Here is a 50,666-nt window from a genome sequence, read left to right on the forward strand (position 1 = left end):
AATTGTGTCATTATTATAATATTTAAATATAATATATATTTATTACGTCATTCGGTTCGACCCCGGTTCAACCCCGGTCGAACCATCAAACCTCTAACCCCTCCTTCTTCCGGTTCATTGACCGGTCCGGTTTTAAAAGCCTTGCCATCAACGATGTTGTTGACTCAAAGTATTGATGTGGTTTGTAAGATCTAAATTTTCTTAGTATGAGTCCAAGTGGGGCATTTTAAATCTTGTTGACAACTACACTTCTATGATCTCTATGGAGAACACATTAGTTAGTCTTGGTTCACCCCTCCTCACTCAGTTGAGTGGGGGAGTGGATTATTCATCACTACTGTGGTAGTGGATCTCATATATAATGGGTGTCAAAGTTACTGCCCTAGTGCTAAATCACCTTCTTTATATCATCAAGTTAGAGGATCATTTTAACATTTTTTTCTCATTGGGCTTCGCTTTAATATTTCTTGGATCATTCTTCTGAGTTTTTCCTACAACTCCATAGTTCTCAATGTTCTTTGATATTTTGTGATGTGGTTACCTTAATTCTGATAGTGTTCGATTTTTTATTACTATCATCAACTTATGCCCATCACATCTTAAAAAATATTTGATCTAAATTTATTCCTGATGCTGCACTAATATATATATATATATATATATCTTTCTTTTTTTTTTTTTATAAAAAAAATTCCTGTTGCTACATTAATATCAATCGCAGCTGACTTTAAATTACTGCTCTAAAAAAGTGAAGTTATTTTGATTCCAAATTAAATTTCTGATACATTTACCTAGAATAAATGAAGAATGGAAGATTTCTACGGTCAGGTTTCCCTTAGTTATATATATATATATATATATCTTTCTTTCTTTTTTTTTTTATAAAAAAAATTCCTGTTGCTACATTAATATCAATCGCAGCTGACTTTAAATTACTGCTCTAAAAAAGTGAAGTTATTTTGATTCCAAATTAAATTTCTGATACATTTACCTAGAATAAATGAAGAATGGAAGATTTCTACGGTCAGGTTTCCCTTAGTTACATGTCGAGGGATTACTGCTTCGGCGACTTTCCTTGAGTTCATAGCTTGGGAAGTTGCCTCGATTTCACTTGAAGTCGCTGAACAGATTTGTTTGGATCTAACGACAACGAGCGAACATGTCCGGCCTGAATTCGCTGTTCAATCGAGCTACTTTTGGAACGAGATGGTTCGTTTCTTAATATCTTTGATTAGGGTTTAGTTTTTTTCTCTGTACTTTTTTCTCACTAGCAATCCTTTATCTACAATAAGACGATTTTGATGAGGTAATTCTACCAGGAACACCAGTATTACGTCAGGAATTGTTCTTTTTTTCTGTGATTTCTTTGATATTAAGAATAACAAGGAGGGTATTTATGATCAGGAGAAGAACATTAAGCTTTCATTTTGTGCTCTGACTGTCGATATACTATGAGGAACAATTTTGATAATTTGTACTGTCTTGGCATTTGTTCAACTTGAAAGAATTGTAATTTATTAAAAATATCAATATGACTGTAAGATATGAAATTTTGATAATTACAACAACATGACCTCTTTTAATTGTAGCTATACAAATCGTAGGGTTTGATTCGTTAAATCACTTCGTGAAAGTCTTGTACTTGACTGAGAAAACCAAAAATATTTATTCTCAATACTAATTGTTAATAACCTTGATTAACCAAAGCATGCCAGCTAGATGACTATACAGCTTCTAACTCAGTAGGTTTCCTCCTGCAAGTGCCTGAGAACTGCCTGAACTAGCAGAATAAATTGGAGCTCTCCTAGTTTAATTTGGGCCACTAAATGACAAAGCCTGGCTAACCACCTCCATGTTAAGTTAAAATTGAAGAGCTAATCTTTGACTGATGTTGCGCTGAGAACAATCTAAGCATTTATTTCCTTCAGATTGATGGCTGGATGTTTGTGGCAGTATAATTTTATAGTATCATTATCAACCACCTAGAAAAATCCTTTTTTTATCTTTGCTGTAATCATAACCTGAGGGGTGGTGGGAGTTCACTAATTCTTTGCCACCGATTTAATTCCACACTATGATGACTAAGGAAAGTAGATGGATATAACATTTAAACAAATCTAAATATGCGAAGCTAAATTATATAACAAGCAAACCAAACCTAACCACCACACAAGGTTTACTTTAGGTGTATGATAAAAATCTTAACTGACGAAAGTTATTTGGCTATGAAGCATAATGTAAATATTTAACTAATTGCGTAGACAAATAATACTGCACCAAAGTTATAGAATCACTGTACTTAACACAAGAACAGTTTTAGCATTCACCAAAAAGATATTGCAACGAAGCAACTTAAATATATAAATAAGAAGGGAAGTGCAAGGTATATAAATTATAGAGCTCTAGGGTGCAAAAGATATTTATATTGTTTGGCCCTCACTAGGTTGACATTCATGCCTTGAACTCACCAGTTTAGGATTCCCGCTACAATGGATTGCAACTACAATTCAAACCTCCTTTGGCTGAGAAGCCCTACATCCTAACACTATCTTCATGGGCTAGTGCAACCCAAACTTCATTAAGCATCTCCAAAGAATCAATAAACTCTCCATTATAAGAGAAATTATATAAGCCAAAGTTCCTTGAATTTGAAGTTGAACAGAAATTTTCACTTTGTAGCTTATAAGAGGAATCTACTAGTTCAATGGATTGTAAAATATGCAAGAAAAGCTCGAACAATCTAATAAACATCATTGGAAATAGGGGGAAAGATATTACCAAAACTTGTAGTCTCAAAAACCTTCGAAAGGTTGAACACTTCAATCTTTGTTAGAGTTTTCTCCAAAATGTGTCATTATGATCCATTAAAATGATTTTTTCATTAGCTTTCGAACTTATAGAACTTTGATCAACCCTTAAATTACTCACGAAAAAAAATTTGCTTTGCAAAGTATAGAGAGAAATTGAGGTTTTAATTTTTAAATTTTTTTTTTCATAATTATGACTAAAGATGGATGAGATTTTATTGACTAAATTAGTTCTATTTTTAGTACTAAAAACGATTAGAAATTTCTGCCAAAACTTAGGATTGTTATGTAAGAAAAAATATCAAACATTTAGCATATATCTCTTAGTGGATTTCCCATGGTCGACATTGTTCTATCGTGCAATGGATGGAATGAAGCGAATTACAAAAATGTCATTCATGTGGAACTTTAAAGTGTTGTGTCTTGGTAGGAAAAGGCTAGTGATGGAATGGTAAAATTATTTATGTTAGAAACTTTAGATTGATGTTGTAACCATGGTTGTGAAAATTAGATCGAACAGGATGATTGAACTAGTCATACCAGAAACCAATCCTCAAATCGGTTCAATCCGGTAAAAAATAGATTTTTAGAAAAAAAAACATGATCAACATTTAAAATTTGGTGTCAAACAACTTAATATTTAAATTGTGAGCAATTGAACTAATTTGAGCATAAATTATAATGAATAGATAATGTTGGAATGTAATATGTTTTGGACTTATTTCATATAAATGTTTTACATTATGATAATATATACGTGCTTGCACACACACACACATATACACACACACACACACACACATATATATATATATATATATATATATATATATATATATATATTTTATTTTTAAATATTATTAAATATTTTTATGGAAGCCATACTATGGGAGCGAGTTATGGAGCATAGGTTGCGGCTTGATAATAATGTTTCTCAAAATCAATTTGGATTCATGCCGGGTAGGTCGACTATGGAAGCCATACATTTATTCAGAGGTTTGATGGAAAAATATAGAGGAAATAAGGAGGATCTACATATGATATTTATTGATTTAGAAAAAGCATATGATAAAGTTCCAAGAGAAGTGCTATGGAGAGTTCTTGATAAGAAAGGAGTCAATAATGCTTATATTCAAATCATTAAAGATATGTATGCATGAGCTATTACTTTTGTTCAAACACAAAGTGGTTTGACCAAGTATTTCCCTATTTTGGTTGGGTTACATCAAGGATCAGCCTTAAGCCCATATCCTTTTGCTTTAGTCATGGATGTTCTCACTAGACATTTGCAAGAGGATGTACCTTGGTGTATGCTTTTTGCTGATGATATTCTTCTTGTTGATAATACTAGAGAGGGAGTTGAAAGTAAACTTGAATTATGGAGGTCAACATTAGAGACTAAAGGTTTTCGCTTGAGTAGATCTAAAACTGAATATATGGAGTGTAATTTTAGTAGTAATAGGCCTAGTGAGGGGATTGTGACTTTGGGCGATCAAGTCATTAATAAGAGTACACGTTTTAGATATCTTGGATCTATTGTTCAGAGTGATGGTGAAATTGATGGAGATATTATCAGCAGAATTCAAGTTGGATGATTGAAGTGGAGGAATGCATCAGGCTTGTTGTGTGATAGAAAAGTACCCATCAAACTTAAGGGAAAATTCTATAAAATGGTAGTGAGGCCTGCAATGCTTTATGGTGCTGAATGTTGGCCATTAAAAGAGAAGCATAATACTAAGTTAAGTGTGGAAGAGATGAGGATGCTCAGGTGGATGAGTGGCTTTTCCCTTAGAGATAGGATACGAAATGAGCATATACGTGAAAAGGTTGGAGTAGCTCCAGTAGAAAATAAGATTAGAGAGAGTCGCCTTAGATGGTTTGGTCGCATAAAACGATGACCTTCTAATGACCCGATTAGGAGAGTAGAGGTATTAGATTTGACTTATGTTAAGAAAGGTAGAGGCAGACCTAAAAAGACTTGGTTAGAAAATATTAAGAGTGACCTTTCTTTATTAGATTTAAACGAGAATTTGACCTTTAATAGGACACAATGGAGAAAAAAGATTCATGTTGCCGACCCCACATAGTGGAATAAAGGCTTGATGTTGTTGTATTATATAATATATTTATATCTTTCTAAATTAATTCCATATTAAAAATAAAAAAAAGAATTAAATTTATAATTTAAAATTAAGAAATCGAGCTTAACAATCGAGTCAAGCTCGAGCTTTCCAAACGAGCTCGAAAAATCAAGCCGAGCTTGAGCCTCTAGATTTTTTAATGAGTCGAGCTCGAGCTGAGTAAAACTAAATGAGCCTAGCTCGATTAGTTAGATGCTTGACTCGACTCGTTTACACCTCTAAGTAATTTAATACATAAATATATTAGTAAAATTTATAAAGATTGAATAATGTATTCAAGTTCAAATATTATAATTTTCTATTTTATATCAATTCACGTATACAGGACAAGGAAAATTTAATGGAATTGAAATTAATGCTTAATTTTTCCAATATGAAATAACTGTACGTTTAATTATATTTGTTTATGGGGTTGCCTGCATAACAATTTATTACCACATCTCCGTGAAATTTCAACTTTTAATATAAATAATATAAGGCAAATACTTTGTTCATTTTCTTTGCTAGCATTCAATGTCTCTATCTTGCTTTGGATTATAATAAATGAAAGCAGCCATATTTGTATGCATATGGATATTATTGATAATTTACAAAGTATGGTTGATCTTTGGAATGCTGAGAAAGACTATTAAAACATAAAAGTCCTCCAATAACTCGATTTTCCTATTAGTGTACTTTTGATGTAGACAAAGGGGGTCAAATCAAACAAAAAAAAAAGTTTTGACTTCCCTTGAGATTGCTAGCTCAATATTTTTTTAGCTAAGATTTAGCTCATTATGAGCTGGTTTTTAGTTCATTTATTGAACTAAGAGTTAGCTCATTATGAGCTATGTTTTTAGTTCACTTATTAATTTATTAGTAGCTCATTAATTTTGTCTCTTCTCCTTCTCCTTGTCTATTCATTTTCCGTGGATGGCTCTTGGATTCTCGTGTCTTGCCTCCTTGGTTCCCACGGATGCCTCCTTGGTTCCCACTGCTGCCTCCTTGGTTCTTGCGGTTGCCTCTTCGGGTTCCGACTGGGCTGCTTTCCCGTGACTTTTGGGGGGCTTTTCCGTGGCTATGGTGCTTTGTTTTCTGGAGTTGATTGTTGGCTTTTCATTTCCCTTATTTAATTAAGAATATGAAGGGTTTTTGGGGTTATTTGTATTCCCCTCTCTTGTCTATAGATATAAGATGTTTTGTGGCTGTTTGAAACATGTTATGTGAATGATTTTTGGAAATGTAAACCTGCGGGTTTTGTTGGAAAAGCTTGCGAGCTTGTTCCATCTCTTCTACTCCTCTTCTAGGAAAGCTTGTGAGCTTCTCCTCTTTCGTCTCGGCTTCTAACCTCTTCTTCTATCCGCAAGTTTACACCCCACCTGTATCTTTCTTCTCAAGGAAAGCAACTTTAGGAGTTTGTCTTTAATTTGTGTTTGTGTCGTTTGTAAGAGTCAATGGTTTTAAGTCTTTTATTTTATATAAGTAAAGTTTGTTTAATTTGTATTTTTTATGCTTTTTATATTATCTAGAAAGGTTTAATTTTTCTAGGAAAAATTTGGTTTAGGCACCCAAATTTTTGCTTACATCATTTTGGTATCAGAGCAAGTTAGGAAGTCTTAGGTTTATGAGTTGTGTGTGTCTTGATGTCATGTTAGTTATCATGTAAGTTTTATTTTGAGTCATGTTGTCATTTGAGTCTTGGTGTCAAGTGAGCAATCTCAAGCCTTGGTGTCTCTTGATGCAACGCCTTCAGAACAAAGCTAACTCATCGGGAGATGAGTCCTCAAGTAGGGGAGTCTAATGTGGATAAGGGGGGGGGGGTCAAATCAATCCAAAAAAAAATTTGGTTTTGATTTCCCTTGAGCTTTCTAGCTCATTAATTTTTGAGCTAAGATTTAGCTCATTATGAGCTTGTTTTTAGTTCATTTATTTAACTAAGAGTTTGCTCATTATGAACTATGTTTTTAGCTCACTTATTAATTTATTAGTAGCTCATTAATTTTGTCTCTTCTCCTTCCCCTTGTCTATTCGTTTCCTGTGGATGGCTCTTGGGTTCCCGTGCCTTAGCTCCTTGGTTCCCACGGCTGCCTTCTTGGTTCTTGCGGTTGCCTCTTCGGGTTCCGCCTGGGCTACTTTCCCGTGACTTTTGGGGGGCTTTTCTATGGCTTTGGTGCTTTGTTTCCTGTAGTTGACTATTGGCTTTTCATTTCCCTTATTTAATTAAAAATATGAAGGGTTTTTGGGGCTGTTTGTATTCCCCTCTCTTGTCTATAAGTATAAGATGTTTTGTGGCTGTTTGAAGCATGTTATGTGAATGATTTTTGGAAATGTAAACCTGCGGGTTTTGTTGGAAAAGCTTGCGAGCTTGTTCCATCTCTTCTACTCCTCTTCTAGGACAGCTTGCAAGCTTCTCCTCTTTCATCTCGGCTTCTAACCTCTGCTTCTATCTGCAAGTTTACACCCCACCTGTATCTTTCTTCTCAAGGAAAGCAACTTTAGGAGTTTATGTCTTTAATTTGTGTTTGTGTCGTTTGTAAGAGTCAATGGTTGTAAGTCTTTTATTTTATATAAGTAAAGTTTGTTTAATTTGTCTTTTTTATGCTTTTTATATTATCTAGAAAGGTTTAATTTTTCTAGCAAAAATTTGGGTCACATCAACTTTGGGTGCATTAAATTTAATTTTTTGTTAGTGGACTTGAAAAAATCATAGACTTCATTTAATCATCACTTTGAATGTTGAATTCTTAACATCAACCACATATGTTACTTATAAGGAACTCACGATTAAAATTTAGCTAGTCGGACAACTATTATTTTTATTTTTTTTAAAGTTGAGTGCAGAAGCATGAATCTATGAAATCACATACAAGGATGTCAATTCTTGAACTCAAGACCTCTTGAACGGAGCATAAGCTCTTAACCAACTAGGCTACAGATGGAAGTGATCAACTAGTATTTAGAACCCATACATAAATATTCAGTGAAACATGCTATAGATTTTCTGCTTTTGATTTTCTTTTAAATGAGGATTTGAATTGCAGACCACCCCTTTGGAGGCAAGGAGAAATTAAAATTCCATGGGGCTACATGCACACTTGTAACCAAACCACAGCTGTTATGTATTTTCTTTTCGATGCGCTTCTATTGTGTATTCTTAGTAACAAGGATGATCCCTTTTTTTTTCCGTCTTGAGCTACTACTTCATTGTTAGGCAGGGATTCTAGCTTTCCTCTTGTATGCAGAATGAGATTTTCTAACAGTAGTTTGTAAAAGAAAAAGCATTCGGCCTGAAGCGAGAAATTATACTCATGAAGTTTCTTTCTTTCTTGTGTGTTTTCTCAGCAAGACATGCTTGAATTTGGCCATCTCACGAATCAAGCTACTTCACAATAGGAGAGAGCTTCAACTGAAAAATATGCGTAAAGAGATTTCCCAGTATCTTCAGACCGGCCAAGAAGCCATTGCTCGGATCAAGGTATGTGCTAATCTTTTTCAATCATGAAAATAATTGTTCTCTTCAATCAAATTTTGTTTTGTTAAATTAATTATTTATGCAATGTTAGGTGGAGCATGTCATTCGTGAGCAGAACATATCATCTGCTTATGAGATTCTAGAGCTGTTCTGTGAATTTCTAATTGCACGAATCCCTATTCTTGAAGTCCAAAGGTGAAGATATGTGTTTCTAACAATGCAACAATGCACTCTTATACAATCTTGTGCCTTGTGAATTCAGGCTGTCTTAAGTCCTCAAAAGTGAGTTCTGCTTTAATTTGTGCTCAGAATTAAGTAGGTCTAACTTTCCCCAGTCACAACTCGGAAAAGCATAAGCTTCTTCTATCTGTTATGTGGATGCTGGGTAAGTGAATAACATTGTGTGAAAAGTTCAAATTTGAGCTTGATTAAAAATTATGATCCCTTTTTATGTTCTTATCCTTCCATCATATAAAGAAGAAATTGAAAAAATCTTATATCAAACTTTTCTTTGCTCTACATCATAGTTAATCTTATCCTAACTATTTTAAGTTGGCTTTATAGATCTTACTCCATTAAATGAGTTTTGCATGAAGTTTTAAAATTTCAGCGCAAAAGTTTTTCTTGCACTTCCACTCATGTTAAATTTTCTCTACCCATTTTCCTTACAAATATTTTTTCATTAAATTTATCTACCTTATTATGGTATTTTTAACTCTTTTTTGTACATTTTAAAAGACTTCTATCTATTTTTTACTATTTTATCTTCAATGGTTTATTCCCCTAATATCCTTCTAGTATGTGATGAGCACTCAATGAGAACTCCATGGGCTATAAGACTTACATTGCTTGAACACGAGAAACTATCTTTTCAAAATTATGAGTACTTTTTCAAAAGAAAAGTGAAAAATCAATAACCATGTAGATATCCTATGGAGCCGAAGGCCTAAAGTTTGTGCTTTATGATGAAGTTGATTTTACAATCCTGACATGATTGTGCAATACCATGAAGCTTGCTATTAGTAAGACATATATTGTCTTCTCTACCACAAAAGAAGTTTGGGATATCGTCAAATAAACATACTCAAAAGTGACGAATATTTCTCTCATCTGTGAGGTCAAAATTGAGATTTAAACAGTTAAAAAGATAACATTCTTGTTATGTAGTACTTTATTCTAATGAAAGTTTATTTGTTTGAACTAGATTGTTACCAAGATTTTAAGATGACATGTTGCAATGATATGGTAATTCTCAAACAATTTATAGAAAGAGAAGTGGTGTTAATTTCTTATAGGACTAAATAATGATTTCTATCAAGTTTGTGTCTAAATCCTAATCCAAGAATCTATCATCACTAAATGATATTTTTTTCTCTCATATGAGTTGGAGAAGGAATATGTCACGACCCGGCCCGGATGCTCGATCTAACGAGGCGGGTATGGAAAGTCCGACAGTAATATCATTAAACATTTCATTTACTTCTTCATTTATTCCGAATAGCCACTAAAAAAAACAAAAATGTATATTTATCTGTTTTCATTTGCACGTCGTCTTCTATTAACATGTTCTTTTCTTTAAGCCATCTCTTTACCTTTAGGAATTTACCTGAAACATTTAGATTCGTGGTTTGAGTTTACTAAATAAACTCAGTTGGTAATTCTCATCCTCACTTAATATGCATAAAATTCACTAAGATACAATAAATTTAACCTTTACATTAGTGTACTTTTGCTTTACTTTATTCATTTCCTTTCATGAATTTCATTTAAACATTTCTCAATCATATATCTCATCATATAACATCATATTCATTCATAAAATTTCCATTAATCTATATTCCTTTTCCTTTTTTTTTGAATTCGTACAGGAGCACCGTCTAAATGTACCCAAAGGTACAACCATTTCCATTTCCTTTATATATTTCCGTTTCCTTTTTCCTTTTTACGTGCACAGGTACATTGCTTCCCCAGCTAGTACTATACATGGGCGAACTCCTGTATACTTTGCATGCATAATCTTTTCATTTTGTTTCATTTGATACTATATCATTTTCCCTTAATGTTTATGTATCTGTGTTCTTAGATGTATAGATATGCATTTCAGCTATTTTCCATTTTCTTTGCATATATTTTCTTTCACATATATTGATAAACTTTCACATGCTTATAGTATTTCATTCATTTCATTTATACAACTTCGATATCAATGCATGTATTATAATTCACATTGTTTCTCATCTATAGTTATCTTCAAATGAAATAGCATGTATAAAATACAACCAATTGTATGTACTATAATTTGAATTTTGAAATGAAAATAACTAGTAAAAATTTTCACAAGCATAATTACCCACTTTATTCCTCCCAAAACTTTGTTTTTTGGAGCAACCTCAACTTCGAGTTCCTACAACTTTCCCAAAATGTAACTTCTATAAAAACGTGCTTTTATAATAAAATTGAAATAAACTTGTATAATAGGAGAGTCACTTGCAAAGGAAAAATGGAGATTTCTCAAAATCCCTAAACTCTTCTCTCCCAAAATTCATTTCCCTTGCCTTCAATTCCTTCTTCTATATCTAAATTAATGTTTCTAAGGGTTAGAGAAATAATTAGGAAACAATTTATACAAAAAAATTTGCATATCAAACCTTTTCCCTCTTTCCTCGTCGTTCCTCTCGCTCGTTTCAATTTCTCCCAAATTAGTACTCCTTTAACTGTGGGAAAGAAAAGGAATGATTGATTCTTATCATTGAAGGAGATCATTCACTAAAATTGAAAAAAAATGAAACCTACCTTGTTCTCGCCTGAAGCCCCGACCGTCCGCCCTTCTCTGTTCGTGAACTGCTTCTATTTCGCGAACAGTTCCGTCCGCTGCTTATAATAGGTTTGGCCGGTTCAATTGAACCGGCCGGACCGAACCAGTTATTACAATCTCCCTTATAAAAATTTTGTCCTCGAAATTAATCAAGTATAAAGAAACATACCTTAGTTAAAAAGATGAGGTTATTGACTTCTTATTTTAGCTTCCTTCTCCCAGGTGGCATCTTTTTCTGTTCCATGCTTCCACAAAATCTTCACAAAAGGAATTATTCTATTCCTCAGCTGTTTTATTTCATAATCCAGTATTCTTTCAGGTTCCTCAACATATAAAAAAAATAAAAAAATAAAAAAAAGGTTCCTCAACATATTTCAAATAAGGTTGCAATTCAATTGATTTGGACTGGATTCTCTTTGAATCATCTGAGACATACTTTCGAAGCACTAATATGTGAAACACATTATGAATTTCTTGCATATGCACTGGCAGATCCAATCTGTAAGCCATATTTCTAATCCTTTCTATAATTTCAAAAGGTCCTATAAATCTTGGACTCAGTTCCCCTGTCTTTCCAAATATTTGAATACCTTTCCAAATCTTTGAATACCTTTCATTGGGCTGACTTTTAAGAAAACAAATTCTTCTACTTCAAATTCCACGGGTCGGTGGTTTGCATTATAATACTTCTGTTGCCTATCTTGAACTGCCTTTAGTCTGTCTCTAATCAATCTGATTTTTCTAGTAGCCTCATCTACCAGTTCAGTTCCAATTACCTTTCTTTCATCAGTTTCTACCCAACACAAGGGTGTTATGCACTTTCTTCCATAAACAGCCTCATATGTTGCCATTCCAATACTAGCTTGAAAACTGTTGTTGTAAGCAAATTCAATCAATGGTATATGAGTCTCCCAATTTCCTCCAAAATCTAAAACATATAATCGCATTAAATCCTCCTAAGTATGAATTGTTCTTTCTAATTGCCCATCTGTTTGTGGATGAAATACGGTACTGAAAGTCAATCGTGTGCCCAAAGCCTCCTGATTTTCTTCCACAATTTAGAAGTGAAACGGGCATCTCTGTCTGAAACTATAGATTTTGGAACTCCATGCAATCTTAGAATTTCATCAATATATAATTTTGCCAACGTTTCCACTGAATCTGTCTGTCTGATTGGTAAGAAATGAGCTGGCTTGGTTAATCTGTCAATAATAACTCATATTGCATCTCTACTCTTCCTTGACCTAGGTAATCCAATCACAAAATCCATCGCAATGTCCTCCCATTTCCCCTCAGGTATAGGTAAGGGTTGCAGTTGACCACTTGGATTTTTGATGTTCTGCTTTAATCATTTGACAGGGAATACATTTTGCTATAAATTATGCAACACTCCTCTTTAATCCTGGCCACCAAAACAATCCTCTAAGTTCCTGATACATTTTTGTACTACCTGGGTGAATTTCATATGTTGAGAGGCGAGCTTCCTACAATATCTCTTCTCTTAAGCTTCCAACATTTGGAATACAGATCCTACCTTTATATTTTAATAATTCTTCTCCATCCATAAAAAAGTTCTCTAATTGTCCTGCTTGCACCTTCTTTATGATGGCCTGAAATTTTTCATCATAAGATAATGCATTGAGCACTCTATCTTTCAACGTAGATTGGATCATCAGCTGATTCAACATCATATCTTTTGTCTCTTTCAGATTAACCACTGAAATTTCTAACTTTTTCATATCTCTGATTATCTGCTCCTATTGGGTGATTAGCCAATTTGCATTTCCAAGTGCTTTTCTGCTAAGTGCATCTGCAACTACATTTGTTTTTCCAGGATGATACTGTATGTCCAAGTCATAATCTTTAATGAGCTCTAACCACCTTCGCTGTCTCAAATTAAGCTCTTTTTTATTGAAAATATACTTGAGACTCTTATGATCTGTAAACACTTCGCATTTGACCCCGTATAGGTAATGTCTCCATATTTGAGTGCAAAAACTACAGCTGCCAATTCTAAATCATGAGTGGGGTGGTTCCTTTCTTGAATTTTCAGTTGCCTTGAAGCATAGGCCGTCACTCTACCATGCTGCATCAATACACATCCAAGTCCTCTCAAGGAAGCATCACAGAAAATTTGGAACCCTTCTGAACCTGATGGAATTGTCAAAATCGGGACAGTCATTAAACAATTCTTTAATTTCTGAAAAGCTATTTCATACTGATTACTCCATTCAAATTTTACTGCTTTCTGTGTTAATCTTGATAATGGCATTGCAATATGAGAGAACCCCTCTACAAACCTCTTATAGTAGCCTGCCAATTCCAAAAGTGATAGACTTCACTATGGAATTGATACCTGGTTCAGAACCAGTGGCAAAAGCACCTTACAGGATGATAGTCAAAGAGTTACAGGAGCTGAAAAGTTAGTTACAGGAATTGCTAGATAAGGGATTTATCAGGCCAAGTTCCTCACCATGGGGAGCTTCAATACTATTTGTAAAGAAGAAAGATGGGAGCTTCAGAATATGCATAGATTACTGAGAACTGAATAAGCTGATTGTTAAGAATAAATATCCATTGCCCATAATTGATGATCTCTTTGATCAACTGGAAGGAGCTACAGTTTTCTCTAAGATAGATTTGAGATCTGGATACCATCAGCTACGGATTAAGGAGGAAGATATAGCAAAGACAGCTTTCTGAACCAGATATGGCCATTATGAATTTGTAGTAATGCCATTTGGGGTGACAAATGCACAAGCTATATTTATGAATTTGATGAACATAATTTTTAAGCCATTTCTGAACATATTTGTAATGGTGTTTATTGATGACATTTTGATTTATTCAAGAGATGAAGAAAGTCATTCTAGTCATCTGCAGGTAGTGTTGCAAATATTAAAGGAGAATAAGTTATATGCCAAATTTTCAAAGTGTGAATTTTGGCTGAACAGTGTAAATTTTTTGGGACATGTGATTAGTGGTGAAGGAATTTCTGTGAATAAGAATAAAATTCAAGCTATATCAGATTGACCAAGGCTAATGACAGTTTCAGAGGTGAGGAGTTTTCTAGGACTTGCTGGTTACTACAGGAGGATTTCTACAGCCTTTACCTATACCTAAGTAAAATCATTTCACTTAATTTGCATACCAGGGATTCCTTTAAATTTGTCTTAATATAGTCCTTTCCACCACCTTTCAGCTTCTCCTTCTATTGCAAAAGTTGCTAAGGAAACTTTCCTCTCTTCTGAACAGTACATTCCTTCTAATATCTTTTTAATCATCAGCAACCAGTTTTCAGCCTCTATTGATCCCTCTACTCCCTTAAATAATGGTGGTCTCATATCCTTTAATAATTTCAGATACTTATCCATAACCATTCCACCACCACTACTACTCCCCGATGATTAATTTCTTGAATCTTGAATCAGCTGAGTCATAGTTGTCATCATTTGTGCTAGCGTATTAGGATTAACATTAACATTTGGAACTGATCTTTCCACTTCCTCTACCTCTTCCTCTTCTTCAGGATTAATTTGGTTCTTGTTATCAATAAAATAATCCATTCTACATTAAACCTTCTATCATTAATATTCATCCTAATAGCTCTTTCAACATGATTCAGATCTTAATTGGACTCTAATACCACTTTTGTCACGACTCGGCCCGGATGCTCGATCTAACGAGGCGGGTACGGAAAGTCGATCATTAAACATTTCACTTATTTCTTCATTTATACCGAATAGCCACTAAAAAAAACAAAAATGTATATTTACCTGTTTTCATTTGCATGTCGTCTTCTATAAACATGTTCTTCTCTTTCAGCCATCTCTTTACCTTTAGGAACTTATCTGAAATATTTAGATTCGTGGTTTTAGTTTACTAAGTAAACTCAGTGGGTAATTCTCATCCTCACTTAATATGCATAAAATTCACAACAACAACAACAACATCAAGCCTTTATCCCACTACGTGGGGTCGGCTACGTGAATTCTTTTTCTCCATTGTGTCCTATTAAAAGCCAAATTATCGTTTAAATCTAATAAAGAAAGGTCATTCCTAATATTTTCTAACCAAGTCTTTTTAGGTCTACCCCTACCTTTCTTAACAAAAGTCAAATCTAATACCTCTACTCTCCTAACCGGGTCATCACAAGGCTGCCGTTTTATGTGACCAAACCATCTAAGGCGACTTTCTCTAATCTTATCTTCTACTGGAGCTACTCCAACCTTTTCACGTATATGCTCATTTCGTATCCTATCTCTAAGGGTAAAGCCACTCATCCACCTGAGCATCCTCATCTCTGCCACACTTAACTTAGTATTATGCTTCTCTTTTAAAGGCCAACATTCGGCACCATAAAGCATTGCAGGCCTCACTACCATCTTATAGAATTTTCCCTTAAGTTTGAGGGGTACATTTCTGTCACGTAACAAGCCCGATGCATTCCTCCACTTCAACCATCCAACTTGAATTCTGCTGATAATATCCCCATCTATTTCACTATCACTCTGAACAATAGATCCAAGATATCTAAAACGTGTACTCTTATTAATGACTTGATCGCCCAAAGTCACAATCCCCTCACTAGGTCTATTACTACTAAAATTACACTCTATATATTCCGTTTTAGATCTACTCAACCGAAAACCTTTAGACTCTAAGCTAAAAATAGTATGATTTATAATTCTTGTCTTTCCGGTGCCTTAAATAATACTCCTCACAATTGGATGTTAGATTTAGGAGCTATTGATCACATGACCAACCTTGTCAACCTTTCTTAAACCTTGCTCCAGCAATAGAAAAAGGAAGTGGCTGATGGTTTTTTTTAATAATTATTATTTATCAATAAAACATTTTAATTTTCTTAACATTAATCCTCAATGAACTATATGTTCCTTATATTGCCATAAATCTTCTATCATTTAATGATAATCATTAAATTCATAAGTGCAATATTTTTTTTTTTTTTTTTGAAAACCTCTCTACAAAGAATATAATTGGGCAAGATAGAGAAAATTATGAGATTTGTTAAATTGCCAAACATCATCATGTTGTTTTTACTTAAAGTTATTTTAGATCTTCTAGTCTTTTTCTAATTGATCACTTTGATATTTAAAAATCTTTCAAAATCCCAAACATTTATGAAGCTATAGGATTTGTCACATTCATTCATAATTGCACATGGATGATATGAGTACATTTTATTAAATTAAAAAAAATTGATGAAAGCATTATTCTCCTCATTTTTATTTCCATGATAAAAAAATAATTTTATACTAAGATTAAGGAAGTTTCAAACTAATAATACTTAATTATTTTAATCATATATTATTATCTTTTTTTCGATCAGAAAGAATGTATTATCCACCAATCCTCCTATCCTGGTACTCCATAACAAAATTGACTTCTGGAAAGAAAAAAATCACAATCTTTTGGAAGTCATCAGGACTCTTCTCTTTCATAATCAAACATCAAAAATATACTAGAGATAAGTTGTCCTAATTATCACATTTCTAATACAATACCCTCAAGAATGAATGACTTTAGAAGTCCTATAAATTATTTGGCTGAATTTTTCTCCACAAATAACTTTTGTTCAAAAATTCATGTAAACATCTTCGAGTGTATTGCCTATGTCCACCTTCACATGTAACATAAGGGTAAACTTTATCTTATACCTCTCAAATATGAATTTATCAGGTATTCCTCCACTCAATGGTAAAGTGTTATTATACTATCACAAAAAAATTCCTTCAAAAGATGTTATCTTTGATGAGAAGTAAATTTTTTTCAATGAAACTCATCTTCAAGGGGAGAAGGGGAGAACTCTCGACTAAAAGATAAATTTGATGAAACATTTATCTTTCATTTTAAAATTACTTTAACATAAAGTCGTAAAATCTAAAAAATTCAAACATTATATGCCTATAAGTCCATACAAGAAAAAATAAGCTAGCCAAAATCTCCAATAGGCTCAAGACTGAGAACTTTTATTAGGTAACAATGATCAAACTATCACTACATATTCTTCTTTGTATCTCATCTTCTTATACACATCTTTTCAAAATTTTTCTTTTGACCATAAAGTCTTCATTACAAATATCATCTCTAATTCTATTACAATACCATAAATTTTGTTTGAGGCATTTGAAAATAAGATTTTAAAGGATCCCATGAGATAAGAGTTGAATGCTTTGAAAAAAAATTATTCTTGGGAGATTGCTAAACTATATAAACAAAAGAAAATGATAGGATGCAGATGAAGTTTTTTTTTTTTTTTTTAAATATAAAACATATGGAAGCCTAGAATAATATAAAGAGAGATTGATTGCCAAATGATCCATTCAATCATATGGAATTCTACACAACTCTCTTTGGCCTATTGGTTGAGAGCTTAGGCTTCCAACTAAGAGGTCCAGGGTTCGAGTCTATGTGTATGCGTTGTGTGTGTGAGTTTGCCTTAAATGGCCTAAATGTCCCCCAAAAAAAAAGTTTAAAAAAAAATATGGAAATGACGATCAAGAATTTTTTACTCATTGTGAAATACCTCTCAAATTAATTTTTCTTGCAGCCAAAGATGGATAGTCTTTGCAGTAGTATGATGTAAAGAAGGCATACCTACATGAGGATGTTGAAAAAGAAGACTAAATGAATATTCCACTTAGATTTGATAGTTATTTCACAAAGAACAATTTTTGCAATTTAAAAAAAGCTCTATATAGCCTTAAAGAATCCTAGAGACCAAGGTTTGGTATATTTCCAAAAACCATGAATAAAGCTAGATACAAACAAAGTCCAAAATATCATGCCATCTTCTTAAACATTCCATTGATAGTAAAAATTTCAATTCTCATCATATATGTTGACGATATACTTGTCATAGGTGATGATAATAGAGAAATGAGGTCTCTCACGTGAAATTAATGGATAATTAGAATGAATAATATTAGGAAAAAAATGAATGCTCGAGAGAATTGATGAGCACGAGAATGGAATTAATAATTTCCCAGGAAAAGCACTAGCAAATAAAATGTTATGTGGTTAGGTAAGATTCACAAACGTATATGACAAGCAGAGAAATGAATATTCTAGTAGTTTATAGATAAATTTCATGATATAAACATTTGCACATGCTAAATGTTTTAGTCTTATTTTGTGTTAGTAGCTCTTTCTATCTGGCTATATTCCATTAATCCCTCTCATTTTTTTCCTAACATCTATTGATAAAAAGCTTCCAATAAGATAGAACCATAAATATAACAATAAGAATAAGATTACGAATAATGATATATATATATACAAGGATTTATTGGTTTCTTCTTCATTCTTTCATCCCTTCTCAGCATAGAGCTTTTTCCTCAACTACTTTATCAACACAAGTTGCCAACCATAACTATAATCTCTTTCCTTGTTTAACCATTACCCCAACTCTATGCCTTTGATTGCCACCTCTCTGGTTATTCCACCAGTCTCCACCAGATCATCACCAAATACCATGAAAACCACTGACCATCGAAGGGGTCGGGAACAGAGATCTCTCCATCCATTGGAAGATTCCTTTCAATTGTTGATTTTATATCCATATATTGACTTGTGTAGGAATTAGGTTAGGTGTGAACCTTATGTTTATACAACAAATTTTGACTCCAAATTTGAACATTATCTTTGCCAAAATCCTTTCTATTTCATAACAAAGATTTTGGTGATTTTATTTTGACTTTGAGATTAAGGTTTTTATTAGGATTAAATCTCCACAATTCTACCATCCCCTACTTAGATGTTAATTTGTGATGCGTTGTACGGAAAGAGATCATCTTTGTGTGATACTCCCTTTAATAAACCATTTGGGCTTTGTAGTGCCTTAGTTCCTTAGTAGTGCTAATAAATCCGTTTACCTTAAACTTTACTTTATTTTTGTTTTCCTTTATATCTTGAAATATCATTAGTTTTGAATGCTCTCCGGTTCTTTGCAAGCTCCCACATGATGAATGCATTAGCCCACTTTACTCCTTCATAGTAACTATGCAATTGATTTTGTAGTTTCCCCCATCGTTCTATCACCATAGCACCCTTGATCACCATCCAAATGTCAAGACAAATGGTTAAGACATAACCTCCTTCACTTTGTTGCCCAATCGATATCAAGTTTTTGTACAAGCTTGAAAGGTGTCTCACATTTTAGAGCTTACACATTGTCTCATTATTAGTATTGATTTATACATCACTAGCCCCCCGCCCCCATAATTTTCAAAGTTTCATAATCGAGAAGTTGAATCTTTATGCAATCTTCTATAGAATAGTTTATCATAAACTTTTTATATGGAGTGGAAAGAAAAGAAGTGCTTGAGTCTAGGATTAATAATTCTATAGGACTATCTTCATTAAAAACCAATACATTATATATATCTTCTCTTGCAACATTCACAAAGTTTTTAATTTGATTTGAACTCTGCCCACTACTCTGTAGCCAGTCTTGCTTTTCACCTGGCCAGTCTTGCTTTTCACCAGTAATTACCACTATAAACTTTGGATTGGCTGATCTATTGAGATTCATACCTACTCCTAGCATCCTCTTTCTCTACAATTCTTCCTCTACATTCAAGATTCAAAGCAAAAAAAGAACCATTTCTTGATTTCCATGGCTTGATGTCTGCACTCAAACTCAAGATCAGGTCATGGATATTATTGAGTTTTAGCTTTATAGACTTGTATGAAGTGATAATTGCCATCTTAATTTCAATCCAACTTTTTGAAAGTGATGATAACAAGCTCAAAGATGGTTTAAATTGATATCTATTGAGCTTAACTAACTTATGTTTTGATTGAACGCATTGGTATACAATGTGAATCTGTAATCACACTTGAAGCAGAACCCTTTTGCCTGTCTATCTTGCACCTCCCCTTCTATAAGGCGCTTGAAATTTCCTCCAGGAAAAACTCCAATGCTCTTCTCCTTAGGCGCTTCCCTCAACGACAACGTTCGATTCCTCGGTACTTGGGTCATGGGGGTGTTTCTGTAAGCAACTCCCATGGTTTTGGTTTTGCTGGCCTTCTCCCTTTGATGTTTCTCTTCCACTTTCTGTGCTAGCTCCATCGTCTCCCTCAGCCACCTAGGTCTCAACACCATGAGCTCTACTTGTGTGTCTTCCTTAAGTCCCTACATGAAATTCTCTTCCAATTCTTCCTCAACAATTCCCCTCAGCCTACCCGACAGCAGCTCAAATTTCTCCCGATATTCCATGACTGTCTCCTCCTGTGTTAAGGCATAGAACTGCTTGTGGAGGTCTCCTTCCCGAATGTCTCAGAAATGTTCCAACAAGCAATTCTTAAATTCTCCCCATGAATAGATCGGATACCTAGCTTCCCTCCACTCAAACCAAGCTAAGGCTTTTGCCCTCTAAACATGTTCCCGCCACCATGAGCTTTTCTCTTTCAGTCAGCACATTGATTGCGAAGTAACGCTTCACCCGATACACTCAACCTTGGGCATCTTCTTCTTCTTTGAAAACCAGTATTTTTAACTTGCTTGATCTCACATCCATACCCCAATGGTTTCTCTCTCGGTTGGTTCCTCCTATATAGTGATGGTGTGATTTCCTCCCTTCTTACTTTAGCAGATTGGGACCACAAGGCTCAGCCCAACCATAGCCTCCTCCGGCCCACCTCCCCCCATGCCTGAGTGGCCTCCCAACTGGGATCCCCTGGGGTGGTCCTTGAGGGTAAACACTCTCTACTTCATCATTGTCCTTATGAATTTCCTTTCCCTTGGATTCAGCCCTAGGAATCGCACTTGAAACTTTCGACTGCATCTCGATCATCTTCATCATCATATCTTCCAAGTTCTCGAAGCACTTCTCTGTGGATGAGAGCCTTTCTTCCATAGTCTTGAAGCGGTTCTTCTCCATCATATCTTCCATAGTTAATTAATTTTCCTCTCCTAATTGAATTTCAAATTCTAATTCTTTTCTTCCCTGATTCTCTCCTTATTCCTCCTCTCATAATGAATCTTAATGTTGTTGGGCCCCACAAGGGAGGCCGAATATCCCACCCCTGCACCGCACCGCCCCGCCCCGACCGGTCCTGGCTTTGGTTTGGCTCCTGGTGCACCATCTGGCCCCACCTGTTGAATCTGCCACCCTATCAGACTCTTGTTCATTCTTATTTAGTTTGATATTATTATTGACTAATTGAACGATCTAATGATGAAATAGTAACTACAGCCTATGTGTTATTTATCTTCTGTTGCCATCAGTCCTTGGTCTTGGAGCGTAAGTGTGTAAACCTTCTTACAGAGGTCTTCCTTTAAACACCGCACAAAATTCTATCAGTCAAATAAAAATATTAGAGCACAACATTCAAGAGACCCTGAAAAAGCTGTTATTTGACTCTCTGGATGGACATTTTCAGGTTTTTTTGGCTTTGATCTGGAGGTCAACAGTAAGATTTTAAACCTTCTTACAGAGGTCTTCCTTTAAACACCGCACAAAATTCTATCAGTCAAATAAAAATATTAGAGCACAACATTCAAGAGACCCTGAAAAAGCTGTTATTTGACTCTCTGGATGGACATTTTCAGGTTTTCTTTTTTTCCTGTTCTGTATGATTCACTTAACCTAAATCTCTTTTGTAGCGAACATTTTTGTGCCTGAATCTCTAACAAACAGGATTGCGCTTATGTAGTGTACTCTTTTATTCTTCCTAATTAGGTTCTTTTGTGCAGTCTGCCAAGTTGATGGTGTCATTTGAAACCTTTGATTATTTGTCTGGCAAACAATATTTGGCATCATGCGTGGCATATGTCCTATGTCCGATGATATATCAAATCTCTTCTTCAATATGGCATCCTAGAGCTAGCATATGTGCGACGATAGGAGTAAATGCATAAAATACCTTTTTCAGAAATCACTGTGTACCAATGGCTCACAATCATTTACGATCTTCACTTTCTGGTTACTCTTTCTTCCTTCTCTACTCTTTTTCACTTGACTTTCTCATTTTATCTATTCTCTGAACTCTAATTGTGGTAAATGATATATCCCGGATCATACTGATTCTAGTAAGCTTGGTTTAGAGTGAAACAATCATTTTGTTGGCAATGAGTTGTTCTTCTTAAATGTTTATTTAGTGCAATTTGCTCGGATTAATTTAGTTAAAGCTTAATCCATGTTATAGGAATTGCCCTTCAGAGTTGCTGGAGGCTGTTGCTAGCATCATCTTTGCTTCACCAAGGTGCTCAGATGTTCCAGAGTTATTGCAGGTCCGTAATTTGTTTACAACAAAATATGGAAAAGATTTCGTTTCAGCTGCTGCAGAGCTACGGCCAGATAGTGGTGTTAACCGAGCTGTAAGAAGCATTTCTTTCTTTAATACTCAAGAAAATAGATGAAGCCTCATGTTATTCATTTTCCTTCTTTGGGTTATGGATTCTTTGCTTTTATCTATATCCATTCTTTGTCTGAACTGTCCACACAAGTGATTATTATACTTCTTCTGCAGGTAATTGAGAAACTCTCGGTGGCAGCTCCACCAGTTGATAGAATACTTAAGGTTTTGAAGGAGATTGCTTATGAGCATAATCTTGATTGGGACTCATCAAGCACTGAGAAAGAATTTAGCAAAAAGCACGAGGACTTGCTGGTACCATTTTTGTCCCCACTTTATTTTTAATTAATCGTTTACTTATGCGAAACTTATCTTTTCTCGCTAATTAGTTTACATAAGAGGTTGCGAGTCCCTACATATTGATTGCTCAGTCATCACAGCTAACCCAGCATTTCATGCATGATGATTATTTTACTTGGTATTTAAACCTTTCAGAACATATTGTTTCACCATATTCATATGTTTTTTGGTTTTTTTTATCATCCTCTCACATAATCTTATTCTATAATTGATTCACTATGTAATATAAGCTATATATTAAGTCATAATGAGCAAGGATCCTCCCTATTACCTTTAGGCACTGTTTGGTTTGTAATAAAAGGAGTGTAAAGTAAAGTATTCCAAACATAGGAATTTTGAAAATATTGGTATTTGGTTTGAAGCAAAATAAATGCAATGAAATTTTGATGCATTTGGATTTCATCATCTAGTTCATTTTTTGTATTTTAAATTTCTTAGATTTGGGCGAATTCCAAATACACCAGAAATTCATTGCAATTGTCATTGTTGGCCGCTGCCACACCCGTTGGCAACCACCACCACTGCTGCTGCTGAGCACCACCACCGACCATCACCTGCCACCATCATCGTTGGCAGCCATTGCTGACCACCGCCATAGCCCATAGTTGCTCGCTCGCCACAACCCTCCAGTCATTGGCTACTGCACCGACCACCACAACTGCCAACCACCACCATAACCCTTCACTACCTTCGCTCGCACTGTCGGCCACCATTGGTGCCCGCCGCCTAGGAGCACCAACACCCACTGTCAACCACCACCATCATCGTCGGTCATCACCATCACCGGTCACCACCATCGCTACCGTCATTTCCAACCACCACGTGCCGCCACCTTCCACCACCGCGATCGCGCTGGCCACCACCACCACCAATGTTTGCCACCTACCACCACCTATTTTACACTTTACTTTGCATTCATTTTACTTCATACTAAATAAAAAAATAATAATATTATGCATTCATTTTATACTTATGCAAACAACTCCAAAGTATTCCTTTTATATTGTATTCTTGTTTTAGCTAACCAAATAACGCCAAGGAAAATGGAAAAAAACATTTAGCTTGGAATGAAGCATTTCTCCATGTTTGATAACTTATTTTTTCTTTAAATTTAAAGTTTATATCGTGATAAGGAGTAGGGGTCATTTTAGATTTTGATGTCCTTCATTATTAAATAAAAAGAGGCCTTCCAGAAACTGTCAGGAGATATTAAGATTTTTTTTAAAAAAGTTTTAAGATGATAAAATAATAATAGAAAATATGAAAAGTATGAACTTAAAACTTTGTTTTTCATAAGATTAATTAATTAAAACTTAAAACTTTATTTTTCATAAAATTAATTAATTAAAGGTATGAATTACTTACAATCGAGTTGAAAGTTGATAAAAACAAACAGAATTAAATCAGAATTAGAACATACAATTTGTGATGACAATTCTAATAAGGATAATTAAGAAATTTTTCTTTGAAAAAAAATCATATCACAAAATTATTATAATGTCACCGACAATTAATATTTTTTTACTACAAATTAAAATACTTGTCATACACTATATGTTTCATTCCCGTAGATAGGCTGTTTTTTTATTATATAACTGTATTAAATTAAATTTTACACTTTAAATAGTCCATAGAACCAACAAAATAAATTTACTAAAAGCCTAAATCATTTTATATTTTATCATAACAAGAAAAATAATTTTAATTTCGTATGTTATATTCAAATAAATTATTGACATGAATCCCTTTTAAAATGATGAGCTTTTTTTTTTAAATAATAATTTTTTACAACTGAAATATTATAGCTATAAAATTCTTAAATAAAAAATTAGTTATATAAATAGCACAATTCTACAAACATTGAAAAGTTTTTAAAAATTAAGTTACAACTAAACAACAACATGTAAAATATATTAAGTTCTATCCCATTAATTAATTAAAACCTAACTCAAAGTTCAAATAAAATGAAAAAAAGGTTAACCATATTAATGTAAGTTGAAAGTCAAATAAAAAAAAAAGTATAAATTTCATATCAAAATCAACAAATAGTATTAATCAAGAGGTATTAAATAAAAAGCTAAAAAAAGCAGTATAAACTACAATCAACCTTGGAAAATAACAAAACAAAGCAATGAATCGAAAAGGGAAAATTTTCATACAAGCACACACACACGAAATAATCATCAAATTGATCTTAACATGCATTAGAAGAGCTATAATTTTTGCAATGAAGTTCACCAAAAAGAAGCCAATCAAATGAGATGAATATATTAAGTTTTTAAAAGCCATCTTGCTTGTAGTCAAAATTGAATATAGAAGGAATTAATCAAAATTACCTTAAACAACAAAGCTAATATGAGAAGAGGATACCTTCACATGAAGACGTTCAAAGTCTTCAAGGGAGACAAAGAGATAGTAACGATGCAAGAGATCTTCATGGGAGACAGAATTAGCAATGGTGAAGACAAAGAACATCAACAAAGAAAAGAATCAAAAAGGAAAATTTTTCACACGGGAGCACACCTATGAATAATTGATAAGCTGATTTTAAAACGCAAAATAAGAGCTATAATTGCAATAATGAACTTAATAAAATAAAAATCAATCAAATGAGATGAATATATCAAATTCAAAAAGTTATCTTGCTTGCAGACTTGCAGTCAAAACTGAATATAGAAGGAATTAACCAAAATTATCGTAATCAACTAAGCTAACATGAGAAAATGATACGTTCACATGAAGATGTTTTAAGCTTTCAAGGGAGACAAAGAAATATAGCGACGGCAAAGGAGATCTTTAAGGGAGACGAAGATAGTTTAGCAATGATGAAGATGATGAACTTCAAGACAAAGCAATGAATCGAAAATGAAAAATTTTCATATAGGTACCCACATACAAATAATTGATAAAATGAATTTAAAATGAAAAAGAAGAGCTATAATTTTAAAAATTAAGTTCATAAAAAAAAGTCAATCAAATGAGATGAATATACCAATTTCTAAAAGCTATCTTGTTTGCAATCAGAACTAAATATAGAAGGAATTCACCAAAATTATCGTAATCAACTAAGCTAATATGAGAAGAGGATACTTTCACATGGGAGACAGATGATGGTGAAAGAGATCTTCAAGGGAGACACAGAGAGTTTGTAATGTTGAAGATAAAGGAACTTCGAAAATAATAATGTATATGTTTAATATTGGAAGGTTTGTGAATTAAAATAAGATATGGGAATACAAAGAGTTGAGAAGCAAATATATGCTTAGGATTTAATTTTGGAAAAATAATAAAAATAATTAAACCTCTGAAAAAGTCAATAACATCCTATGTTGCACGGATACGCCTATTTATGAGGCATGTTGTATCGGACACATGTCGGATACGGATACGCCTCTGATATGGCACGGATACGTGTCGGATACGGCTTTGCCGTGTCCAATTAAAATATTATTTAAATTTGATCGGACACGCGTATTGTACATGCGTATCGCTTGGTACTCAGTACTGCTCAGTACTCGGTACTGCTCAGTACTGCTCGGTACTGCTCAGTACTGCTCGGTACCGCTCGATACCGAACGATACTAGAACTCAGTACTGCTTGGTACTCAATACCGCTCGGTACTGCTCGGTACCGAGCGATACTAGTACTCGGTACTACTCAGTACTCAATACCGCTCAGTACTTAGTACCGCTCGGTACTACTCGGTACCGCTCAGTACTTAGTACCGCTCGGTGCCGCTCAGTACTGCTCGGTATCGCTCGGTACAGAGGGGTACCGAATGGTACCAAGCAATGCTGAGAAGGTAGAGAAAACTTTAAAGCAACAATTACAATAAAAATTTATTCCGGGGGCAACCCGGAAACCTCCGCAGGGGCGTTTCCCCTTGACCCCGTGACCTGACCAGGCAGGTCGAACCCTGCCAGGGGGCAGTGCCCCCTTGGCCCCCGGCATAGGCGCAACATATCTATACTTTTTATTAAAAAATTTCATGTTTCAAATTCATGTAGATTAATTGTGTCGATCATTCGTACTTTTAATTAAAAACTTCATATGCTGGACAATTTATGGGTACTGCTTGGTACCGCTCGGTACCACTCGGTACCGGTCGGTACTGCTCGGTACAAAGGGGTACCGAATGGTACCAAGCAATGCCGAGAAGGTAGAGAAAACTTTAAAGCAACTCTTACAATAAAAATTTATTCTGGGGGCAGCCCGGAAACCCCCCAGGGGCGCTGCCCCTTGACCCCACGACCTGACCAGGAAGGTCGAACCCCGCCAGGGGGCAGCGCCCCCTTGGACCCCCGGCATAGGCGCAACATATCTATACTTTTTATTAAAAAATTTCATGTTTCAAATTCATGTAGATTAATTGTGTCAATCATTCGTACTTTTAATTAAAAACTTTATATGCTGGACAATTTATGTTTTGGTTGTTGTACTATACATTTAAATATTTAATGCTTACTTCTATTTTAATATTATAAGATACAATGCTACAAATGATGTTGCTTTCATTTTTTTTGTCATTTCAAATATTATGCTTTGATTAATTTGTTATTTTTATGTATGATTTATATATTATAATGATGTATCCGCACCGTATCCATATCTTGTATTTTTAAGAATTGTCGTGTCCCACATCCGTATCGTGTCGTATCAGTGTCGCCTTATCCGTATCGGTGCAACATAGATAACATCATATATTCATATTGACCATACTTACCACTTCTATAATTCAAATGCTTAAATATCCAAACATAAAATTCATTACCTGTAAACAATCCAAATTATTGCATTCCATAGTCAAATTCTATCATATCAAACTTTCTATTATGCAACATTTATATAAGACTTTTCATATTAATACTGATTAAAAAGACCAATCAACATTTGGCTTGTTAACTGATAAAAATAATTTTATGACAACTCCTTAAAACTTCAAGTATTCAAAATGAACACTACACACCGATTAAGATAAAAAAAAATTCTGTTGGAAAGTTTATATTTCTATCTTACAAAAAAGATCATACAATGTCTAAGAAAATAATATCAAATTTAAAAATATCAAGTTCAACTGATTAAAAAACTGATTGTACCGAACAACAACAAAAAGCAAGTGAATCAAAAAAATTAAAATAAATTAAAAAATCTTGCAGAAAAATTGATTCTACATAAAATCAACACAAGTATTAAATTATCTCAAATAAAAATCTTGTTTAAAAACAAGAAGTACTTGCTAGGCCTAATAAATTAGCAACCCTTTTGGAACAAATTGTATGGCATGCCTTTAATATAAGAAATAAATAGCATCACAATCATTAAAGAAAGGAAGATTGCAAAGCAAGAAAGCTAAGACCAAAAGTAACGGGTAAGCAATTTTTATACAAAAAATTTATGAAAATGAACAAATATCTAGATACACTCTCTCACTCAATAAATTTTCCTCATTTTCTTTGGTAAATGTAATGCCCAAATATTATTATCATAAGAGTATATATCACTATCATAAATTCATAATAGATTAATCAAAAAAATCAAGAAGAGGATTATCTCATAATATTACCTTAATAGCATTCCCAATATAATTACAGAAATCCATAACAAAAGTCACTTGGCTCCCCAATTTGCTATGCCCGCTCTACAAAAAACCCCCAAAACCAACATTCCAATTAATCATCTCACTCAGGAGAAAAAAAAAAGCAAGAAAGAATAAGACATAGTCAGAAGAGAATAGTGATGAATCTGATATAGAATGGGATGGAAAGAAGACAATTGACAACTGAGAAGAAAATATCTAAGTACCATGCTGCTACTATATGCTAGATAACACGTATCTCTACATATCTGATCAACGAGTAGCCTTAATCGAAAGTTCTCTCTTTTAATCGGGAGGGGTAATTAACTTAGGGGCTTATAGGAAACCATAACTCATATCATAAAGTCCTCGCAAAATGAGGACGAAATCTCTGGGTTGTGTCTTATCTACAAACTCATCTTTCTTCTCAAAATTTACCTCGGAACTTAAATCCGTTAAAACTACCCCGTAGAAAAGTCAGCGGGCAGAGGCCAAGGCCGAATTTTCAGAGCCCACAACAATCAAATCCCAAAATTTATCAAACTTTAGAGAGCAAAACATTGAGTTGAAAAACTCACCTGGATCTACAAAATTAGAAGAAGTTCGGATTGAACGCGACGAGATCGAAGTCTTCTATTATGCCCAAAAGTGAGTCCACCGCTGAAGACAGGAAGTAGAAATGTTTGCAAAGTGTTCAAATTTAAGCCATACCAACAACTCTTAAATCACAGTCGTATTAGGAATGATAATAATGAATATAGTAAGAGAGAGAGAGAGAGAGGTACAACTATAGACCTTTCCTGCCAGTAGAATGTGGAGATTGAGACCGTTAGCGAGCTCAAGCGATAGGGAGGACAGTTTGTCTGACTGTTTGCATGAAGGGGCTTAGCTTCTGGGTTTGCGTGAAGGGGCACCTCATATTAGAGGGCTAAACCCAAAGTGGAAGAAAGCTAAGGAACCGAATCAATATGCTTAATGAAGTTCTAAGAAATAAGAGAGAGAAGAGGCCGCACGGACCACACCTTCTGTATGAGACCGACAAACTTTAGATTTGAATGAAGGTTGTGACAGCGAGCAAGAGAACAAAGATTCAAATCTCTTCTTTAAAGGAAGCATGCCAAAGACGAAACAACAGTTTGGGATCGGAAAGTAGGTGAATAAATAGCGGTATTGTTGCGAACTACAGGAAAAAAAATAGGCGATCTGACAAGGCTTAGGTTCATTTGGGATGTTTCGGAAAGTGTTGTCTGGATAAGCGCACAAGGAGAGAATAGTAGAAGAAGCACGCAAGGAGAAAATGGAGAAAAATATTGTTACCTTTACTGCGATCTACGATCGTGACTTTCGAGCCAACAAGAATAACGAAAGCTTGAAAAAAAATGTTACCTTCGCAGGGAACTCCCGACGCGACTTCCGAACCAACTAGAACAATGAAGGCGAAGGAGCGGCGACTCTGACAAGAACAACGAAGACGAAGAAGCACAGAATATTTCAAAAATCTTCTTCGTGCGAAGCCTTAAAGCTAAGTTGGATCGAGATATGAAGGGCTGCGAAATAAAGTACGGTGAACATTTATTTTAATTTAAAAAATTAAATGATTAAGAATTTTATTAGACAGAAAAGCTTGGGTATTGAAACCGCTTGCAAAAAATTTCTTTAATTGCTCGGCACTGAAATGCTCGGCAGTGAATGAGAGGTGGGTAACGCTCAGTATGACCATGACATAGAAACTCTATTTTTGATGTGTGAAATTAAATTTTTTTTAAATGAGTGAATAAATATTTTGTAGGTAAAAATTATGCGAGTGTGTCATAAATAAAGAATTTGAAGAGTCATAGATGAACGTTCCAGATTATTTTAAAATTTATAAATGAACGATCTGGATTTGCTAAGGGTGGAATCTCAAGCTATTTTTATGTAGTATAGAGTATATATATATATATATATATATGCTAAGTTCCCCTATTTTTTTCATTATGCTTCATTTTTCATGCTTTTCCTCAAAAACTGGAGATCTTATTTCTACAGCATCTGGTTCTGGAAAATTATTGCGAGCGGTATCTGGATTTGTTCAGAGGTAGTGAATGAATTTGTTGAGCTCTTCAACAGCTACCACACACAAACCAATAACCTCAGTTCATTTTTTTTTTTCAAGGAATTTTTTATTACAAGAATAATTACAACAATCAAAATAATTTTTGATGACATCTATTTTTAAACCAGCAAAGAGTATACAATGACGTAATGTATTCCATTTATTGAAAAAATAAATAATAGTTACAAATTTGAAATCCTCAATTTAAAATCTTTTATATATATGAGTAATTCAATCCCTACCTCCTAATTCAACCATCTAAAAATATATATTTCTACAAAATTATGATTCAATATATATCACGTATATATAAATAATATATCCACCAATCTATATTTTAATACTACTAAATTCAAAACAATCATATAGTTAACCCAACAAAACAAAGTAAGTATTTAAAAATTCATCCATCATTGTAAAAATAATTTAAATCTAACAATACACACATTTGTTTTCCTTAGCTTGGAAAGAGGAAACTCTAAAAATGCTATCTAAAAATCAATATGTAAATTGGTGAGCACTAAAATCAGTAGGTAATTCTAGGGGTGCAAACGAGTCGAGTCAAGCTTGAGCCAAAGTTTGTTCGAGCCGAGCTTGTTAATTATGCAGGCGACTCGAGCTCGACTCGAGTCAAGAACTCGAGCTAGAGCTCGAATCGTGTGTCTTATTCCCAGGCTCGTTTTGGGCTCGTTAGCTCGAGCTCGAATAGTGAGCTCGTGCTCGGCTCGATTACAAGCTCGATTTGATTATTTTTTATGAATTTTTCACATTAAAAAATTATGATTTTATTAAAATTTTCAATTTATCATCATTAAAAAGAACATTATAAGTTACTTAAAAAAACATGATGCTATTTAGATAATATCTAAAATATATAAAGCAATAAAAAAATTACATTCTCTTGACAAGAACAAACCACAAGAATCCATAAATATTAGCATGGTCTAAGAGTCTAGCCACCATTCATGACTATTGAGATGAACATAATAAATGAAAGATATGAAATAGTCAATATTGTAGAATCAAATTACAAATTTCCCAAAGCATAATCATATATAATATATCTCAAACAACTCTTAAAAAGATACAGTGCGGCCAAATTCCAAGTTTCTCATATCTCCTTCATCTTCATCTACCTGCAAAGATGCAATTAAAAAGAAGAGCATTAAAAACCTTACTAAGGAATCAGTACTTAAATGAAATGATTATTTATTGTATCCTTATGTTTTTCTATCTATTACTGTACACATGTAGCCTATGTAATATATTAGATCCTCTCTCCACTCCATCAGACAGGTTTATTTTATCAAATATCCCATGCAAGAAAAACACAACTAACATAAAGATACTTTAATTCTATTGAAAAAAGAACTACTCAAGTTCAGATATTTGGGGGAAAATAAACCACTTGCCAAATAGTGAAGTACAGATTCAAAAGTTTGAGATAAAATTTTCTAATCAGTTAAGAATATTGCAGAGACGGCACAATTGTTGCTTCATTTTCATATGAATCTAATGAATCATTGATGTAGGCAAAGGGGGGTCACCCAAAAAAAATTTGGTTTTGACTTCCCTTGAGCTTACTAGCTCCATGGTTTAAAATTGCGCAATATAAAGCTCGCCTTGAGGGCCCCCTTTGCGCAATTCCAGTAAAAAACTCCTCGATGCTTATGCCTCAAGTTTTTTTAATGAGGCTTGTGCCTCAACTTGGTTGAGGTCCGCCTCGCCTCACTGGCATGAGGCTTACGCCTCACGCTATATATATTAAAATTTACATAAATCTTGAAGTAAATGTCCGACATTGGACTCTATAGGAGAGGAGGAAGGGGAGAGAGCAGTTTATCATAATGATGATTCAAATGAAGAATCCTTAGTGATGATAGTGCTGATGACTTCTGAGTTCTTATGTGATATGTCATTGCTATTTATTTTTGGAAATTTGAATTATATGTTAATGAAAAGAATACTGGGATTTGGGAAAGATAGAATTTTGAGTTGAACTATATTTCATGTTTTCTTATTATTAGGATATTTTGATTTCACTTAATTTCTTATGCTTTTTTTATGTTTTATATTATTCACTTATCAGCATATAAAAAATTTATCATTTTATATCTACGCAATCTTTTGATTTTGAGGCTTATGCCTTAAAACTCCTTGAGGCTTACGCCTCGCCTCACGAATGAAAAACGCCTCAATACCTGAATACGCAATTTTAAATATTGACTAGCTCAATAAATTTTGAGCTGTAATTTAGCTCATTATGAGCTGGTTTTTAGTTCACTTATTGAACTAAAAGTTAGCTCATTATTAGCTAGGTTTTAGTTTACTTATTATCTTATTTATGTAGTTTTATTTATAGTTTTATCTCTTAAATTTTGAGTTTGTCCCTTGGGATTCCAAAATGGCTTTTGGATTTTCGTGCCTTGGCTCCATGGTATCCACGGTTGGCTGTTTTCCGTGCTTGGCTCCTTGGCTTCTTCGGTTGGCTGCTGGGTGGTTTTTTCCGTGCCTTTTAGCGCCTCAGTTCTGTGCGGGTCTCTTTCGTTCCGTGGCTGCCTCTTCGGGTCCCTGACTGGGCTGTTTCCCGTGAAGTGTTGGGGGGATTTCTGTGGTTTGTGATGCTTGGATTCCTGTGGGAATTCAATAAATTGGTTGTTTGTATTCCCTTCTTATGCCTATATATATGAGATATTTTGGAATGTTTTAAAAAAGATATGTGAGAATTTTTGAAAAAAAATCCTTGTGATTTTCTTGGAAGAGCTTGCCAGCTTTGTCCACCTTCTTCTTCTATCTCTAGGAAAGACTTGCGAGTACTTTTCACCCTTTTCTTTGCTTCTAATCTCTTTCGTCTTTCCGCAAGTATCCATTCCATTGTATCCTTCATCTCTTGAAAAGCAGGTTTAGGTTTTAATTTGTGTTTGTATCGTTTGTAAGAGTTATAAGGTGTCTTGCTTGAGTCGATTGAGTCAAAAGTTTGTAAGTGTCTTTTATATGAAATGTAAGAGTTTGTTCTTCTCTTTACTTAGTTCCTTAGTTGTATTTTGTGTCTTTTTTGAGGTGATCAAGAATCTCTCTTAGGGTTCCTCTCCCCAGGGGATTTTTGCTCGCATCAATCATCCACAAATAACATGATTGTATCATTGATATGCAAGAATAGTAAATTAATTTAGCAAGTTTATATTAACATTCAAGAACAGTAAATTGATTTTATCGTTGACATGCAAGAACAATAAATTATATTAAAGAAAAACTTTTCCAAAAAACATGAAAGAACATTAAATTGAAACAAAAGATGATAAGCCACGAGATTTATCATTGACTAAAAATTTACCATGATAATAATCTTCAAGTGCAAGATATTGGTATCTCGATTTCATCATCATCATCCTCTTCCAATAAATAATTGCAAAGTATATCAGTTATAATATAAACATTAAACGAGTTACACAAGCATTAAAAAAATGAATACCTTCATTCTTTCCTTTAAACTATAGTGAGCATGAACCCAATTCGATCCACATATCAATGCCTGAACCATTTCAATGCCCAATTTAAAACGATATGTATCAACCACTCGCTCACCCGCTGAGAAGGTGGATTCATAAGCAACTGTGCTAATAGGAATTGCTAATATCTCCACTGGCAGTCTTGATAATATGCGATATTTTACTTGGTTGCTTTTCCACCACCCAATAACATCAAAAGTCTTGCCGGGTGGACAAATCTCTAAGCCATCTTCAAGATAATTATCCAAATCTGATTTAGCAAGTTTCTTACTTACTTTTTCGGATACATATTGTAAAATCAAGTCATCCACTATATTTATTTTATGCACCTTCCTGAGAAGTTCTTGAAGAATTATTTTCACCTTTTGAACCCTCCTTAATATATTGTAAAATCAAGTCATCCACTTGAGCTGCTTGACTAGAGCTCTGCCCATTGATTATATATGAATCAGACTGAGGTGGATCAGTTATCTCAAAATATTGAACACAGTTGAATGCAACACATGCATATGAAAATAAACACAATGAGCACCCAAGCGTTCCATAAGCATTTCACTCTTTTACAGGTTAAATCCTATAATTATGTTACAATTCACTTATCCAACCTTGCTCTGATATCAAAAAGCTTGTCACAACTCAACCGATATGACCTGATATCACACAGGTCATATTATGCAAGATTGTACCGAGACTGACCCCAAGATCTAGTTGGAGAAGTACTGAAATAAAGCCTCTAATTTATATACTACATAGAGGCACTATAGAATGCAATATAAAGAAGAAGATTATTGAATCTCAAAATGATTCTTTGTATATCATTAAAAAAATCTAAAGGCTATCTACAATAGCGCTTGGCAATAAAGAATAACAAAATAAAAGTCAAACTTGCAAAAATTAGAACTAACCAAAACATACATATAACATAGATTAGAGCTTGTTATTCAAACTACTCCTCTTTCTCTTTACCCTTCCTTGGGCCTGAAAGTAAAGTAAAAGCAAGAGCTAACATGGCTTAGTAAGTTATCACAGTCTAGAACAGAAATCAATAAATAAAACCAAAAGAATTGAAAACTAACCTAAATCATATACTGAAATTACATACTATTAAACAAATATTGAAATTAATTGAATTATAAACAAACACTTCATAATGATTATCAAAATAGCTCTTAAGCTCAATTTTCTATATATCTTCGTTACCAAAACCTCACCTCGGCACCTACTAGCACCTAAATAACATAATCCTACCTTGGTCGCCCACTAGCATTTGCATCACAATGCTTCGGTAATAGAATCCCACTTCGCTCGCTCATTGGTACTTGCATCACAACACTTTGATAATAGAATCTCACCTCGATTGCCAACTGGCGTCGGCATCACAACACTTCAGTAACGGTATTCCACCTCGGTCGCCCACTGGCGCAGGCATGACTTAACACCATAACATTTCTTTTATATTTTTCAATGCATTTCATTAATTAAAGCACATTTGGACTAAATTTAAATATTGTCAAAATGTCATAATGGTAGATAATAGAAATACTAGTGAGCAAGAATTCATAATTTCAAAATATAACCAAATTATCAGAGATTGTGTAAAATATCATTTTGAAGCTTCAATTGAACTAAATCACTATTTTTAGATGTCAAAATAAATTTCTAAGTTGACAAAAAATATTATTTTTTCGAAATCACCTGGCAAAAAATTTTAAGAATACATTCAAAATATTCATAATTTCAATCTTTATACATATAAATAGTTACGCAGTAAAAATTTTGCCAATACAAAGTTAGTCTTGTTTTTCAGTAACGGGGTTTTTTTATTCGAAAAATATCAAAAATATTAAATTATTGAATACTGAAATAGGCAAAACGTAACCTAACTTGAGACGGGCAAAATTTCCAAGTGGGCCAACGGACAAAAATCGCTCTGCGACGGCTAAACCCAAGCTTTTCTTCTTTGATCTCTTATTTTTTCTCTCTAATTCCCCCAAACGTTATTCTGTTAAATTAAATGGCATAGGAAAAGAGATTTAAATAATATATTAAGTGGGTTTAGATAGTTATGTTGAAATAATAATTTAATAATATTATTATAATCAATTTTATATAAAATTTGTAAAAAGATATTTCAGAATTCAATAAATATAGAAGAATATCCATAAAATAGATAATTTTATTTAAAGAATTTTGGTGAAATCGATTTGCAAAACACACACCTAATAGTTTTAAAACCCCCACCTATACCATTAGGTGTCAATTTCTTAAAGAATTTAATTAGTGCCTAATATTTTAAAAAAAATTGGTGAAACTAAAACACAATAATAAATATCTTATAACAAAGATGATTTGTGATTTGGACTTATAATGACTCTCGAAATAATTTTTTTACTGCTATAGGTAAAAATATTTTTTTCTAAATTTTAAGTTATAACAGCTTGCCTAACATTTAATACATACTACACTTCACTAGTGAGTAGTAGCAAAGAATTCGTAGTGCAGAAAAAACTAGTCTATAGGCGAGAACAAGGGGCTCGTATTAAACATATTTACCTGCCTACAAGCAATATCAATGAACTTGCAAAGAACACTACAATTAACCTGTGAACAGAAGCAAGAAATTCGTAGTGCATACGGCTAGCTTTTAAGAAAAGAATAAGGGGCTCGTATTGAATAAATTAGTTTTCCTACAATCGACTATAGGAGATTCGTAGCGAATAATGTAGTTCACTTACAAGCAAAGTACGATCTCTTACTGCCTATTAAGCAAACATCACATATCAATTATGCTAAATGATAACTTGAATGAGGGAAAAAAAGCTGAACAATATCTCTCCTATACACAATAACTGAAATCAAATACTACGCTTTCATACCTTCGGATCCACAACACTCGTACAAGCATACAGAAGACATTTCTTCAACTTCAAATGAAATCTTGCACAAAATTTAGTGACAATCACTTATGCAAATAATCATATTTAATTATTTTAAAATTCCTCTTATGCACTAAAATATAATTCCCTAAATTTAAATGCGACTCATCGAAAAGTGTGCACATTATTTTTAAAAGAAGATTTTTATACCCCGCATGTGCTCTAAGAAATGTGCTAAATTTGCAAACATAAATGGCTAAGAATGTTGCGCAAGGGTTAAATGCTCACTAATATAAAATTCTATTTTCAAACTAAAACTCGAATGTGTTCCGACCGTTGCTTCATACTCTAAAATTCAAGGCCTGAGAATGATATGCGATGCAAATATTCAAGTTTCATCATCCTCCTTAAAGGACTTGAGTCGATACGACTTGGATTAATAAATGAACATCTAATTACAAATCTACCTGAATATTTAGTTTTAAAGTCCACATCAAGCCTTCAAAGGCTCTTTAGATGAAATGAATAATAAATTATAAAGGTTTCGGTTAATGGTGTTCGTATGATAAGTCACGAGGCCAATAATAGAACCTAATCCTTTATTAGCGGACAAATAAAGTTGGCTAGGTTCTCAAATAACTAAAACTTTAAATTCCGATTATGGCTATGTTGAATGTCAATCTCAACCGGAGGGGACTACTCTTTTAAATGCATCCAAATTTTATCAAAATACAAATATTTTGAAATGACTTTAATTTAACTTCGATGATGACCGTGTTTAATGTAAATTTCAGCCAGAGGGGCAAATTATTAATGATCTACCAAACGTCAAAACTTAACGTCTATAAAAATATTAATTTTTAATATTAAAATTTAATCATCTAAACTTAAAGTAAAAGGATTCATGTAGTTGACCCACATAATGAGATAATGACTTTTTGTTGTTTTTGTTATTGTATGTTTAAAGTAAAACTCATCCACCCTCCAAGGGTGATAAACTCAAGAGCAACTCTAGTTCACAAAGAACAAATATCCAATTGAGAATATTATTCAGATTCATTCTTAAATAATTTCATGTTAGTAAGGAATTGACAGTTGTGGTCTAATTAGTAGCTTGGCCAGATTGCTCCACAAAATCCGTAGCTTGGTCAGACGGTTCTGCATTAAATTGTTATAATTGGTTCTCTAATCAGTGGTTTGGCCTGACGGCTCCACAATAAACCTGTGGCTTGGCCAGGATAGCTCCACATGATAAATGATTATGACCATGACCCTTGACCTACCGACTCCATTGTATTACGGTCACGGCTAAAAGCTTGTATGTTCCACAAATGACTAGTTATCATTTAGTAATGAGTCATAGGGTATGATTGATAGGACACCAAGCCCTTTGTTAGCTTATGCTAACTTGAATTCGTCCTTTTGACAAGCATTCACCCAATGTCTACAAGTTATCCTTGTACGAAGAAACCTATGGCTGCCGACAAGGATCCATCAGTCAGGTTGGGTCGACTATCTCCTCTGACTAAGTAGACCAAAAACCATAATGAGTCAGGATGATAAAACTTGAGATATTGATCGGGTTCATCATTCCCTCCACGATCCTCTTTATGTGATAGGTGATAACATTCTAACATTAAATTCTTAATCTACTGCTACTATATTCTAGATACTACACATATATTCAACAGTTAACCTAAATCAAAAGTTCTCTCATTATTGGGAGGGGTTAACTAGAGGGGCTTGTGCATATAGAAAATCAGAACTCATATCTTAAAATCCTCACTAAGAGGGGGAAATATCTGGGAAGTGTATTATTTCTATCTAATCTGTCTTTTGAAAATTTTCCCCGAACTTAATATGTTAAACTCTCCCCGAATATTCTAGATACAATGTGTATGTTCAACAATTAACCTGAATTGAAAGTTTTCTCTCATTATTGGAGGAGAAATTAACTATAGGGGCTTGCACTTATAGGAAATCAGAACTCATATTTTAAAGTCCTCACCAAGAAGGGGAAATATCTTGGTAGTGTATTATTTCTATCTAAATTTCCTTCCAAAAGTTTTTCCCGAACTTAGTATATTAAACTCTACCCGAATATAACACGGAGAGGCAAGAGTCCTAAAGCATAAATTTTTGAAGCTCATATTGCCTTTGAGAATTTTTATCAAAACAAGAATTAATCAACAATTTTTTTCAGAACAACAACATTCAAGTTCATTTATGTTTTATCTGTTCAGGGTGTGCTCATTTCTCCTGAATTTATGCTGCGCATATGTGCCCCGACTCCACCTTTCTTTTCTTTTAGAAAAGCCAAAGATCATTACCAAAACCTTCCTGTGCTGGGCCAGAAAATTCATGAATTTGTCACCTATGCAGCAATTAACTTTGACAATAGTGTTAAAAAATTTCCTAACTAATAATGGCAGCATTCATTGTTTCCCGTCTTTCTAATAATTACTTCCATGAACATTCCGATGATGGTGCTCTGCAAGTCTTACAGATTCTTCCTTTGCTAATGCAGGATGGCTCAATCCCCATGCTTACCGAGGTCGCTCCATTAAGCAACCCAACAAATATTTCATCACCAAAGATTGGGCAGCTTGAGCCTAAAGAGCATAATAACCCTGCTTCCAGGAGAGAATCCCCATTTTCTACCCCGAAGAACATAGCGCCAAAATCCAGCGATAGTCAACGGCCATCAGATGCTATGGAGAGAGCAAAAGCAGCACTCGCCACAGCTGAGCATGCTTTAGCTGCTGCACGAGCTGCAGCTGAGCTCAGCAAAGTTAAATTATTTACTCAGGAAAGTCCCAAACAAAGTGATTAATTAGCTTTTAATTCTCTGTAAAACGGTTGACGTATATATTTTTCTTCTCCTTCTCTCTTCGCTATGGACTGTAGGTGTTTTTTTGACTGAAAACAGGAAAAAAAAAGGGTAGTTTGACGAGTTTCTTAATATGTTTGCCTTGTAATTATTCTTAAGCTACCGTTGTTTGTTTGAACTTTCCTGCCATTAACTTGTTTCGCATGGCAATGCCATCTTTCTTGACTGGCTTCTCAGATCGTGCTCGACACGAGTCTATGGCGGCTGCGGTGGACCCGGAATTAATCAAGCCAGTAAACATGTGTGGAAGATCTCTCTTCCTTCGATTTTGCTTGCTTCCTCTTTTAAGCTTTTAAAAAACAATAAACAAAGAATGATGATATATATATTTTTTTAATATGTATGAGGTTTTGTTTGAGATAATTTTTTATTATTTTTAAAATAGTTTTTTTAGTATAAATATTTTTTTAAAATAGTAAAAAAATATAACGACCAACAAGCTGCAATATGATCCCAAAAATTGCTTTATTCAGGGAGGCCTTATCATGTTCTTAGGGCATCTCCAACCGAACGCCAAACGAGCGTTTGGCGTCATTCCTTCGCTCCAGCCGAACGCCAAAAAATCCTCCATTTGCTTGCGGGTGAACAGTGCAACGTCAATATTGGCGCTGCACTATTCACCCACGCCATTTTTCTCTGTCAACCGGAAAAATGCTGGAAAGGAGAAGGGTCGTTACCTTGGCGCAGAAGCAAAAAAATGGCGTTGGATTGGAGCAGCACCACGCCATTTTTGCTTTTTTCGGTATTTTGGCATGAAAAATAGAGTTCTCGGTTGGAGATGACCTTAGGCTTCATTTGGGATGGCTTTTATACTGCTTCTTAAAATAATTTTTTAGTACAAAAGTCGAAATTTTTGTACTTGAAAGTTAAAAAGTCATCTCAAACGAAGCCTTAATTTATATATATAATGTATATTTGTATCTTCTCCTTAATTACTTAAAGAAAAACATTTTCTTTATGAAGTGGTTTATACTTATTGATTAGAATATTACCAATCTTAATTCAATTAAATTATTTTTAAAAAATATTTAAAATATTTTTTATTACTTTTTAAAATAATTTTCAATGGCAGTGTCGGCACAGCCACAGCCATATCTGTTGTTAACCATCCGTCAATGTTGACCAGAAATAAAATTTTCATTGATGGCCACCATACATAACCCAGTGATCCCAAATAATCTCTAAGAATTTTTTTGGGTTTTCTCTTTTTATTTTTTTAAATATATTTATTTATTATGTTTTATAATATTAGTTTTTAAAATCAATTTAAATACTTTTTAAAATACTCAAAATTGCTTTATGGTATTTGAGTGCTATAAACAGTTATCAACACTAAGGGCATCTCCAATTGAAAAACTTATTTTTTCATTGGACTTCATTTTTAACACCAAAAAATAATATTTTAATTTTGTATTTTTGTTAGCTGAACACGGCTTCTTTTTGTTCCAGACCCTAACGGTGGATGTGACGTTTTTGTTTTGTATGGTTGCTATGGATGAAGGGCAAATTATTGCATCCGGTCTCCGAACGCGAAGAATAAGTTCGGACATCTAATAAAAACATGTCACATCACCTATGCATTTGACTGCGCTTTAGGTGCCCTTTACCTGCGTTTTGACGCGCTTAATTTAAAATAATATTTTATTAATATCCAGGCCTATCTCCGCGTCCAGTGACTCTATGCAATAATTTGTCATGGATGAAGACGTGAGTCTTCTCTCAGAAGATTGAGGGAGGATGCTACAGTTTAATGAGAATAAATAAGGATAATCTTTAGTTAATTTATTCTATTTAATTGGAATAGATGGTATATTCTACATAGATCAGTGCAAAGTTTCGCCGGCAATATTTGCATTAGATGGAGAGACTGAAAGATGGTAGATGAGGCAACATCAAGATAAATTTGTAGGGTTGCTCAATATCCAAATTAAATGGGAAGAATTTACACATGTTTTTAGAGACTTTCGTGCCTCTTTCTACAAGGAGGCAAATGTAGGATAAGTTCTTGAGGCTGATTCAAGGGGACAAATCAGGGATGAAATATGTAGTTAAACTTACTATTTTAACAAGATATGCACCTTTAGTTCATACTACAAAAGAGAAATGTTATATATTTTTATTTGGGCTTAAAAATTCGATCAGACATCCTCTTGCTCCTTTAGGGATTGATCATTATTCTTTTTTGATTAAATACTCCAAGAAGTCCTGAATTTTAAAAGAGGGGAAAATCTATAAAGCACCAAAACTTCAAAAGATTCACAATCTATATCATTTTCTCAGTCAAGAAAGTCTAATTGCAAGAAATTAAAGCCTGATAGTAATGGTAGTTAGATAAGTATAAATAACTCCAATAAATAAATAACTCCAATAAATGTGGGAAGCACCATAAGGATGAATGTCTTTCTGAAATGAATACCTATTTTTGATGTCATTAGGCTGAACATATAGTTGAGAATTGTCTTATCCTAGATAAATACCTTCAAGGGAAATAAAAGCTAGTGTTGGACAATCTCAATGAAATTTTGACAAATTAAAAATAACAGTTAGTAGCATCAACTCCAATTTTAAATCAAAGTTGATAGAATACTCAACCAAGAGTGTATGCTTTGTTACAACAGGATGCTAAGGATTTACCTAAGTAATTATAAGTATGACTATATATATATATATATATAGCAATTTATATATTCATAATACTATTTATGTCATTTATTATTTAATCATTATAGATACTATAATCATTCAAGATTGACCTGTATGAATTATATTTGAGACTCGAGCCTTATATTCCTTTATCTTAACAAAATTTGTAATCGTCTTTCTATAGAGGCAAATAATCTCCATGATTCGACGGAATGCGCTCTGCTAGGGTTTCCTCTCGGCATGATTTTTCCCATTTTGCTGCTTCGCCACTGCTCTTTGACGACAACTCTTGGTTAAGGGAAGTGTTTTGCTTTTTTATTTTGTGCATTTCTTGAGTTTTGTGGTTTCTTGGACTTTTACCACGTTTGATGGCGGATAAGCGTTTAATTCATATAGGTTTTATGGATGAAAAAATCTTCTCTAAGTCATTTCATGATGCTTTATTCTGTAGTATTTCTTCTTTTCCTGACCTAAAAATCTCTACTCACTATGGTTTGCCCTTTTTGTGGACTTCTGAGGCCGATATTCTAGCGCTTGTTACACAGTTTGAATTCACTTTGGTTGGAAAATTTCCTACCCCCAAGCCTTCCCTTGAAGCTATTTGAATTTTTTTTCAATCTTAAACTTATTGGTAATTTGTTGGTGACTGTTCTCAATCCACAGCATGTCTTGATCAAGCTTTTTAATAATTTGGATTATTGTCGTGTCTTTGCACATCGTTCATATTTTATTAATAATCGTTACATGAGGTTGATTAAGTGGTCGCCTTCGTTTGATGTGGATGTCGAGTCACCTGTTATTTCAATTTGGGTGTCTTTCTCGAATTTGATACCTCATCTCTTCGCCCCTAGGATTATTCATGGGCTCAATTCCATGTTTAGCCACCACCTTAAAATCGACCATGCTACCTCTACTAGCTCTAGACCCTCGGTTGCACATATTCTGGTCAAATTAGATGTTTCCAAACAATTTTCTAATAAGGTGTGGATTGGACCTGATAATTTGGGTTATATTTAAACGGTTAGGTTGGAGGGCCTTCCCTTGTATTTCTTTCACTATAAAGCTTTGGGGCATTCTAAGTCAGAATGTCATATCCTTCACCCACATTTGTTAAAAGCTCATACTAAGTTGGGTGATGTTCCTCTTGATACTAAGCCAGTAAAAAATGGTAATAAAAATCCTTTGTTTGTTAATCATGCTGAGTTCGTTCCTAATGACTTTTTATCTTTCTGGTGTGGAGGGGCATTTGGTTGTGTCATCTACGAACGTTATGTGTGATCCTCCTGAACCAATTGTTGATGTGTTGTTGACTTATGCATTGCCGTTAGCACAAAGCTGTGGTAATAATATGAATGGCTGTTACATTCTCTTCCTCCTTAGATGGCCCAAGCCTGGCAACCAGGTGGTGGTCTAAGTCTGTTTGGCCCTGACGATTAATGTATTCCACTAACTATAATCATTTCCTTGTGGCCTTTTTTTTGACCTTCTAGTGTAATGCTCTATTTTTCTAATAAAATTATCTTTTGGTTTTAAAAAAATTTTGTAAAATTAATTGGATTGGATATTTTCAAAATGTCTATAGTTTTAGAGGTTTTGATGTCAAATAAGTATAATATGAATATTAATAATTTATGTCGAATATACTTACATATAAATGAGAGGAAATTTGAGACAAATTTGAATGTGTTTCTTTTGCATAAATTTGATGTGATCTTAGGAATAGATTGACTATTAAATTATTTCATCACTATAGATTACAATAAGAATATATTTAAAATCAAATTTTCTAAAGAAACAAAAATATAAATTTTATGGCAATAGAGGACTATTCGGGGGCGCCTTTGGTTGATGTGCCTTTATGTGTTGTTTCCAGTGTGGGGATGTTAACTCACCTTGCGAGGGATAATGCAGTGGGGCAATATGATTGGTTAGATGATGAAATTTCTTCAGCAGGAGGGGAGGAAACTAATGAGTTAGAATTGGAGGCTCGAGATAATTTTGACTTAAGTATTCTTCAAATTGCAGATGCTGATTTGTTCAAAAAGAGTGTTAAGCATAAAAAAAATGTAAGCACAAAAATAAACAATTATTCTTTTTGGTATTTTCTTGGCTTCAATTTTGTTGGTTACCTTTGGCTTTGGATTTATTTGCGGCGCTCATTTCGAGTGAATACAACGATGAAACAGGTTTCCTGCATGTGCCTTGGATGGTCATGGCTTGGTTAGCAACCTAGGTGGAATTCTTCACTTGCTATTTTGGTGGTTTTTCAAATTTTGGATGTTACATTCTCTTCCTCCTAAGATGGCCCAAGCCTAGAAACCAGGCGGTGGTCTGAGTCTGTATGACTTTTGCGTTCAGAATGTTTGGCCCTGATGATTAGTATATTCCACAAACTGTAATCATTTCCTTTATGGCCTTTTTTTTGTTTTGGCCTTCTAGTGTAATGCTCTATTTTTCTAATGAAATTATCTTTTGGTTAAAAAAAATAAAATTTGTAAAATTAATTGGATTGGATATTTTCAAAATGCCTATAGTTTTATAGGTTTTGATGTCAAATAAGTCTAATATGAATATTAATAATTTATGTCGAATATACTTACATATAAATGAGGAAATTTGGGACAAATTTGAATGTGTTTCTTTTGCATACATTTGATGTGATCTTAGGAATAGATTGACCACCTCATTCAAAAAAAAAATCTTAGGAATAGATTGACTATTAAATTATTTCATCACTATAGATTACAATAAGAATATTTTTAAAATCAAATTTCTTAGAGAAACAAAAATATAAATTTTATGGCAATAGAGGACTATTCTTAATGGTGATAACCTATTTAAAAGCTTCCAAATCGTTAAATAGTGGGTATAAAGGTTTTCTTACCCATTTAAAGGCTTCAATTAAAAAAGTTAAAGGGTTGAAAGCTATATAAATAATAAAATAGTACCTAGAGATAGTTTTAGATGATTTGCATCGATTGCCACAAGAAAGAGAAACAGATTTTAGTATTGAATTAATTACTACCATGTTCTGAACCCATGGCAAAAGCCAAAGCCCCTTGTAGGATGGCAGTAATAGAGTTGAAAGAATTAAAAATTCAGTTGTAGGAATTATTAAATAAATATTAATTATCAAGCCTACCTCATCATCATGGGAAGCTCGAGTAAGTTTTAAAATCTATATTAATTATTGAGAATTGAATAAACTCACAGTTAGGAGTGTCAATATTTGACACAACCCAAAAATCTAACTCGAATCTGGCCAAAAAATTCTAGGTTAGTGTCAACCCGTTTCACAAGCGGGTCGCGTTCGAGTTCTCTAATTCAACCTGTTCGGAAAATTGAGTTGGGTTTGGATTGACTCGGTAACCCAAACTCAACCCGGGTTAACTCGAGATCGCATCTGCTCGTTTATGCTAACAGTCATCCCATCCATCTGCTTGCGTCACGTATGCACTGTCCGTCATAACATCCGTCTACCTGTGTCGCGTCCATCTGAGACCAAGAGTCCATTGTCTACCTAGTGACTCGTTGAACTCGCATCCGTCTACCTGCGTCGAATCCGTCTAAGACCGAGAGCCCGTCGTCACCACCGACCAACCGATCCCAGGTCCGTCTGTCTGCGTCTCGTTTGTATGCCTGCTGTCGCCGATGCCATTTTGGGTCGAGTCAAACCGGTAACCTGACGGGTCGGGTCTGAGTTTGTATTTTCGACCTGTTTACAAAACTAGGTTGGGTTTGGGTCACCTTGTTTGAACTTGGGTCAACTCTAGGTTCGACCCAAACATGACCAAAAACCCAACTTTGACACCCCTACTCACAATTAAAAATAAGTATATATTACCAAGTATTTATGATTTATTTAAACAACCTGAGGGAGTTGTAGTTTTCTTAAAAATTAATTTGTGTTGTGGATACCATCAATTGCACATTAAAGAATAACTCAATGCTAAAATTGAATTCAAAACTAGATATGGTCATTATAAGCTTATGGCGATGCCATTTGGAGTGAATGCTCCAAAAATATTTATCGATTTGATGAATATAATTTTCAAATCATTTTTAGACATATTTATAATTGTATTTATATATGACATTTTGATCTTTTCAAGAGATGAAGACAATTATTTCAATAGTTTACATGTAATGTTCTGAACACTTAGAAAATAAGTTATATTCAAAATTCTAAAAAATATGAATTTTGATTCAGTAGTATGACTTTTCTTGGGCATGTGATTAGTGACGAAGGTATTTATGTAGATTATAATAAAGTTAAAGCTATTTGCAAGATGTCTGAAGAAAGCAATAGTTTCAGAAGTATGGAGTTTTTTTTTGTTATTGTAGGTTATTACAAGTGATTCATGGAGGAATTTTCTTAAATTGCAATGTTATTATAAAACTTAACACAAAATATATTGAAATTTAAATGAAATAATAAATTTGAAGAAGCTTTTCTATAGTTGAGAACTTATATGATAACTTCTTCAATATTAACTATTCCATCATGCACAAAAGGATTTCAGACATTTAGTGATGCCTCGTTGAGGGGATTAGGATGCATGTTAATGTAGCAAGGTAACATAGTGGTGTATGCTTCAAGCCCATTATAGAACCAAGAAAGAAATTTTCCTACACATGCTTTAGAATTAGTAACAATGATTTTTGCACTCATGATATGAAGATTGTATTTTTATGACGTCATATGTGAAATATTTACAAATCATAAAGTCAACAAGACTGTATTTTTCAATTATAGACTGTATTTTTATGACGTCAACAATGATTTTTGCACTCATTCGATTCATTATATTTCTGATCACAAGCACACTTTATGCTACTCACATGTACATATGTAGATTTCATAAGTATGCTAGCTCATTCTCTAAAAATAAATCTAAAATTATAAATTTATTCATACAAATTTTTTCTAGTGTTACTTGTACTTATTGTGAAAGACAATGTCATGTTTTATATGTTTGCTCATATAGGAGATCCACACAACTAAATATTTTATCTACACACATGGATTCCTATGAATAATAGCTTATAATACTCACCACCTATATAAGCATGCACTACTTTAAATACTAATATTAGTAAACTTAAACTTATTTAGGTTTCAAAATTTGAGAAGTAGGCTTATGTGATCTAGGTTTATCTTCCTAGAGGACCAATGAAATATCAATATGAATTTTTAAATATTTATAATCCAAATAAAAAGTTTTGAAGACTCGATATAAAGTAAAAATATTAGTGTAATTCTAACCAATTCCATTCTTTATGTTATGGTCCTCATATTAGCTTATTTTTGAACTTGTTAAAATAATCTACATAATGTAATAAATATATTTAGTAAGGAAAATATATGAATATTTGTTCTATAATAAGACTTGTATAACATATGTTTTACATAAATAATTTTTGGTATGAATCATAGCTAATTGATCTATAAAATTCATGCTAATTAAAATAAATATTTTTTTTTATATTTCTTATTTTTTTAGATGGAGCATTAAACTAGTTCATCACATGATAAGCAAACTTCATTGTTAGTTGAGTACACTAATTATCTATATTTTTAAAATCATTAGTTATGCTTAATTATTAATAGTATTTTTATAAGATAATCTCATTTGATTTTGTGAATGCAATTTTATTTTGATCTAGTAGCATATACAAACTTCATTGTTACCAAAAATTTCTCTAATTTTATCTTTTTTTTAATCAAAACATTTATTGGTTTGAGTATTCAAATATGGATGAATTTAATGATTTAAATAACTGTATCAAGATTCATATATACAATATTGGATGAATTTAGTACTGATGATTCCAAGAGACATAAATTTTTTATCTTTCTTTTAAGTGGGCAGCTTATCTAATTGATGCCAACTTTCTTGAAGTGGACATCAAGTGATTTGGATAATCCAATGAACAAATCGAGAATCATTGCGTAGGCCTATTTGCTTTGACCGATCACAATAAAAAAATTAATTTTAAACAGATGAAAAACCAAAAAACTATATAATACATATTAGAAAATTTTACAAAAAAAATATAAGAGTTCTCCCAGACAATTCTTATATGATCAATTTATTTCCAGAATATCATGTTGCCTTAATTTAACCTATCGATTATACAAAATTGATACAAAATAGTCTATGATGTTGTAATTATGATATAAAATTGATTCTAATTTAGTCTCTTGATTTTACAAAATTGATTTCAATTTTGTTGATCATTTTGGATTAATTTTGTATGATCAGGAGACTAAATTGAAGCAATGTTATATATACTCTTGGACTAAAATGAACATATAGAAACAGTTAGATGACTATTTTGAAAGTTAACATTTTTCAAAATAAATAATAATAAATACTAAACAAACCTTTTTGAGGAATTTAAGCGGAAATCACAAGGGTTATAAGGATTAGATGAGCTAAGACTGGACGTACTCGATGGTTGCAGAGAATATTCTCAACTAACCGGTCACAATAATTTAACTCATAAATAATCAAAATCGAAATCAAATCATCAAACTATTTATAATAATTTATATATATATTTATTATGATTATATTGAATTTTCTTTTTTAAATTTTGAGAGCAATAGAATTAAAAATTATCCTTTTTTTATTTTAAACTTAAATTAGCTCATCTCAAAATAAATTTAAATAGTAAAAAAAATTTCTTTCTGGTATCCTATCCTTATTATTATTTTTTTATTTGCCACAAAATTGCATGGTTGACTTTTATTACCCACGTGATATATAAGGTTCACGCGATTCTGGTGATCATAATGAATACTTCGCTGCCAAGCTACAGTGACATTATGCTTCAGAAGACAGTTTTCTGAACAATTCTTCACTCCCAACTTCTGAAGCAATCCATTTAATTTGCAGTGTATCAAAATAGAATTTTAGTTCCTTAATCTTGACTGAATAATTAGGATTGAATTTAATTATTTATTAAAAATAATCTGATTTTGTTATATATATATTAATACTGACCGCCCGTTTTGAGATTTAAGTTTCGTTTGGGACGGCTATTTTATTGCTTCATAAAATAATTTTTTAGTACAAAATTTTTATACTAAAAAACTGCTTTAAGAAGCAAGAAGAAAACAGCCCCAAACGAAGCTTTAATAATTTAGGCTTTATTTGTGACGGCTTTTTTAATACTTTTTAAAATACCTTTTTAGTAACAAAATGTCAATTCAAAAAATTTTATAACTAAAATGCTGCTTTAAAACATAGTAAAAAAAAGGCCATAAATGAAATCTTAATGACTAATTATTTGAAGTATTGGAGTTTACGAATTTTTAATTAAACAATTTAATATTTTATTTCATTATAAGATTAAAAAAAATTGAAATTAAACACCTTACTATGCACGTTATCAAAACTACAATTATAAAACTAAAATTGTAACGATGAAAATGAAATAATATTAAAATATAGTCAAGCAATTTTATAAATTTATTTGTAGGCTACAAAAACATTTTATATTTATTGAAATAAGATTTTTTTTAATTATTGATATATAATTTTTTTAAAAAAAAATTTTGGCGGATATTATCGTAAATGCAAGAGAATATTTTATTAGCAATTTAAAGTTTTCTATTTATTGATTCTGAAAACATAAATTTAATTGAAATTATTTTAATATTTTATTTTATCAAATTTATAATCATGTTATTATTCTTGTTAATTTAAATCAATAAAAAAGTTATTTAGTTAATATTAAAAAACATATTTGATTTTTCAGTTTTTATAAAAAATTACAATTTTAAATATTAATTGCTTGATAAAGTTCCATAGCTTAGTTATATATATTGTTTTCATTTAAACAATAATGAATTATTGTTGCGTCCTAGAGTATTAGCGACGGTAGAGAAATATTTAGTTTAACGTCTTAGCATTATACGAAGATCTAGCACACAAACAGATAAGTGAGAGGGTGTAACATTCATAAGAGACACCAAAGTTTTTACGTGGAAAACCCCTTAAAAGGGGGAAAAACCACGGGGCTTGACCCAGTTTGAATGAATCCACTAGTATTTGCAGTCGATTACAAATGAGGCCCTTCCTTGGGAGAAGGCCTTGGATTGATGTAGTAAATGTACATCATATAGATTGCATTACATGGTAGGAGTTACATATACATGTTTGTTTGGAA

The 50,666-nt window shown here is 33.2% G+C and overlaps 1 protein-coding gene across 1 annotated transcript; it reads left to right on the plus strand.

The window, feature by feature from the left end:
• Window positions 1-966: 966 nt before the first annotated feature.
• Window positions 967-39,933, plus strand: LOC110102212 (IST1 homolog). Its single transcript, XM_020830436.2, has 6 exons — window positions 967-1,209; window positions 8,270-8,402; window positions 8,491-8,594; window positions 22,390-22,561; window positions 22,714-22,854; window positions 39,483-39,933. Exons 1-6 carry the CDS (start codon window positions 1,160-1,162, stop codon window positions 39,786-39,788), a joined length of 906 nt encoding a protein of 301 aa, XP_020686095.1. The 5' UTR covers window positions 967-1,159; the 3' UTR covers window positions 39,789-39,933.
• The last annotated feature ends 10,733 nt before the right edge of the window (window positions 39,934-50,666 follow it).

The sequence above is a fragment of the Dendrobium catenatum genome, unplaced genomic scaffold, assembly GCF_001605985.2.
Source record: "Dendrobium catenatum unplaced genomic scaffold, ASM160598v2 fragScaff_scaffold_557, whole genome shotgun sequence".
NCBI classification, from domain to species: Eukaryota; Viridiplantae; Streptophyta; class Magnoliopsida; order Asparagales; family Orchidaceae; genus Dendrobium; species Dendrobium catenatum.

Coding starts and splice junctions, on each gene's coding strand:
- LOC110102212 (XM_020830436.2), top strand. CDS start 1,160: ATGTCCGGCCTGAATTCGCTGTTCAATCGAGCTACTTTTGGAACGAGA. Junction 8,595..22,389: donor CCTATTCTTGAAGTCCAAAG/GTGAAGATATGT, acceptor TCCATGTTATAG/GAATTGCCCTTCAGAGTTGC. Junction 22,855..39,482: donor AAAAGCACGAGGACTTGCTG/GTACCATTTTTG, acceptor TTGCTAATGCAG/GATGGCTCAATCCCCATGCT.